The 72,089-nt window shown below is 31.4% G+C and overlaps 2 protein-coding genes across 2 annotated transcripts in view; both read left to right on the top strand.

Annotated features, from left to right (window-relative positions):
* The window catches only part of LOC130676388 (uncharacterized), a 24,273-nt gene extending 6,310 nt beyond the window's left edge, over positions 1-17,963 (top strand). The window contains exons 2-8 of the mRNA XM_057482540.1: positions 6,163-6,652; positions 6,713-7,117; positions 15,927-16,064; positions 16,757-16,791; positions 16,871-17,360; positions 17,421-17,827; positions 17,907-17,963. Of these exons, the coding sequence (XP_057338523.1) occupies positions 6,163-6,652; positions 6,713-7,117; positions 15,927-16,064; positions 16,757-16,791; positions 16,871-17,360; positions 17,421-17,827; positions 17,907-17,963 (2,022 nt within the window). The remainder of the gene's footprint in view (positions 1-6,162; positions 6,653-6,712; positions 7,118-15,926; positions 16,065-16,756; positions 16,792-16,870; positions 17,361-17,420; positions 17,828-17,906) is intronic.
* A 7,791-nt stretch (positions 17,964-25,754) lies between these two features.
* Positions 25,755-71,772, top strand: LOC130676038 (homeobox protein Nkx-2.4-like). The gene is made up of 4 exons (XM_057481999.1): positions 25,755-27,357; positions 30,500-30,795; positions 55,699-55,785; positions 69,700-71,772. Exons 1-4 carry the CDS (start codon positions 26,658-26,660, stop codon positions 70,036-70,038), a joined length of 1,422 nt encoding a protein of 473 aa, XP_057337982.1. The 5' UTR covers positions 25,755-26,657; the 3' UTR covers positions 70,039-71,772.
* Positions 71,773-72,089: the final 317 nt, after the last annotated feature.

Raw genomic sequence — 72,089 nt, 5'->3', positions numbered from 1 at the left:
AATAATCTTTATGTTTATTAGACTAAGAATAAATTGCTTACTACAATATAAATTATAGTTATGTTAACTTTAAACTGATAGTAATAAAAACTTTCCCTAAACTAGTTATGTTCATTATTGCTATCTTAGTATATGTAACTAAAAATATTAAGAACGACTATGTAGTCGTAGAGCACTTTACTGTGGCGTATTAGTTACTGAAACTGACTTCAATAGCTGAGTCGTCTGTGAACTACGATTCCTTAGTTCAGAAAACCGATTTTTTCTCTCAGTGTGATTTTCAAATTTTTATACTATTCAATTTTTTTCTTTTGATAAATTAATCTTTCTTTCACGATTTTAATACACGGCGTATTCTGGGCCCATAACCTGTTGGAAATTTAGGTATGGTAATCGTGAATGAAACAAATCAATTTATTAAACAAATGAATATTATATCTTTTATTAAAATACGCGCTCTAGGGTATGTCTTCACTCGAAAGAGATTTAGCTTAGACTAACTTATTCTTTTAATATTATTTAACACTGAGGTCCACCAACCTCTCCTCCTTTTGTATAACAAAGATCTCTAAGTTCAAAATATATATATATGAGTGCAAATGAAGAAAAACATATTGCCTTGCATTTACTTGGAATCTCTCGTCGACCCAAGTACCTAAGGTCATAAAATTTGATCCATGCTAGCTTTCCTTTCTTTAAGTAAACATATACACATTTTGAACTCAACTCAAATATATATACTACGACTTAAATGCGACACTGTTCGAAATATTATTTCGAACAGAATATTTAGTAAAAAGAAATAATTAAATAAAGTATATATAAGAATAAAGATTGATTTTTGTACAGAGAATCCAACAATAGGAATAGTTCCTATAATTATGGGAATGATACCCATAACACTATAGGAATGGTTCCTATAATTATAGGAATGGTTCCTATAATTTATAGGAATACTTTCTATAATATTATGGGAATCATTCCTATAATTTATGGGAATGGTTTCTATAATTTATAGGAACCATTCCCATAAATTATAGGAACCATTCCCATAATATTATGGGAATGGTTCCTATAATAGTATGGGAACTATTCCCATAATATTATGGGAATGATTCCCATAATGCAATTGGAATGGTTCGTATACCATTATGGGAATCATTCCCATAATATTATGGGAATAGTTCCCATACTATTATAGGAACCATTCCTATAATATTATGGGAATGGTTCCCATATTATCATGAAAAAATTAATTTGAAGAAGTGTGGTTAATCACTTATTCATTGAAAAAAAAAATCGTATTTGGCAAAAAAACATTAAAATTTTTAACAAGAATTTTTTGTCAGCACAAAACATTCAAGAAAATTTAAATTTTGGGAAATTTCTACACTATTGTGCAAAAAAAAATTTTATGATATTATAGGGATGGTTCCCATAACATTATGGGAATAGTTCCCATAATATTATAGGAATAGTTCCTATACCAATATGGGAACCATTCCCATAATAGTATGGGAATGGTTCCCATAATAGTATGGGAATGGTTCCCATAATATTATGGGAATGGTTCCCATAATGATATAGGAACCATTCCCATATCATTATGGGAACCATTCCCATAATGGTATGGGAACTATTCTCATACTATTATGGGGATGGTTCCCATAATATATGGGAACCATCCCTATAGTAGTATAGGTACTATTCCCATATCATTATGGGCACCATTCCCATAATGGTATGGGAACTATTCTCATACTATTATGGGGATGGTTCCCATAATATATGGGAACCATCCCTATAGTAGTATAGGTACTATTCCCATATCATTATGGGAACCATTCCCATAATGGTATGGGAACTATTCTCATACTATTATGGGGATGGTTCCCATAATATATGGGAACCATCCCTATAGTAGTATAGGTACTATTCCCATATCATTATGGGAACCATTCCCATAATGCATAGCAATACTTCCCATAATTTTCTTTCCGTGTAGTTACAGTTGGTAGGAAAGAGTGGGGCTAGTTGATGAATGCAGTCGATTTTAGAATTTAAAATTTTCAGTAACAAAAAATTTTTTTGTTTTCAAGTGTTTGTTTCGCTACACTGTTAAAAAAGTTGTTTGAATTTTCAAAACATTGTATATAACGCAATAAACACATACATTTGTGCTTGAAATTTCATTACTAATTTCATATAGAATTTAAAATACATGTTTTTGAATTTTCAAAGTAACACTTTGGATTTTCAAATACTTCTTTTTGAATTTTCAAATACTTTTTTTTTAATATTCAAATACTTTTTTTTGAATATTCAAATACTTTTTTTTTAATTTTCAAATACTTTTTTTTTAATTTTCAAATACTTTCTTTTTAATTTTTAAATGAATGTATTTGAAAATCTGAAGCGTTTATTTGAAAATTCAAAAGCGTGTATTTTAAATTCTATACGATCGTTACAATGAAATTTCAAACACAATTGTATGTGTTTATTGCGTTATATACAATGTTTTGAAAATTCAAACAATTATTTTAACACTGTATATCACATTTAATACTGTATCATTTTATCATTTATCATACTGTCAATGATGTTCAGTTCAGTCACAAGTTTTATTTACTTTATATTATTGAGGAAATAAAAACTTAACAATAATAAAGTTTGATGTACACCGCTCACATTACTCACATATATTATATAATTCACTACACAATCCTTGATTACTGAACGCGCAGCACGTCATGCGCAGAAATTTCATATACAAGCATTTGAATTTTCAAATAAGTATTATGAAATTTCAATTGGAATTATTAAAATTCAATGTCTTAGAATTTTCAATACTTGCTTTGAAAATTAAAAAAACAAGTATAAATTTTAAGTACGTATATTAAAATTCATATTTTTTATCTTAATTTTCAATACCAGCTTGATTATTAAATAACGTATATTAAATTTGAAGCTTTTTTTATTGAAAATACAATTCAAATATCTAGTTATGAAAATTTAATTCCTTTTGTATTGTAATTTTCAAATTATTTTTAACAGTGTAGAGAATTTGAAAAAGTTGACTGGAGTAAAATAAACCCGGTTTTAAGAAAATAAATCTGGAAAACCTTTGACTCTGCGGGCCAGTCCCGAGACTTTCTGTTTTCGAGCTCCTTGAGCTCCTTGAGCTCGAAAACTTTGTTGTGAGTACATTTTTGGGCTCTTCAAGCTTGAAAATACTCTTGGATGCTAATGGTTTCTTACGAGCTTTTCGAACTTAAACACATTATAGTACATTATGTCATGATTTATCCGGGGAAATGACATGAAATGTTATCGTTTTAACTCGTCGTTGTCAGTATCTTTTAAACTAATTGACGGATTTTGATGTTCAATGTAGCAATCGTTATTAGTGCAGTCGTTTTAAAGATATTCGCAAAAAACAGTTTTTCACCATTTCGTCTCCGACGATTTTTCTCGAAAGAAAAAGCCGATTGAGATGGTTGCGACTGCAATCGACGCGTCTTATCAAGTTCTAGAGCTGATTAGATTTTGGAATCGATCGTTGGAATCGTTTTCGAGAAATTTCAAAAAAACAAACAAAAAAAATTTTTTTTATTTCGTAATTTTCAATTATCTTCGAGTCTACTCGATCAAATGATCTGAAATAGGGGAGGGTGGGGCAGAGCGGCCCCCCTGAAATTTTGATCAAAAAAAAAAAATTTTTTTTTTTTCGACTAATTATTACTATAAACCCGATATGTTTACGCATTTTTACCCCTACGCATGACATTTGGGGCAAAATGGACAAGCCCAAAATTTTGAAAAAGTGATTTTTTCATATTTTTATCGTCAAATTAAAAAAAAATTATTTTTTCATATTTTTCGGCCGTTTCTCTATGTAAGAGGCAAATGTGGTCACTAAAAATTTATAAAAATTAATTTTTTTTTTTAGTCGATAAATTTTTGAAATAAAGTAAAACTATAGATTTGTTTTTGTTTTTTTTATTAAATAACAATTAGTAATTAAGGTAATCGAGAGTGAACGATTTATTACACCTTGAAAAATTTTTTTCGAGTAATATAAAACCAAAAATAGTTGTTAAGAGATTGAAATACATTCTTTATGATGAAAACAATTTAAAAAAAAAACGAAAAAAAAATTTTTTTATTGTTACATTCTGGGATATTACCCCAGAATAATTAAAAATATAAATAAATTTATATTAATAATTTAAATGTTCAGGTTTGACATCATTAGGGTATCTATCGACCCCAGGCGTGTCCGTCGTCGATTATAAGTGATTAAGAATTTTTCACTAAATATTTGATTAGGGTTACATAATAAATGGTACACCACATTTACTAAAATTAGGTATCTTTTAATTAATAAAATATTAGGTTGAGTCAGTCAGTCACCGGACCGAGGTCCGGTGACTTAGATGTTCGTCGGCTGACTGCCTGTTCTGTCTCCGCAGATCCAGTAAAGAAAATTATAAAATTATAAATTGTCCAACGTCGCATCTCAGGTTACCCTAGCGATCGTCGTCGAGGCCTGGGTCTCATGCCTCGTCATGAGTTTAGACTACGGGCCACGACGGTGTTCGCGGAAATCGCTTATCTACTGTAATTACTTTGATGAAGAATTTTTCTTCACCAAAGTTTTATTATATATTATCAAAAGAAATTTTAAAATTTTTATTTAAATATAATTAAAGCCAGAACGTAACATTATCATTTTTTGGAGGAGGGCCGCTCTGCCCCACAAAAAAAATTTTTTTTTTTTTCAGAATTTTGGCAAAATGTCCATAAATTTGTTCGAAATAGGACAAAAGTAAAGTGATCTTATCGTTGAAAGACACAAAAAGTAATAATTGGCTTGGGGGGGGGGGGCCGCTCTGCCCCACCCTCCCCTATATTAATCCATTTTTCGGTTGATTCTCCATAACTTCGGCAAATTTGGCCACTAAAAATATCTGAGAATAAAAATTTATTTTATTGATGAAATTTTTTAAATAATGCAAAATTATATAAAATCAAAAAATACGTTTTTTGGGTTAAAAATAATGACAATTAAGAAATATAGAAATATTTTTTTTCTATTAAATAACAATTAGTAGTTAAACTAATAGTGGGCGAACGATTTATTAAACCTTCAATATTTTTTTTGAGTAACATCAAACTAAAAATAGTTGTCGAGAGAAAGAAATACATTCTTAATGATGAAATCAATTGAAAAGAAAAAAATCATTTTTTGGAGGGAGGGGGGGGGACTCTCTGCCCCACTTCCCCTGTGGGAACAAGTCCCATCATTATGGTAACAGTTCCCATATTGCATGTAAAAGAATTATGATAATTATTACCATAATATTATGATAATCGTTCCCATTATACTATGGTAGTGGTTACCATATATTATGGTAATAGTTACCATATACATGATAACGGTTACCATAATATTATGGTTACAATTACTATAATATTTTAGTAATGACAACTACAATATATGGGTGCCGTTCCTATAATCGACATTTCAAAAAAACCGGTTACCATGCATTATGAGAACCATTTCTGTAATATACCGTAATTGTTACAATGAATTTCTCTCCTTGTAGGACCTCAAAACGTCGAGATCTGTTCAACACTCGGTTTTCGAAAATCAGACCGAAACCAATAACTTCCCTTTTTTTTATAAATTATCAATTTTCGCAGAAAGATAAAAAATTAATTCATTTAAATCAAAATCTAATAAAAATAGTAGAAATAATTGATCATTAAATAATTTTTTAAATATAGTAATTAATTATTTGCTATTGCATATAGTAAATTGATAAGGCATTTTTTAGAAAATTAATAGTGATTTTAATTGGCTAAAATAATAATTGAAATTTCGATCGTAAACTGAAAAACCAAAAATTTTATAAAATTTTAATAACATTTTAGAATATTTAAAACTTTCGAAAGCAAAAAAATTTTATGTAAGGCGATAATTGCTCATTTGGTACCTATACTAACAACCCTGAGAGCGCTTCCTTCAGTTAACATACAATTTCCATACTCCTATACCGTTAAATATCAAGCAAGCTCTCAGTAGCCTAATTATAGATTTACAAGTTAAGTGATCGATGACAAATAAGTCGCAAAGTTGATTATTGCATTTTTCAACAGAAACAACTACTGGAGCTGTGCTTTCCTGATAAATTGAACCCTGCGGTAATAACTGTTGACTTGATTGATATCATGTTCGAAATTTCAATAAACGAAGTGGTCAACGCGTCCATTGTAACAATCGATAATGATTTCAAGTCAACTATGATGAAATGGTACTATCCGAATCATCCCTCGTACATTGTATCAACAGAATCTGATAGACAACTTAAAGCTCTTCTTCACGAAATAAAGTCGACGATTATTTGGAGCGTCAAGTCATTGGTTTTCGTTGTTGGTGAAAACTGTCGAAAGGCAATGAAAGTACTGAGAATGGTGTGGGATATTGAAGCCCTTGAATCATTTTACATTTGTCGAGATCAAGTCAACAAAACTACGATGGTGTATACATTTAACCCCTACACTGATAGAGCGCCGAAACCGTGGACTAGAGTTAAGAAGAAAACGGGTGATAATCGATGGACATTGTATAGGCAGACATTTAAAAACGGTGAGTTTCTGCAATCGATTTACTATTATTTTGTTATTAAATGTTGAATTTTTCTTACAGATTCGGAATCGTGTCAAAGTTATCATTTTGACAAAACCCGAATTCTGGACGGTTATCCAGTAAAAGGTTATGCACGTGGTTCGGATATTTCATCAAATAAATTTACACCTGAAGGACTAAGTTCGCAAATCGGAAACCCATATTTCGTTTTTGAAAACATATTTTCAATGTTAAATGTCACACCGGTGATGAACTACCATTTATACAATCTAGTTTTTGATCTGTTACAACCTGACGATATTAAAAAAATATTAAATAATATTACTTACGATGTATGGATGGATTTAGAACCACTAGATCTACCTCATTACGAATATTTCGATATTATTCCGCTATACTCGGAAGAAGGCTTCACGATAGTAACAAACTCGCGTACTATTCCAATTCTTGACCAAATTGTTGACAGTATGTTCAGCTATCAAACTATGATAATGTCAATTATCATTCTAATTACTATTTTTATACTCATTTTAGTCAATAATAAGTTTAATTTTATCGAAACCTTATTCGACATCTTGTTGTTGGTATTGAATATGGGGATGAATACACCGATGAAACGTTTATTCATGCGTATTACTTTTTTATCCGCATCTTTATTTATGTTGATGTTTAATCCGGCATTAGAGGGTCAACTCATGGCGTTGCTGGCAAAACCGAGTTACCGAAGGGTTGAAAATTTAGATGACTTACATTCACATAAGTATAAAGTTTTCCTCGACAATAGAATCCGCGATTTTATAGCCGACACACAAATATGGTCAAGTGATTCTGATAAGGCATACTTGTATGAGGAATATATGTATAATTTTCCTTTATGCTACCATTGCATTACGAGAGAATATTCAGGTCAAATAACGAATTATCGAAATGGTACAGAGAATTTAAACTCACTTACGAAAGATTCTTCAGCTGCTTGTATATTTGCTTACAAGTTTCGCGACTTTGCGATAAACAACGATCTATACATATCAAAAGACTTATTATTTAAATCGTACAATGTGTTTATGAGTCGTAAACATTGGAGTTTGAAAAACAAAATCGATAAGGCAGCAATGAATCTTTTTGAAACCGGTCACATTGATTACGCCGAACGCTTTGAGCGTTATAGAGAAATAACTAGAAAAAAGAAATTAGCTGCTAGAATCGAATCATATAAAAGTGGATTCGATCAATTAGAGTTTGAAGATTTTTGGATAGTTTATCTTTTCGGTACATTGAGTTTAATGTGGACAATGACTGTTTTTATTTTCGAAATACTGTTCAAAAAAATGACGGAATTATCTGACAGACGTTTACAAAAATTAGAAATTAGACGAATTAAACTACGGCGAAAATTGTTATTGTACAATAAACAAACTGTTTTTGCTGAAACACGGGTTTAATTATTCGTATTGTTTTAATATTGCGTGACTTGTAAGACTATATTCATTTATTGATTTTACTCAATGTCATTTAAGTAATGAATGGATATTCAAAATACTTATTGAAGACGGGTTCTAAAGAACAAGGTTTCTCGCATAATTAAGTCAAAGTTTGGCGTTTTAATCTACTATTTTAAATTCAATTTAGATCAAAAATCATTGGAGAGATTCTCTAAGTGTCCGATGTGTAGAACATCCGATATTACCAAATTATAAACTGTAAATTGCTTTCCTACAAAATTATTTAATTTTTGATCATGAATTTGAACAAAAAATCATTAATTTTTTTATTTTATTACTTTATAACATTGAATATTCCATTTTCTGCCCTTGAACTGAGAAATTAAATATTGCGTGTTCTGTTGTTTGACTCATACATCCGCTGATTGATATTGTGTGTTGTTAAAATAATCGACTTTTTAATAAGGTATATGAAGTTCGAAACCACCCGTTAGCACAATATTGAAAAATTTTCATGTTTTTGATCGAATAAATTAGACATAATTTTTACGAACACTTTTCCTTGTCGTGTGATTTCGAGATTAACCATATAAATATGTTTAGTTTTATATATATATCAGAGTGGCTAAATAAAAATCTGGATACCAGTTGTCGCTGGGGGCCAGTCCTAAAACTTCCCGCTGTTTTGAACTCAAGAAACTTGAAAATTTCATTTTGAACAAATTTTTGAAATCTTTGAGCTCGATAATGCATTTAAATCTGATTTCTTTGTTATTAGCTTTTTAAGCTCAAGCAGGTTGCGTTTTATATTACAGTTTGAAAATTTAAGATTCGAAAATAATTAATGAACAAGCGTTTTTTTTTTAATTTTACTCATAATTATGTTTAATAAAGTCAATGTATTCAGACAATGATCAATGTACGCTATCAAAATAAGGGTTTGGAAGAGTTTTGACCTCCGATCAAATCGCAAATATGGAGAAAACTGTTTTCAACCATTTCGGCACTTTTTCCACTTTTACCCTTCAAAAAGCTTGAGTGTGGTAAAAAAAAAAAATGCATCATCACATTCGAGGTATGGTCTTCAATTTGAGAGATGTCTCTCGAGAACTTTCAAAATCTAAAAAAAATTTAAACAACCTAGTGTTTTATTTTCTAACACTCTTTATTTTGAAAAGCAAAAATTACCACATATAAAATAAGTTATTTTCTAACGATTTCACCACGATTTCTTTTTTGTTGCAAATTTCGTTCTCTACAAATTATTATCAGTTAAATTTTTTCAAATTCCGCATTGTTTTCTAGTTATTTTCATTTTAATTTCAAGCTCTTAAAAAAGTGGTTCTGATCGATTTCAAGAGCTCGACATTGAAATGAAAATAACTAAAAAACAATGCGGAATTTGAAAAAACTTTACTGTGTTATGTCAGATTGACATAATTTGAATGATTAAGTGGGTATTTGGTCCAAGCCGAAGCCTATCGACCGGGAACCCCAGAGATCTTTTATTAAGGAGAATAGGTTTATTTTTTTATTAATAAAACGATATTTGAATCTTAATTTTTTTACTATATTAACAATTCGATTACAAAAATGTTGAGGTTTAGAGATTATGCTTCTAATTACAATGTTGGAGTTACCTCCTGATTCAAATAAATTTCAATTATAATCCAAAGACAGGTGGCTAGTCAGCCGACTCTGATTTACAAGATTCAAAATTATATTTACTATTTTAATTTTTAATTACGTATGCTCGAATTTTAATTTTGTGATTCTGATATAACTAACTGAACATTTCAAACTTTCATATAATATTTTAATTTCAAACTACACGTGTTCGAATTTTCATTTTGTAATTCTGATATAATTAATTGAACATTTCAAACTTTCATTTAATATTTCAATTTTAAACTACACGTGTTCGAATTTTCATTTTGTAATTGTGATATAATTAATTGAACATTTTAAATTTTCATTTAATATTTCAATTTTAAACTACACGTGTTCGAATTTTTATTTTGTAAATCTGATATAATTAATTGAACATTTTAAATTTTCATTTAATATTTTAATTTTAAACTACACGTGTTAGAATTTTTATTTTGTAAATCTGATATAATTAATTGAACATTTTAAATTTTCATTTAATATTTCAATTTTAAACTACACGTGTTCGAATTTTTATTTTGTAAATCTGATATAATTAATTGAACATTTTAAATTTTCATTTAATATTTTAATTTTAAACTACACGTGTTAGAATTTTTATTTTGTAAATCTGATATAATTAATTGAACATTTTAAATTTTCATTTAATATTTCAATTTTAAACTACACGTGTTCGAATTTTTATTTTGTAAATCTGATATAATTAATTGAACATTTTAAATTTTCATTTAATATTTCAATTTTAAACTACACGTGTTCGAATTTTTATTTTGTAAATCTGATATAATTAATTGAACATTTTAAATTTTCATTTAATATTTCAATTTTAAACTACACGTGTTCGAATTTTTATTTTGTAAATCTGATATAATTAATTGAACATTTTAAATTTTCATTTAATATTTCAATTTTAAACTACACGTGTTCGAATTTTTATTTTGTAAATCTGATATAATTAATTGAACATTTTAAATTTTCATTTAATATTTTAATTTTAAACTACACGTGTTAGAATTTTTATTTTGTAAATCTGATATAATTAATTGAACATTTTAAACTTTCATTTAATATTTTAATTTTAACTACACGTGTTCGAATTTTTATTTTGTTATTCTGATATAATTAATTGAACATTTCAAACTTTCATTTAACATTTTAATTTTTAAATTGAACATTTTTGATTTATTTAATATTTTAATTGTACCTGTTTTCTCTGTGCGAATACATGATGTAGTACTTATACTCGTTTAACTATCTTTTTTCCTTTTCTTTTTCTTCATTGTTTTAAAAAAAACTTGTGCACACTCCGATGATTGCAGCCAGAAGAGAGAGAGTTTCCTCTTTTGTTTCTGTATCTGAGGCCCAAATTTTCTTATCGGCCCCTCCATATTTTTCATTTTCGTCGGCGCACGCATTATTCTCCCCACTAAGGTTTCCCTTAGCAGATACTTTGCTGTTCGCGTGGCTCATTGTATGTTAAAAAATTTTATGAATAAAAATAAATTATTTTGAAAATTATAAAAATCAATCGGACGTAACAACTGATAATAATTTGTAGAAAATAAAATTTGCAACAAAAAAGACTCTACAACATTTTGTAATAAGTATGATAGTTTCATCAGAAAAGTGAAAAGACCTCCAATTTTACTTCGAGCTTTAATAACTTTTGAACAGATGGATTTATCAAAAAATGATAGACGATCTTTTGTGTAGAGCGTTCAATTTCCTACAAAAATATGTATTAGCCTATTTGATCTATTGATTTGTTAACGAGGTTAAAAATACTCAAAGCTGAAAAAAAAAGTTTTCCCATGTTATTTAAATGGTAAATTGAATTTTTGAATGAGCTAGGTCTGTAATCGACATAGAATTTATGTTCTTGCGCGAAAATTTTTTTTTGTGTTGAACTATGGTTTTTCCCACATGCACTTGAAAAAAAAAAATCTGGCTCCGAAATGAAGCACCCTAATATATATATTAGGGTGGCGCAAAAAAACCGACTATTTTTTTTTTTTCCATCTCGCATGAAAATTTGTTGGTTTACGATGTTTTAAGAAGCCTCTCCACAAATCAGCTCAATAAAAAATTTTTAAGAGGTCGCTCACGAATTTTGAAAATATCAAAAATGATCGAAATTCGGATTTTTATTTAAAAAATTTTTTTTTTCTCGTGGCAGCAATAGTTTATACTTGTAAAATCATGACTATGCTGAAAATTTCAGCCCAAAATTTAAATATTTAAACGGCGCTCAAGAATTTCGAATATTAACTGATAATATGTAACTAATAGTTTGAATTAGTTTTTATAACTCAATTATTGTCATTCGACTTAAATATAACTTTTGCATAACCAAAAATATACAGGACAGTCTTAAACAATAAAATTTGGTAAGTTTTGAATAAGTGAAAAAACCTACAAATTGGATTAAAAAATAAAAAAGTACGTAAATAACTTATTATTTCTATTTCTCGGGTTATATTTTCATTCATTGTCATGCAAATTGATGGTGAAAAAATCGAGAAGCTTTATTATTAATATTTAAGGGTCGCTCAAAAACGTCCAAGAGACTGCGCTCGAAAACATTCAAAATTCTTGAGCGCCGTTTAAATATTTAAATTTTGGACTGAAATTTTCAGCATAGTCATGATTTTACAAATATAAACTATTGCTGCCACGAGAAAAAGAAAAATTTTAAAATAAAAATCCGAATTTCGATCATTTTTGATATTTTCAAAATTCGTGAGCGACCTCTTAAAAATTTTTTATCGAGCTGATTTGTGGAGAGGCTTCTTAAAACATCGTAAACCAACAAATTTTCATGCGAGATTGAAAAAAAAAAAATAGTCGGTTTTTTTGCGCCACCCTAATATATATATATATATATATATATATATATATATATATATATATATATATATATATATATATATATATATATATATATATATATATTAGGGTGATCCAAAAAATAACAAATTTTTTTTTTTTTCTTCCAAACAGGTTCAAAAGTTTCATTTAGATAAAAAAAGACGCCTGTGAAAATTAGAGCTCTTAATATTAATATTAAGAGGTTCCTCATCGCACTTTTCTATTTCCCATAAGAATAACATGGGAAAAATTTTTTTTACGTCTTCTGATTTTTATAAGTAGCTAACGATGCGTCATAGGAATAAATAGCAGGCATATTTTTGTAGGGAATTGAATGCTCTACAAAAAAAGATTCTTATCATTTTTTGAGGAATCTATTTGTTCCAAAGTTATTTGAGGTTGAAGTCGAATTCATATTAAATTTTGAGATTTTCTACTTTTCCGGCGAAACTATCAGACTTATTACAAAATGTCATAGGACCTTTTTTGTAGACAATTTTATTCCCTAAAAGTTATTTCTTATAAAGTTTTTTCGAATTCCGCATTGTTTTCTAGTTTTTTTTATTTTAATGTCATGCTCATAAAAAAATAGTCTTCTGATCGATTTTAAGAGCATGACATTAAAATAAAAAAAACTAGAAAACAATGCGGAATTCGAAAAAACTTTATAAGAAATAACTTTTAGGGAATAAAATTGTCTACAAAAAAGGTCCTATGACATTTTGTAATAAGTCTGATAGTTTCGCCGGAAAAGTAGAAAATCTCAAAATTTAATATGAATTCGACTTCAACCTCAAATAACTTTGGAACAAATAGATTCCTCAAAAAATGATAAGAATCTTTTTTTGTAGAGCATTCAATTCCCTACAAAAATATGCCTGCTATTTATTCCTATGACGCATCGTTAGCTACTTATAAAAATCAGAAGACGTAAAAAAAATTTTTCCCATGTTATTCTTATGGGAAATAGAAAAGTGCGATGAGGAACCTCTTAATATTAATATTAAGAGCTCTAATTTTCACAGGCGTCTTTTTTTATCTAAATGAAACTTTTGAACCTGTTTGGAAGAAAAAAAAAAAGTTTGTTATTTTTTGGATCACCCTAATATATATATTTATATGTATTAATTGTTTGAACAAATTTATCTATCTACAATTGATGAGCACATCACATAATCTATTTGAAAATTATATGTCTGTTGTTGAATTATGAAAATGTATAATATTTGATAATTGTTACTTAATAAATAAATAGAAAAAAAAAACGAAATCGCTATCAATTTTGTGGTCAGTAATTCTTTCAATTTATAGCAAATGAAATGTGTTTAGATTAATTAGTATTTCAAAATCCTTCAGGACCTGTAGGAATTCATGGTTATTTACTATTTTCCGTAAGTTATATAGAATGTCGCACAAATCTCGAATTTGTAACTTTTTGTGAACGTTTTTTGATTCTTATGGAGCTATTGGTTTCTAATGAGATCTTTTCCGGAACGAAGGTAAAATGTAGTAAAAATCCGGCTTGAGAAATATGTTGTTGCATTCAAAATCCAGTTTCACGAAAAATTAAAAGGTGAGTACTTACGCGGTGTAAGGGTATCAATCGACCCAAGGTGCACCCGTTGCTGAGCTCTCTTAAATTTTGAGGAATTTTGTAGAGTTTGAGGAGTAGAATAAATCATTCAAATTATAAGAAGATGAATATATTTTGAAAATTTAAAATTTGATTGAAGCCTGTTGATCTCCGGACATACGGCGGGGGCCTAACCCGACTAGAATTTTTCATAAGGACCTGAGGAAGTCCTTATCAGGTTAACCTTATTTCAAATAAGGTCCCGATCAGGGTATCCTGACGAGGATCCTGAAATGGATGTAACGCTTAAGACCCATGAGGTCCTTATCGGGATTGTCTTATCAGAACCTTACCAGGATATCCTCACCAAACCTTATCAAGATTACCTTATCAGTAATTATTTTTAAAAAAATACTAAATTGCAAAAAAAAATAAGAGAATTTTAATTCGATCGAGAATGTTATCTATTGTCATAAGAGCATTAATTAGACGGAGTAAACATATTTTTTATTGATGAAAAAATCCCGATGACTGCTGGGCTCGAATCTGCGTCCTTCCTATTCAAAGTCCTCGATGCTATCCACTGTGCTGACATAAACATGTGATTTTGAAAGTGTAAATATAATATTCATTATGATGTCAAAGAATAACTGATGAAGAAGTAAAAAATCTGTGCTGCAATGATTGAGGTGATTTTTATAGAATATTCTTTTGTACTTTGTTTAATTTTTAACCTGTAAATGGAATTTTTAAAGGAATGGGATAACTATTTTTGAATAAGGATATCCTGACGAGGTCCTGATCAGGAACTCGTCAGGTGGACCCGATGGCAAATAACTTTTTTTTAAAAAGGATATCCTGATAAGGTCCTGACAAGGAACTTGTCAGGTTTGCTCTAATAAGGCAAACCTTATATTATCCTGACAAGGTCCTTATGGTACTTCAGGCAAATCAGGAAGAAATTCTAGTCGGGAAGATGTTCATCGACTGACTAGCTGCTCTGGATTTTCATTCAGAGTACAATGAAATTCAAAAATTAAATATCGCAACATCGCATCACAGGTTACTCTGGCGAACAACATCGTGGCCTGAGTATCATGCATCGTCATGAGTTTTGTCTTCGAACCGCGATGAAATTCGTGGAATTTGGATAAAATTTTTCCAACGGAATGACTGAAGACTTAATTGTAATAATATAAAATCGACACGTCACAATGTTTAAAAAAAATTTTTTTTTTACTCAAAATTCACTCATATTTAAAGTCCTACATGAACTTTCTTTTTTTACTATCGTAAAAAAATGATAAATTTTTGTAATAACAAAAAAATTTGTAACCGGTATTTTAAAAGCCACAACAAATAATTACTCGCTTTAGTGGTGCCGTCATGCCCCAGTCTCTACATTTCTGTTAATCAATAGTTTGCTAATAAATGAAAGTGCTTTTCACCAGTAACAAGCAACTTTAAACGTTGCAAAAAAAATATACATCCATTCGAAAGAAAAATATGTAATGATTACTGGACTTGCGGTCCATATTTTTGAATTCGTAGCGCCCAGTTCTAGGCAAATATTTTTTTAAGACAATTTTTATGAGTAATGATGCTGGGAATAAATGAATCTTTAAGTTATTCATCTGTAAATCGAATACTATGTAATATAAATTTATTTGTTTTGCTATAATAAGTATATGAGTGTGATGCTAATACATTATACGTTTAATAGCATGCGTCATATACTTCTCGAGGACTCATTGGCGCGCACAAAAAATCGAAGAGATCCTCACGTATGGACACGTATCCTTAACAACTAATGAAGTAGATATTCCAGCGAATGATACTATTGAGTTGTCAGTTATGAGCAGTAAGTTGAAGTGGATGGACACGAATGCTATATGTACCTGAAGATCGGAACGTTTTTTGCGCAGCGACAATATTAACATTTGTGTAATCCGGCTGCTTAAGAAGTAGTTCCGGTTTGGGGTGGCCTAAAATTTTCGGCCGACATACCAGCATCTATATGCGAAATATCTCAGTAATCTAGTCATCAAGTAGAGTTTTTACATTCCAATTTTTTGTTTTTTTTTTTTTTTTGTTGACCAAAAAATGTTCCGATCTTCAGTTTCATGAATGCTATTTGCGCATTCACACAGAAGGAAAAGATTTCTTGGCGCGAAAAATTTTACTTGCCGTACAAAATTTTTTGCATTAAGAATGAAAACCGAAAATTTTCTTGGAGCGAAAAAAAATTTTATTGAGACAAGAGAAAATTTTTTGGGGTGAGATAAAATATAATGCTCCAAGAAAATTTTCGTTTTCATTTCAGAATGTAAATTTTCTCTTGCTCCAAAATATCTTTTTATTCTGTGCAACGATTTAATTTTTTCCGCGATTTACTTAAAATTAAAGCAATAAATTCATTCTAAGTTCAGATTATTTGAAAATTTTCGAACATCTCATAATTTAATAAATCCCATAAAATGTGGAATAAAATTGTTATTTTGTGTTTGTCTGTGAATTTCATTGTGTATAACAATATTGATAAAAGTGATGCAGCGCCAACTGATTTGGAAATTTTTCACAATGAAACGGTAATTCATATTTGATACGCATATATATATGCATAATTAATTTGTTTGAGTATATAATGATTGTCCAATTTTAAAACAGAAACAACTACTTGAGCTGTGCTTTTCTGATAAGTTAAACCCTGCGGTAATAACTGTTGACTTAATTGACATCATGTTCGAAATTTCAATAAACGAAGTGGTCAACGCGTCCATTGTAACAATCGATAATGATTTCGAGTCAACTGTGATGAAATGGTACTATCCAAATCATCCCTCGTACATTGTATCAGCAGAATCTGGTAGAAAACTAAAAGCTCTTCTTCACGAAATAAAGTCGTCGATTATTTGGAACGTCGAGTCATTGGTTTTCGTTGTTGGTAAAAACTGTGGAAAGGCAATGGAAGTACTGAGAATGGTGTGGGATATTGAAGCCCTTGGATCATTTTACATTTGTCGAGATCAAGTCAACAAAACTACGATGGTGTATACATTTAACCCCTACACTGATAGAGCGCCGGAACCGTGGACTAGAGTTAAGAAGAAAACGAGTGATAATCGATGGACATTGTATAGGCAGACATTTAAAAACGGTAGGGTTCTGCATTCAATTTATTATTATTTTGATGTTAAATGTTGAATTTTTCTTACAGATTCGGAATCATGTCAAAGTTATCATTTTGACAAAACTCGAATTCTGGACGGTTATCCAGTAAAAGGTCGTGCACGTCGTTCAGAAATTCCTTCTCTATATAGTATTTCATCAAACGAATTCACACCTGAAGCATTCAGATCGCAAGTCGGAAACCCATATTTCGTTTTTGACAACATATTTTCAATGTTAAATGTCACTCCGGTGATAAACTACAATTTCGTCAATAGATTGACACCAGATTCTGACAGAAGTAACAAATTATTTAATAATAATAATTTCGATTTATGGATAGATTTAAAACCACTCGATCTACTTTATTATGAATATCTCGATATTATTCCTCTATACTCGGAAGAAGGCTTCACGATAGCAACAAACTCGCGTACTATTCCAATTCTTGATCAAGTAGTTGACAATATGTTCAGCTATCAAACTATGATACTATCGATTATTATTCTAATTAGTATTTTTATACTTATTTTAGTCAATAATAAATTCAATTTTATCGAAACCTTATTCGATATCTTGTTATTGGTACTGAATATGGGGATGAGGACACCCATAGAACGTTTATTCGTGCGTATTACTTTTTTATCCGCATCTTTATTTATGTTGATGTTTAATCCGGCATTAGAGGGTCAACTCATGGCGTTGCTGGCAAAACCGAGTTACCGGAGGGTCGAAAATTTAGATGATTTACATTCACATAACTATAAAGTTTTCCTCGACAATAGCATCCGCGATTTTATAGCTGACACACAAATATGGTCAAGTGATCCTGATAAGAAATACTTGTATGAACAATATATGTATGACTTTAATAGATGCTACTTTGCCATTATTAGAGAATATTCAGATCCGAGAGATAATTGGGAACTTGGAATAAATTTAACATCTGTTACGAGAGATTCTTCAGCTGCTTGTATATTTGCTTACAAGTTTCGCGACTTTGCGATAAACAACGATCTGTACATATCGAAAGACTTATTATTCAAATCGTACAACGTGTTCATGAGTCGTAAACATTGGAGTTTGAAAAACAAAATCGATAAGGCAGCAATGAATCTTTTTGAAACCGGTCACATTGATTACGCCGAACGCTTTGAGCGTTATAGAGAAATAACTAGAAAAAAGAAATTAGCTGCTAGAATCGAATCATATAAAAGTGGATTCGATCAATTACAGTTTGAAGATTTTTGGATAGTTTATCTTTTCGGTACATTGAGTTTAATGTGGACAATGACTGTTTTTATTTTCGAAATACTGTTCAAAAAAATGACGGAATTATCTGACAGACGTTTACAAAAATTAGAAATTAGACGAATTAAACTACGGCGAAAATTGTTATTGTACAATAAACAAACTGTTTTTGCTGAAACACGGGTTTAATTATTTGTATTGTTTTAATATTGCGTGACTTGTAAGACTATATTCATTCATTGATTTTACTCAATGTCATTTAAGTGATTAACGGATATTCAAAATACTTATTGAAGACGGGTTCTAGAGAACAGGGTTTCTTGCATAATTGAGTCAAAGTTTGGCGTTTTAATCTACTATTTTAAATCCAATTTAGATCAAAAATCAGTGGAGAGATTCTCTAAGTGTCCGATGTGTAGAACATCCGATATTACCAAATTATATACTGTAAAAATTTTGATTTCTTACAAAATTATTTAATTTTTGATCATGAATTTGAGCAAAAAATCATTTAATTTTTTTATTGTATTACTTTATAACGTTGTATATTCCATTTTCTGCCCTTGAACTGAGAAATTAAATATTGCGTGTTCTGTTGTTTGACTCATACATCCGTTGATTGATATTGTGTGTTGTTAAAATGATCGATTTTTTAATAAGGTATATCAAATTCGAAAATTCTCAATCACCCGTTGGCACAAAATAAAAAAATTTTCATGTTTTTAATCGAATAAATTAGATACACTTTCAATGAATACTTTTCCTTGTCGTGTGATTTTGAGATTAACTTCGAGGAGCTCGAAAATGTATTTACAAAAATGTTTTCGAGGTTCTTGAGCTCGAAAACAGCGGAAAGTTTTTGGGCTGGCCCGCAGGGTCAACCGGTAGACCGATTTTTTATTTTGAAATGCAAAAATTACTACACGGAAAGAAAATTATGGCAGCGGTTCCCATAATTCTGTGAAATTTTTTCCTATACCATCATAGGAATTACGACCATAAATTATGGGAACGGTTCCTATAATTATAGGAATGTTTCCCATAATTATAGGAATAGTTCCTATAATTATAGGAATGGTTCCTATAATTTAAAGGAATACTTTCTATAATATTATAGGAACCATTCCCATAATATTATGGGAATGGTTCCTATAATAGTATGGGAACTATTCCCATAATATTATGGGAATGATTCCCATAATGCAATTGGAATGGTTCCTATACTATTATGGGAATCATTCCCATAATATTATGGGAATAGTTCCCATACTATTATAGGAACCATTCCCATAATATTATGGGAATGGTTCCCATATTATCATGAAAAAATTAATTTAAAGAAGTGTGGTAATCACTTCTACAATACACAGAAATATTATTAAACATAAAGACAAAAATTCAAACATTGAAAAAAAAAATCGTATTTGGCAAAAAAAAACATTAAAATTTTTAACAAGAATTTTTTGTCAGCACAAAACATTCAAGAAAATGCAAATTTTGGGAAATTTCTACACTATTGTGCAAAAAAAAAATTTTATGATCTTATAGGGATGGTTCCCATAACATTATGGGAATAGTTCCCATAATAATATAGGAATAGTTCCTATACCAATATAGGAACCATTCCCATAATAGTATAGGAATGATTCCCATACCATTATGGGAATGGTTCCCATAATGATATGGGAATGGTTTCCATAATATTATGGGAACCATTCCCATAATGGTATGGGAACCATTCCCATAATGGTATGGGAACTATTCTCATACTATTATGGGGATGGTTCCCATAATATATGGGAACCATTCCTATAGTAGTATAGGTACTATTCCCATACCATTATGGGAACCATTCCCATAATGCATAGGAAAACTTCCCATAATTTTCTTTCCGTGTACACAAAAAATAAGTTATTTTCTAACGATTTCACCTTAAAATAAGAAATTTATGAAGACGCGGCAAAATTTTGAAATTTTCAAAGCTTGAACCTGGAGAGAATTTCTTTTTCTCACCATCTACTCTAATAACTTTTTGAAGGGTGAAAGTAAAAAGTCAAACATCATTGTCAAGCATGACTTTTTTTTCGAGCTACCGTAATATATATATTAATTGTTTGAAGAAATTTATCTATCTACAATTGATGATCACATCACATAATCTAATTAAAAATGATATGTCTATTGTTGAATTATGAAAATGTATAATATTTAATAATTGTTACCGAATAAATAAATAAAAAAAAAAAAAACAAAATTGCTATCAATTTTGTGGTCAATAATTTGTTAAAAAAATTGTAACGAAAAAAATTTTTTTTGAGTGGTCTATTTTACCTTTCATATCATACATTGGCCTAAAATATGATAAAAACATTATAGAGGTCATAACTTGACGGAAAATAAAAAAAATTTTTTTTTTTTCTTATGTTTTGGGAAGGGGGCCTTTGTGCCCCAGAAAAAAAAAATTTTATTCGATTTTTTTTCAAAATTTCGACTGATTCTTCCGAAATAGACAGAAAATATACGAATTTGATGGTTAAAAGCCACAAAAAGAAAAAACCGGCTTAAGGGGGCCTTCGTGCCCCAGACTCCCCTACTACAATTTATAAGAAATGCTGTCAGAAAATTTAGAGTCATCAAAATTTTTCGGAAGTCGTTAAGAGCATATTGAAAGCAAATCGCGAAACCTAGACCGTTCAAGAGGAAAGAATTCATCGTAGGTCGGAGCAAAATAATGCTTTGGATCATACAGCAGCTGCAGGAGAGTTGTTTTATGGAGCTGTAATCGACGATTCCATGTAAGTTTAAAACAAATTAAAAAAAAAAAAAACTTTAATCACGTTTTTCTCAAAACTTTTTTTTCAAGTCGGTAGTCAAAATTTCTCGGAAACCATAGGACCGATTTCGCCTAAACTATGAACACTTTTTTTATAGTAAACACTAGGATCTGAACGAAGGATTTCTTTTTTTTTTTTTTTTTTCAATTACTACTTACTTTTTAATAAAGCAGGAGTAATTTTTGGTAGAAATGAGAGGTTTTTGATTGCACCTGTACCAAAAATTCAAAAATGGATATTTTGTTTATTCTTTCGTTCAAATCTAAGATAAAATTATGTGCACGGAAATAAAAATAGGTGCTGCAACAGGACGCAGTCCTGTGGGAGCAACAGGATAAAATCCTGTTGCAGGAATTTATTTCAACGTGTGAATTTCTAAAAATATAATAACCTTGACTTTTTAGATTCTTTCGCCCCTAAAACAAACTGTTCTTTATATTTTTCTAGCAAATTTAATCCTAAGTTTGTTTATCATTCATTTTTTGAATAAAATAAATCATCAGAATTGTATTTTATGTTTGCTTCGAGATTATTCTCTGAGTCGAAATCACTGTTTTCTGTATAGGGGAGACCGGGGCAAGACGGCCCACCTAAGCCGGTTATTATTATTTGTGGCTTTTAACCATCAAGTCGATTTACTCTTGTCCAACTTGAACTCAATTCACCAAAATTTTGGTGAAGCTCCTGAAAAAAATTTTTTTTTTTTTGGGGCAAGACGGCCCCCTCCGAAAAAAAATGAAAAAAAAAATTTTTTTTTTTAATTGTAAAAAAATTTCCCGCGTAATAAATGTTTATATTTTTCTCTTTAACAACTGTATGTACTTTAATATTACTCGAAATAACCTTTTTAACTTCCCGCTAAGAAAATTGTAAATTTTCAAAAATTCGGGAAGTTATTGGTTTCGGTCCGATTTACGAAAATCGAATTTCCATCAGATGTCGACGTTTCGAGGTCCTAGGAAGCTATCCTGACTAATTTCACGATGATGTCCGAGTGTATGTATGTGTGTACGTACGTACGTACGTACGTATGTATGTATGTAAATATTCATAACTCTTGAACGGATGAACCGATTTTGATCGTTGAGGTGTCATTCGACGCGGCTTGTTAATGTCTTGAGGCCGTAAAAATTTGAACTTAATCGGTAGGGTGCGTTCAGAGATATTTCAAAAATAAAATTTTTTCAAAAATGTTTTATTTGGATAACTTTTAATTTGCTCGATGGATTTATTCCAAAATCTAATCAGCTCTAAAACTCTATAAGCCGCGTCGAATGCCACCTCAACCATCAAAATCGGTTCATTCGTTCAAGAGAAACCGTTGACGAAAGAGTTCAAAAAAAAATTTTTTTTTGGTTTTTTCGAAAGTTCTCAAAAACGACTCGATAAATCGATTTCAAAATTTGATCAGCTTTAGAACTTGATAAAACACGTCGATTGCCGCCTCAACCATCAAAATCGGTTAATTCGTTCGCGAGATATCGTGGGAGAAAGAAATGCTAAAAAATGGTTTTTTACAAAACAATGGCATACAAAAGTATTTTCGAGCTCGAAGAGCTCGAAAATGTATTCACAATAATGTTTTCGAGCTCAACGAGCTTGAAAACAGCGGGAAGTTTTGGGGCTGGCCCACAGGGTCATCTGACAGACCGATTTTTTGATATAATACGAGTCATTTTTTCACTTCTGTAGAAAATTGATTTTTGGTTTTTTTAACTTTTTCAAATGCTCTATTTTAATCCAAATCCATATAATTAACCAAAAAATGATATTTCTATTAAATTAATCATGACTAGGTTATAATACTATGAAATACATTTTCTTTTAGAATTTTTGAGTGGTTCATTTTGCCCCAAGTTTCACGTATCGGGCTAAAAATGAGTAAATAATCTAAATTTGTGATAATCAAAAGAAAACAAGAAAAAAAAAATTTTGGTTAATTTTTGAGGTGGGCCTTCTTGCCCCAGGTGGGCCGTCTTGCCCCGGTCTCCCCTATACCCTGAAAGCCAAACTCTCTGATCAGAAAGTGGTGTACATTAGTTGCGACCAAATTGACGACAAGTTGTCAACAACTTTCAGCTTTTGCAACTGTTGGCTATAGGTTACCGCCAACCTTCTGAGAAAAGGCGCTAGCGAGCTGCTGTAAGCTGAAGGCAGGTTTCTGATAAAATTGAAGGCAACTTTCCGTCAACTAATGGAATGCCAACTTTTGCTATCAACACTCTCAGAAAATTGCCATCAACTTACAGAAACGCCAACTTTAGTAGCAGTAGATTGTCGCCAGTGTGCTGCCAACTTGGCTATTAGGGTAATTAATGCTGATGCTAAAGTGAAAATTGTAGTAAGTAAAGGGATCATAGAGTAATTGCTGGATAACCAGAGAGCCCGATGTTCTTTGACCTTACGTTGGTCACGTCTTTTTGACTTCATCCCCTGATAGCCACCCTAACCCTGATAGCCAAGTTGGAGAGAAACTGACGTGAAACTATACAGCCGCAACTGGACACCACGTTGCCCGCAAAAGTTGATACTTCCAAAGTTGATCGACACTTTCTGAGAAAATTGGTGGCAAAAGTTGGAAATTCAATAAGTTGACGGTAAGTTGCCTCCCATTTTCTCAAGAAACCTGCAGGTTTCCAGTTGCGGCTCCATATTGGCGTCAACTTTCTCAGAAAGTGGCGGTAACTTGTAGCCAAAAGTTGCAAATGCTAAAGTTGTCGACAGCTTGTCGTCAAGTTTGTCGCAAACTAATGAATACCAACTTTTGTACGAGAAACTATGGTTATCAGGGCATCACTCGCACTACATCCACTTAGGGGAGACCGGGTATGGTTGTTACAGCGGGCATAACAGATTACCGCTTTGACAACCATACCCAGTTTCCCCTGTCATAGGCTGATTAGGGTTGTATAAGGGAATCTGAAATCTCTTATAACGCGACCAATAGACAGTTAAAGATACAAAGCGATCTTTATTTTCCACCAGCCCATGAGCGCATACCAAGCAATTTATTACCTAATATATGTTAAAACACTCAAATTTTTGGCACCTACCCTGATAGCCAAGCTAACGACGAGCTATTGCTGCAACTTGTCCCCAAGCTGAACGCAAAAATTGGCATTTCCATAAGTTGACGACAACTAGACGTCAATTGCTGAACAATTAGCATTCCATTAGTTGATGAAAAGTTTACTTTAATTTTCTCAGAAAGTTGGCGACTGATTGTGGCAGTAGATCGTCGCTAAGTTTCCGGAAAATTTGGCAACAATTTGTAATCAACAGGTACAAAGACTGAAGTTGTCATCAACTTGATGGCAACTAATTGACACCAACTTTCTGACCAGAAAGTCTTGCTCTCAGGGTATCATCTTTTTGTATTGATGGTAAGTTTGCTTGCTATACGAATTTAAACGCTTTCAGTTACTGAATTTACAGCAGTAGATATTACAGTTCCACCACACCACAGAACGCCTATTTATCACCATGTAGTAACTAATATACTATCTGAAGCTTAAGATGAAATTTCAAATATAAATTTTGAAAAATTGAACATTGACTTATTTTGTTTATATTGATTATCAAAATTTTATTATGATTCTTATGTACTTGTGCCCCTCCACTATGACATGTCATAATAAAGGGTGCGCGCATTCAAGTTCTGCAACATGAAAATTAAAAATTTTTTATTTTATCATAATATAAGAATTATTTTCACAATAAATCAAACATTTTTTTTTTTATCATAGATGTTCGTTGTCTGAATAATTAAATTTATAAATGTAATGATAATAGTTGAAAGAATTATTAAATTATGAAATTACTGTTGGCTTAATTTCTCTAAAACCGCCAAATATGTGCCCACTAAAATGTTGCTTTTAAACGATAAATCTCGTCTACTAACGGTATATAGATATAGGATAGTTAAATCACACAGCGTGTGCCGTGGAATTTTTGTGGACGTAGAGTACAATTAGGGTATTTCCGAGTAGGCTGTACTATGTTGAGTCGCCATGGCTGAAGTCGCGATATCCCCCACTACGTATCAAACGAGTTGGATAGGTTGGTAGCAACCCTATGTGCAGATCAAAGCACCAACGAACTGATAGGGAATCCCACACGTTCTAAAAAGGTACTGCAGTGACTGTAGCCAATGGACAATGAGAATGAACGTGATTGGTCGAATCCAACCAATGGTGGGGTGTCTCGTGTGCTCTTGTTGAGTCCCTTCTCCCCAAGCAAAGTCCTCTCATACGCAAAAGGGGACATCTCATCACGACTCTTGGTACCAGGCACTTCTCCGTAGTGGGCACTCCACTCATCGTGTCGTCTACGGGTTCGTGAGGCTGTGAGCCGCCCGGGCGAACGAGCGAGCAAGCGAACGTCGGTCGAGTGGGTCTAAGCGGCCGTGAGGACCTCTCCAGGAACCCAACAGTCCTCTCCATTCATTCATCCATCCATCCAGCCAGCCATCCATCTATCCATAGAGCCGCTCCTCTCTCCGGAGAGAGAGTGTATCCTCGGCGAAGGTGGAGGCGAAGAGTAGAGTGGCACATCTACCATCGTCTATCGGCAGAGTCCAAGGACTTGAAGACCCTCTGGGTGATTTCAGTCGGCCGCCGGCCGGCTCTGCCGGCCACTCCTCATCCACGTGTTTTTATTTTATATTCCTTGGTCAATTTGTGCAACTAAACAGTGTTTAACGTGAGCCCAAGTGTTACTGTGAACTGGCTAAAATTGTGCGGACATGGGACACGTGCAACTTCTTACTCCAGGGACCAGGACGTCTGATGACAGCAAGCCGGTATTGGCTTTAGCTACTTAATATGTACATCTAGTGAGTTGTTTTTATTGTTATAATAGTAAATACTTTGGTGAAAACAGTGAAAATTACATTACAATGGTGCAAAGTGCATGGTGATTAACTCTAAGGATATCTTCATTTCGACTAAATACTACTATTGGTAATATAGTATAAGGCTACTGACTAAAAACAGTTTATTTTTTACAATACGGTATACCATTAAAGAGTGAATATTTTTTATCTTCTTTTTTTTGTTCGACTAAACTATAAATGATAAGTAAGTTTAAATAAGCAAGCATCTATAAAAGAGATGAGACTAGATCAGTTGGTAATTTAATAACCATACAGAACCTTAAAAATAAATACCCTGAAGTATTTGGACGGCGTTAAGTTCGCCGAGATGAGCGGCGGCAGTGGTGGAGGTGGAAATGCTGGCAATCAAGGTAGCAATAATGCTACAAGTTATCATCAACATCAGCAACAGCAAAGCCAATTGGAACAAACCGGCCTACTGCCGGACCTCAATGGGGTCGATTTGGCGATGAGTTTATCCCCAAAACAGCATACATCTCACGTACAAGGTGGCGCACATTCGACACCATTTAGTGTAACAGATATTTTGTCGCCAATTGAAGAATCTTATCGTAAATTAGAGCTTGCAGCAGCAGCAGCCGCCGTCGGGGTTGGAGTCGGTGTTGTATCACACCCTCAAGGCTCGCCTTATACAAACGCTTGTGGCGCTAGAGTTGGTGGTAATACAGGAAGTTCAAGCGCTAGTAGTGGAAGTCCACCGCTTCACGGTGGTTCAACACCAGGAGGTAGTACACCCGGACCTATTAGCGGTGCAAACGGTAGTGGTGGAGCCGGTACGGCTATTGGAAATGGTGGAATGAGTGCCATGGGTAATCCTTATGCTACAATGCAATTGACCTCACAGTATCAATATTGTGCGGCTGAGTTATCGCCTTATCATCATGCTGGACCAGGGGTTGGTGCTGGTGGTTCGGCTTCAGATCCAATGCGATCTCATGCTGTATCATCACATCATCATCCGTGGTATGCACCTGCACCACCCACCACTAACGATCCACGATTTGCCAGTGAGTATAGTTAAATCTTAAAGGGTTCCTTTTTTTCTTACCTATAAAGAATAAATCAATGCAGTCTATCTAGGAAGAACCAAATGTAAAATATCAACTCCGATTATAATAGGGTGTCACTTTTCTCATCATTAATGTTGTGGAATCGTGTTTCAAAGTAAACAAGTGTCTTTATTCAACGTATCAGTATTTGTAACAGTCCTTAGTCATATCTATGTCATGAATATTGTCATTCTGAAGCAGTTTAACACTCGAAGTAGTTTATTTTAGGATCCGGATCTGTTCCTAAATGATTGAGACGGAAGTTCATCCTTTAGAACTGGTTCTAGCAGAGTACTGCATATAAACTATGTAATAGCACTATACTAAGTGAAGTGCACGAGTCAATTTCAGCAATCAGATTCTTCTTTCCGTGTCCACATTGGAAAAGGGACATCCGTGATTTTGTTGTGTCAATACGCATATTTATTTTCGGACAATCTTCAGAAGCTTTCTTTGTAGCACGCACAGTTATATTCTTACTATATATGTATATAAATAAATATATACATATAGTAGTTTAAGTATTGTCATATTTCACCAACAGACCAGAATCAAATATCGATTTGCTGACGCGTGGCGAATAGATGGAACAAGAGATTTTAGTTAAACAAATATGCATGAAAGCTCTTATACTGCTTTCAATGTATACGGGGGATAGAATCCTAAGTCGCGGATTCCATGTTTCAAACACACATTCCATTTTTTTAGCCCACTCAAATAGTATATAAATCGTGTACAATAAATTTTGATCTTTCATTATTCAAATTATTTGTTTATGTTTAAGCTTTATAAATTTAAAAAAAAAATATACAGACATTTTGAAGGGGAGAGGAAAAACGGGGTTCGTGAGGAATTACTAATTTTTTGGGGACTTTAATACATTAATTTATTATTTTTCATGATCTTGGAAGTGAATAGAAAAATTTTCATTTTTCACGGGCAAAATGGGGTACCTCCTAAAAAAAGTACAAAAAAAAACAATTTTGAAAATTGAGTAAATTTGATTTAATTAAATTTTCTTATAAGTAATTTACATGAAGGAAAATTACATTTTACATAATTGGATGCAACGGAAAAAAATATTTAAATAGCTTTTATCATAAAACAAAAGTCATTAACATTTTTCGACTGAAACTTTCGATTTTTAAAAAAGTTTAACTAAAAAAATTCAAAATAATGCTCAGTTATATTTACAAAAGTGCTCTTTAAAAACGAATTAGTGAAAATCACGTGACCATCACTATTTGGCAGTGAATAGTCACTTATTGCTAGTGAAAAGTATACCACTGTTTGAATTAATGACATAATTTTCACTATTAAACAGTGAATAGTCACTATTTTCACTGTTTCAAATTTAAGAGAGTGATTTTCCGGGTCAAAAATAAAACTTGATTCAGACTCGCTTCACCTCATTTTCTTTTGAATATCGATTTGCCAACAATTTTCCGACAAGATCTCGACTTTTTCGACAAATTAAATTTTTATCAACTTTTAGAGCTTTTTTCATTTTAGTTTGAACTTCTTCGTCTTTACTTCAAGCATGACAGTCATTCATTTTACTTTTGACTTGCTCGGTCAAGTGAAAAGCAAGCAGTATATTTTAGTGTAAAATGTGTATTTCGTGTTTCGCCTGAATTTTAACTTTTTCGCCTAATAAATTTAAGTCAAATAAGTCCAAACCAAGTCAATTTCGACTTGATTTAAACTTTTTCGTCTTAAATTGTGACTAAGTAAGCCAACTAAGTCCAAACCAAGGTGAAAACTCAATGTACTGAAATGCTTCCTGTAACTTGTACTCTCTAAAAACGAATTAGTGAAAATCACTATTTGGCAGTGAATAGTCACTTATTGCTTGTGCAAAGTATACGACTATTTGAATTAGTGATATACTTTTTACTAGCAAATAGTGAATATTCACTATTTTTACTATTTCATATTTAAGAGAGTAAGACGACAAACTGATATGAAAATTGTGATACTCATTAATTTAAAGCTGTGAAAGAATTTGATGCGACATCACATATATAATTACTGCAAAATAAGTGAAAGTATTTGTCAGACGCTATAACCGATGCATTTTTCTATAAGTATACTACTATAAGCTGTGAATTCGGATGCTATAAACGATACGTCGCTATAAGAAATGTTGTAATAAGCGGTTTCCGACTTATGAATTTTATATGTAATGGAACCGGGACTAGAAAATTTCGTCGTTATAACCGGCTCGTCGCTTTAAGCGATGTCTTTATAAACGGTTTCCACTGTATTTCATATCTCCGTCAAAAAAGTCGGGTTTGTCTTGTAAAAAACGGCTCCAAATTTCGACTTGGTAACCAACGTCTAAATCAACTTTCATTTTCGACTCGGGTTTGGAATGTTTAAAAAACAAACTTTTTTTATATAATTTTGGGTGTACCCCATTTTGCCTCTCCGTCCCCTATACGTTACGATAATTTAGTCATATCACTTGATATTTATAGTATATATGTATTTATTCTTCAAACTATGTTAAAGTGTCATTTCAAATAATTTTGATGTCTTATTTTGAATGAAAGATGTTATCCCCTTTTCAAGTATTTTTTTTTCTTCATTCTTAACTATTTAAGGAGTCGTTGGTTGCAGTGATTATTATAATAATAATTCCGATTACCGTCGGACCTCCCGGGCGGGATGACCAAGCAATTCTTCAGCTCAAGTCGTTTCATTGTGAACATGTCTAACATATTTCCCGGCGATTGACGAGGGGTGTTGCTCATTCCTCAGCTCAGTAGCTTAAACTTATTCTTGTTACTTTTTTCAACGTCTCATTATATACATATTTTGTTTTCATCGTTTTCAATCACTTGAGAACGAGAGTGAGATTTTAAACTCATTGTTCTCATGATACACCATTGCATCATTTGCAAACTTTAACACAGTCATCCTAATACTTTTAAACTTCTCTTATAATAAATTTAGTTATATTTATATATAAATCAAAAAGTGTCTATACAAAAGTGTTCAAATTTGTTATGATTATTGGTTTATTTTAAAAAAATAGTATTATAATAATGATGTTAATTGACATAATAATTTGGTACCTGAAAAATATGTTTTGCAGTATCGCGGCTAATGGGGGCTGCGGGTGCCGGGACCAATATGGCAGGATGTTCTGTTGGCCAGTCAATGTCTGACGTTGGCAAGTCATCAGGAATGGGCGTAGGTGTTGGCGTTGGCGTCGGTGTTGGTATGGGTGTCGGTGCGATGCAATTTCCCCTGGCACAGCGACGCAAACGACGGGTTCTCTTCACTCAAGCACAAGTTTATGAATTGGAAAGGCGATTTAAACAGCAAAAGTACCTCAGTGCACCTGAACGTGAACATTTAGCTTCACTTATTCATCTGACACCGACACAGGTAAATTGTGTTTTATTTATTTTACATATTGAAATTTGTAAACTTTTTTCAAAAAGTTATTGTGCTAAAGGTGGTCATTCAGAGCCACCCATGTATACGCTATATATATTTACATATCACACAAAGTGATACAAAGACAATGAAAATTACAAATATAGAGAAATAGAACACCAAGTGGATGGATATATATATATATATTGTAAAATACAAAGGACGATAGTTAGTTACCTAAGGTAATTTGATACACGTTTGGGTACACACGTTCAGTCGAAGATCAATTACTCTACCAGCGGATTAATTACTGCAGGCACATAGAAAATATACCTGTGTGTACTTATATATATGTTACATACTCGGCTATAAATTTCGAGTAGTATATACGAGCTCTATCCAATAAATTCACCGTCGTCTGTTAAAAATGTTCAATTAAGTGCAATATTTTGTACGTTTAGATTTTAAATTCAAATTTATTCACATTTTATAATTGAATATCAGATTTAAATTTGAAATATTATTCAGATTTTTTGTTTCTTTGAATAGTGGTGATATAATTATTAATACAATTAAGGGAAAACAACTAATATATCGACGGGTAGTTTAAAATATTAATTGAAGTCAAAAATATAAAATTTATTTTAGAAACATGAACTTGGTCGGTAAATTGAATATTTTTTGTGTGATATAAATTTTTTCGTTTGAATTAAGAACTCCAAAATTTGAGATTTTAAGTTCATAGGATGTGTGGTCTATTGTGTAACAAGGGAAGAAACAAGATTTCAGGCAAGGGTTGACTGGCATCACACAAAGTCGGAAATCGTGTTTTATCCCATAGCACATACTATACTTTTCATAATTAGCTGCATTGAAACTGATAACTAAATGTCTAACCCGTCGAAATGAGTCAATTTCAAACCAATAGCTCCTGCAGATATTTGACTGTCAGCTTAGTTGGTTAGAATAGCCCATGATTATTTTGAGGTTTACGATAAACAAATGCGTGTTTACACTATTAGATAACCGGGTCAAATGATAATAACATTTATTTATAATAATATGATTTCAAATTTATGGTAAATATTTAGCGACATAATATTCGATACCGTAATACTAATTAAGAGTGTGCAAACCCGGGTCAAAAAAATAACTTGATTTTGACTTTTCTGACTTATTTGACTTGCTTTTGACTTAATTAACTTGATTTTGACTTCTAGAAATCGTTTGACTTGAATATGACTTTTTAAACTTAGAAATTTAAGTCAACTAAGTCAAATCCAAGACAACGAGTCTTTAATTTGACTTGGATGGCGTAAATGGGTACTAAGTAAGACAACTAAGTCAAAAGCAAGTCAAAACCAAATGTGTTTTCATATTTTAAGATACGAAAATTCATTCAGTTTTGACTTGTTCTTGACTGACTTGTCTTACTTAGTACCCATTTACGCCAACCAAGTCAACTTAAAGTCCCGTTGTCTTGGATTTGACTTAGTTGACTTAAATTTCTAAGTTAAAAAAGTCATATTCAAGTCAAACGAACTATAGCAGTCAAAATCAAGTTAATCGAGTCAAAAGCAAGTCAAATAAGTCAGAAAAGTCAAAATCAAGTTATTTTTTGACCCGGGAATAGTATGAACTTCTTATGAATTATTCATATCGAATCGAATCGAACTATTTGATTTGAATTTTTTTAATGATTTGAAAGCTTACAAATAATTCAAAAAGTTTCTGCTGAACGACTTAAAATTGCGATACGAGTCAATTACTTTTTCATGATACCAGAATCGAAACTCAAAGTTTCAGTGTCTGTACAGCCAGTCGAAAAAAGCTAATTTTAGTCCAAAGCCGCGAATGAATATTAGCAAATGCGTAAATTGTGAATATGCCATTAGTCAGCGGGCAGAAACAAACTTGTTTCGTCCCTTGGGAAGAAACAAATAACGTTTCTGCCCGCTGACTGAAGGCATATTCACAATTCAAATTCTGATACTTGCCATGTGTTTAATAGTAATTTTAGACCATTCATTTTCCCTATCCGAAAATTCTCATAGAATCCACTCAAATGCGACAAAAACCGCATAGAATCCTATAGACTGTATTAGTTTCTATGCGGTTCTTATCGCATTTGAGTGGATTCTATGAGAATTTTTGGATAGGGTTATTCACGCGAATGACAGTTCGGACTTTGTGATTAAGTTTTATAAAAATTAGTGTCAATAAATAGGATTTATAGCTTCTGCTCAATTATAAACTGCAAATGACAATTTATGCTTACGCTAATATTTTATCACACCATTGTTCTGAATTTAACTTGCTTCTGACTGGCTACTGACTCTCGAACTTTAAGTTCGAATGCAAGCAATCATTAAAAGTATAGTGTGTCACTCAGGTGTGTAAACACGGTTTCAGACTGCGGATGATGTCACCCAACTTCGTCTTGGTCTGAAATCGTTTTGCTTCATCCCTCGTTACACAGTATACTATTTCTTACTTTAATACCCGGGAAAAAAATTTAGATCAAATTAGATCTGATGTTTCAGATCTGAACAGATCTGCATTTTGGCCAGATCTGTTTAGATGAAATTAGATCTACTCTGATCAGAATAGATCTGCTTGGATCTAAACAGATCAAGGTAAATAAAAGAATTATTAGCTGAAGAAACAAACAAATGTATTCATTTTAATTACGATAGACTTTTTAGAATTATAAAAATTTAGGTGAATTTGTCGAAATTGAGCTAGTTAATCTTATAATTATAATATAATGTGAAGAAATATTTCTTTACAATCTGTACAGATCTAATCTGATCAGAGCAGATCTAAACTTTTTTTCCCGAGAAAAAGTTATATCAGCTCAGATCTGGTTTGATCCGTACAGATCCAATTAGATCTATTTATATTTACTTCATAAATTGATCGTTCAATCAATGTTGATCTATTTTGATCTGACTAGATCTAGATTGATCTAACTTGATCTAGACTGATCTGACTTAAATAGATTTGATCAGGGTAGATCTGGATTATTTTTCCCCAAAGAAAAATTTCATATCTGATCAGATCTAGTTTGATCTGAACAGATAAAATCAGATCTACTCTGATCTGGGTTCAGTATAAATTATGATCAAATTTGATCTGAGCTGATCTAATTTGATCAGAACGGATCTAAATTTTTTTTCCCGGGTAAACTATTAAGCTCACATTTAAATAAAGATCCAATATTTTAAAGATTTCCAGATTCGAAATAAAAATATCGAAAATTGATGAATAATTCGAATTTATCAATTGCAATCTAACTGATATTTATACAACGATCTATGTAATTTTTTTTAATCTTGCCATCAGGATTTATACTTTGACATTGATAATTTATTATATGATTTTCATATTCGTTTATATACAAAAAAAAAAAGTTAATCTTTGACTATTGACATTTTGAAGTACTCACGAATAATAGCATTACACATAAAATATTTCAGTGTATTGAAATATATTTTACTTTTATCAGAATATTTCTATCTATGGCTCCAATAAAAATTTCACTGAATAAAACACCATTTTTTTCTATAAATCAATACATTCGTTTTTCTCTTCTTATATTCCATCAAATATTATAGATTTCAAAATATTATTAATATTTGTATTTAAAAAAAAAAAAAAAAAACGTAAACTTTAATAACTTTTTAAAAAATCAATTATACATATGAAGGTATATAAATCAATTTAAATGAGATATTCAAAATAATTCTCCTGTAGAGTCTGACAAAAGTAAATAATTATTAGGAAGTTCATTGGTCGCATCCTGCATTCGTGACCCGACGGTCTCCCCTTCATTGTGTACGTCTATCGGACTGTCTACTTACTTATAGTCTGCACATCTCTTCGTCTGATGGTTAATCTCCATGACCTTGTAAAAACCTAATATTAAAATTCTTCGTTAAATTTCATAATATTTAACGTCTACAACCAGAAAATATTTTTTCCATACTATAAAAAATCGGGAGTGACTTCGGAGTGATTACGAATTTTTTAAAAATCCGAATTCACTCTGATTCGGAGTTTTGATATTAAAATAAACTCCCCTTCGGAGTGAATTTCACTCCAAGGGGATTAAATATATAAACGGTCATCCCCTCCGCATTTACTCCGGATTTAATTCGTATTCACTCCACAAATTTTTTACAGTGCGATAACTCAACATCAAATTAATGACAAAAATTTAAAAAATTTATAAATATATTTGTCAATAATAATATTAAAGGCACTAAAATTTTAAGTCGGGACTGATTTTTCACTTCACTTCTTCCGTTATTGGAAAAAAAAGCTGCTCTAAAACGAAAAAATCTATATTTTTTATACTAAAAGTACTTATCAATTTTCGAGGGTTTTTGAATAGAGGACTTGATTGTAATCGAAGATTATTATGGATGTATAGATAAAAGAACACTGATTAAACTATAAACATTGATGAGTTTCAAATTGACAATGATTCATGCACGTGAACAAAAGTAACATGATTTCATAACTTATATCGACACTCAGAGAATTTTGTGGTATTTTTTACATCAAAAATTTATAGAAAAATAACTATAGTTATAGTAGCATGAGGACAGTTTGGGATTATGGTGGAAATTATTGATAACAGAAATTTTTCAAATACATGGAACAGAATTTACAAAGTGCATTGTAATTTTGACAAAGCAACAATTGAATTTTATTTTAAAAATTTTTACAAAATAAAAATCGTTAAATCGTATAGTGAAATGTTTTACTCGATGTTCTAATAATTTATTATTCTCTTTATATGAATTGATATAGAGGAGGGAGGGGCAAAAGGGGGTGGGGTAGGCAAAACGGGCACCCCCAAAATTTCATAAAAAAAATTTTTTTTTTTTTCGTCTAATTACCATAAATCCGATGTATTTGCGCATTTTTAGCCCTACGCATGACACCTGGGGCAAAATGGACCAGCCGGAAATTCTGAAAAAATTATTCTTTCATATTTTTATCGTCAAATTAAAAAAAATTTAATATATTAATCCATTTTTCGGCTGATTTGTTATAGCTGGGGCAAATTTGGCCACTAAAAATATTCGAAAATAATATTTTATGTTTTAATTGACAGAATTTTTTAAATAATGCAAAATAATCTGTAATCTAAAAAATCAAAAAACACGTTTTTTGGGTTCACAATAATGATAAATAAAAAATATAGAATTGTTATTTTTAATAAATAACAATTAGTAATTAAGCTAATCGAGGGGAAACGATTCATTACACCTAAAAAATATTTTTTTGAGTAATATAAAACCAAAAATAGTTGTCAAGAGAAAGAAATACATTCTTAATGGTGAAAAAAATTAAAAAAAAAAAAAAAAAAATTATAATTTTTTGAAGGGGGGCCTCTCTGCTCCACAAGAAAATTTTTTTTTGCCTTCGTATCCACCAATGATGTGAAATGTAATTTTTCTTTATGTATATAACATATAAAAATTTAATTTAATGAAATTCAATCAACTTTCAGAAATTTTTTTTTTCAACTTTTTTTAAGGGTACCCTCTTTTGCACCCCCCCTCCCCTATTTTTGTTTTAATAAAGAATATCAATAAAATAGTAATAAAAGTAATAATACAGAAATTAATGAACAGTTTTGGTGGTCTATTTCAGCCTTCATTATATAAGAAATTTCGATAAGCTTATCTGTACTTATATTATATCTGTGCTTATATTATCTGTCCGAATTCATTGCCGTATAGAAAATTTTAAGGGGCCTACTTTGCCCACTTTGCCCCTCTTCCCCTAAAAGTAATCATATAGCAATTTTTCAGACAAACATATAATATTATTTACCATTTTGTGATTTTTACTATACATTTAGTTAGAAATAATAAAAATAATATATTTATGGATTCGAATTAGTATTTTTTACTAAAATATATTTATTATTATAGTGTTTTCGAGACTCATTTTCTTCGCGCGCGGCTTTTATTTCAATTCAAATTCACTCCGTCATTCGGAATTCGGAGTTTGAAAAAAAATCACTTAGCATACGGAGTCAATAAGAAGTTTTTTTTTAGCGGAGTGATTTCGGAGAGATGTGGATTTTATTTCAATTTGCATCTACTCCGATCCGGAGTTTTTATATTAAAATCATCCACTCCGCATTTACTCCAGATTTGATTCGTGTTCACTATGCAAGTTTTTTTTTGTAGAAAAAAAAAATTGAGATCAAAGTTTTAATGTTACCAGATTTTATCTATAATTATGTACATATAAATACTCAATGAATTAATAAGATCAGTTAGATGAACATTATATATAAATATAAGTGCATTTGAAAATATTGATTGGCGAGGACTCAACCATAATATGAGTATCCCACTAATGAACCTCTAAAAATTATTTAATACCGTAAAACTTAACGATTAAATTAGTAGTGATCTTTTTTTTAGTGTATATTGACAAAGTGTTTAAGTCGTAGATAGTAAATCGATTTTGCTGAAGAAGACTCAACGATGTAGTTTTGCATGGAATCGTTAAAATTGACAAGTGGACTCGAGCGCAAACGAGCGAGCAAGCGAAGTTGAGGATCGCGTTGGAATTAATGAGCCATCGATGTAACGGATCTCGTCGTTGAGAAGCTTCTGTGGGAAGAATCTTCACTCGATCATACTTCACGAGTACTCGTGCCCTCGATTTCGAAGTAAGTGAAGGATACTTAGTATCCACCTGAACGATAAAAAAGAACCTTACGTGTGTATTTAAAAACAAACAAACGCATCATCCATTAACTTTTACAAGAAATTAAAACTTCCTCTTTTCTCTCTACATATGTATACGATCTACATATATAGTTGTTTGAAGTGTTGACCTAAAAGCATTTTTAAAGTTTTTAATAATTATTTATTTTTTACAAGAAGAAAACGAGTCTTGAAAATATTTAATATATTTTAGTAAGAAATTCTAATGCAAATCAATGAGTGCATTACTTTTACTATTCATTACTAAATGTATAATAAAAATCACAAAACAGTAATTAATACTACACGTTTATCCGACAAATTGCTATATATTATTACTTTAATACTAATTTATTCGTATTTTTTATTAATCAGCAAGCAAATTTTATAACAAAAATATTAAAATATTACTAAATGTATAGTAATATATTTATTCATGGTACGATTTAACGATTTTTACTCTGTAAAAATATAAAAATGAACTAAAAATAAACATCAAATACTCTACAGTATACAAAAATTACGAAACAGTTTGTAATTTTTCCATAGCAGATCGATAAAATTAACAATTGGTAGAGATTGCGTGTACGAATATGTATTACAAGTTCACATCACTTCGTCTAAAGGTTACGTCGGACCGGCAGACCGAGGTCAGGATTCGCACGCGGGAGATCAGGGTTCGAATCTCGGTCAAAACAAGTAATTTTTTAAAAATAAAAATTCACATCAACATCAATACAGTTGACAGACAATAATAATAGTTATCGAAATAACAACAATAGTAATATAAAAAGCTAAAGAAACTAATAAAAATTTAAGTTTGTTCATTTCCATTCTAATATAGTAAAATTTACTAAATATATAGTTAAGTTTACTAACGCAGTTTATATTTGTTTCCATATTCAAAAAATAAAAATTCCCAAAATGGTAAAAATTATACGATTTCAATAGCGTTTTAAGTTTACAATATGATCACTGAAAAGAAATATGGTTATCGTAACCATCTGAAGTATTGCTAATGTTAGATAGTTGTCATAACAAAATTTATCGTTAAATTGGCAATATTAGATTGCTGCATTAACTATCTTCAATTTTAAATAAAAGTATTGTCTATTTAATCATATTCTTTGGTTATATTCCTCATACTTGATATCCCTGATTAAACAACTGAATTCGGCCGAATTAAAAATTTGTATTCTGTTATATTCTGTTCTGTCGAATTCTGCAAAACAGAATTCAACTGAATTGAAAATTTGAATTTGAATTAAACAGAATAAAACCGATTTAAAAATTTTAAATTCGTTTTAATTCAGTTTAATTCGGATTCAGAACCAGAAATTGAAGAATTTTTTTCGAATTAATCAGAATTAAACAGAATAGAATTATTTAAATTCGTTTTGATTCGGACGAATTCTGGTTTTCCTGCCGAATTAGACAGAATTCAGTTTTAAGTTAGGTACTGAATGAACAGAATTTATCTGAATTAAATAAAATTAAAAATTGAATTCTGTTTAATTCGATCGAATCCAGTTGTTTAATCAGGGATTGCTACTGTTTTAACGATTCCTACATGCTGAGAAAACAATGCTAACTATCGCCATCTTGTAATAGGGAATGATTACCACCTGTATGTGATAATAATTATCATGCTCTTATATTAACTATTCGTTTCTCGTATAATAATATTTACTATTGCTGATAGTAATAGTTACCATCTACACGGAAAGAAAATTATAGCAGCGGTTCCCATAATTTTGTGAAATTTTTTCCTATACCATCATAGGAATTACGACCATAAATTATGGGAATGTTTCCCATAATTATAGGAATAGTTCTAGAATTATTATGGGAATGATACCCATAACACTATAGGAATGATTCCTATAATTATAGGAATGGTTCCTATAATTTATAGGAATACTTTCTATAATATTATGGGAACCATTCCCATAATATTATGGGAATGGTTCCTATAATAGTATGGGAACTATTCCCATAATATTATGGGAATGATTCCCATAATGCAATTGAAATGGTTCCTATACCATTATGGGAATCATTCCCATAATATTATAGGAATAGTTCCCATACTATTATAGGAACCATTCCCATAATATTATGGGAATGGTTCCCATATTATCATGAAAAAATTATTTTAAAGAAGTGTGGTAATCACTTCTACAATACACAGAAATATTATTAAACATAAAAACAAAAATTCAAACATTGAAAAAAAAAAATCGTATTTGGCAAAAAAACATTAAAATTTTTAACAAGAATTTTTTGTCAGCACAAAACATTCAAGAAAATTCAAATTTTGGGAAATTTCTACACTATTGTGCAAAAAAAAAATTTTATGATATTATAGGGATGGTTCCCATAACATTATGGGAATAGTTCCCATAATATTATAGGAATAGTTCCTATACCAATATGGGAACCATTTCCATAATAGTATGGGAATGATTCCCATACCATTATGGGAACCATTTCCATAATGGTATGGGAACTATTCTCATACTATTATGGGAATGGTTCCCATAATATATGGGAACCATCCCTATAGTAGTATAGGTACTATTCCCATACCATTATGGGAACCATTTCCATAATGGTATGGGAACTATTCTCATACTATTATGGGAATGGTTCCCATAATATATGGGAACCATCCCTATAGTAGTATAGGTACTATTCCCATACCATTATGGGAACCATTCCCATATTGCATAGCAAAACTTCCCATAATTTTCTTTCCGTGTAGATAGTAATATTTCTCATATCTGAAAAATTTTTTTTAATTTGCCTTCGGAGATAGTAATGATTATCATCTCGGATAAGAATGCGTACCATCTCCGATAGGAAAAGCTAACATAAAAGAATGAGAATCATTAAGATATAACGATAGGAATAGTTATTTCGTTGATATGTGAAGTATTGCCACTATCTTTCGGCGTATATAGATTGCTATTACAGCAATCCGAATTGTTAATATAGCAATCCGAATTGTCAATATATCAATATGTATTGTTACTATAGCAAAACGTTTTGCCGTAGCAACCATCTATATAGATAGTTGATTTAACAAAACATTGTATGGGTGAAATAGCGATCTAACCTTTACACAAATAAAGTTTTGCTATATTAACAATCTACGATTTTCCAAACTTTAGATAGTTACTATAACCTAACGGTATTGCTATACTTGGCGCGAGACACTACCGTGTCTCCTAATTACAGCAATATTTTTTTTTCAGTGAATATTTTCAAGTAAAGTTTCCTATATTTTTTCTCCGTGTATCTTGGACGAAGTTTCGACCTCAAAACATTTTTAAAGTTTTCAATAATTATTTACTTTCTAGTTGAACTAAATATCGAGTTTATAAAACAATAACCTTAAGAAATTATTGAATATGTAACCAATGTAACATAAAGTATGCAAAATTATATATATATATATATATATATATATATATATGTATATATATATATATATATATATATATATATATATATATATATATATATATATGGGTCATTCCACCAAATAAAATTATTTTTACGGGGCGACCCTCGTCGATTTGGTTCAAACTTTGTAGAGTCGTTCTATATATTGAAAAAAAAATTCTCTGAAAATTTGAGCCTTTTATATGCAGCTGTTTCAAAGTTATGATTTTTTGAATCTTTTAAAAATTTATGTTTTCAACTTTTTCATTAATTTTTTTAAAGGAAAAAATTTTTTTTTAAAAATGAGCACATAACAGTTTTTCGTAGGAAAAATTCTCAGCTTTCCAATAAAAATATCTATTTTTCATTTTATGTTACAAAAGACCTTTTAAAATTCGATTAAAGACGAAAAAACGATTTTTATGACGGTGCGGCGCTTGATACATCTAATTTGATATTTTTTTCTGAAAGCTGAGACTTTTTCCCACAAAATATGTGATTTTCACGATGTGCATATTTTTTGTTTGAACCAAATCAATAATTATTTAAATACAAGTCATTGATTTTATAGTTTTAACAAACTGTAATAGTTCATTGTGTGGCAAGAGATGAAACAAAACGATGTCAGAAGAAAGTAAAGTAGGCTGCCCGAGCCGTAGGCAAAAGCTGACAATAACTACAATCTGAAGTCGTGTTTCATCTAGTGTTACACACTATTTTTTTCATGATTACCTGCATTGAAAATTATTATCAATGTCAGCAGCCAGTTAGAATCAAGTTATATTAAACCCAATGATGCGATCAACCATTAGTGTACGCCTAACTTATGCTTTGCAATTTATACTCTCTAAAACTAAATAAGTGAAAATTTCACTAATTGAAATAGTGATCTTAAAATTCACTACAAAATTAGTGATTTTGAATTAGATTCACTAATTCATTAGTGATTCTCCGGATTCTACAATGATTACTAGTGGCGCCTCGCTTAAGGACTTTTTATTCTATCGTTGAATTATCAAATTCAGGGCAAAATTAATTACGATAATTTTTAAATACAACTGAACAGTATTAATTAAAGTAAGTTAATTAAATAAAACCTAATTTAGTTGCTAAATAATACATCTTGTTATTTTTTAATAGCTTTATATTTTTACTCCAACTTTTTTTACCGAACCTGAATCAAAGCCATCATTGACAATAGATTCAGGTTATGAGTTATAATTATGATATAAATATTTACCGTATGAAAGTAATTTTAATTGTTAATTTAGTCGATCAAGTTGCTAAAAAAATTTTATAATCAATTACAAATAATAATCATAATAATAATAATATTTTGATACAATATTATTAGCAAGGATACAATATTTTTCCAAATAAATCCTCGTCAACAAGTGAATTAGTACATTTTTGACTAATTCAATCAGTGAAATTTTCACTAATTCTATATGTTGTTTTTTTTACTAATTCAAAAAGTGAATAGTCACTAATTCATAGTCGTATACTTTGGACAATTTAGATTAGTGAATATTCACAAGTAATTAGTGGTTTTTCACTAATTTAGTTTTAGAGAGTAGTTAAACAGAAACCATAAATACTATTTATTATGCACACAGATTTTTATAAAACTTGATTACAAAGTCAGAACTGTCATTAACGCAGATGACATCAATAGTCTGAAATCACTATTGAACAAAACACAAGAATCAAAGTTTAAATTACTAATTCCTAGACTTGAACCATTGAGGCTGGTATCATGAAAAATAGTTTTATAATTTTTGTTTTTAGAGCTTTACTGCAGATACATACCCGAAAACATATCCTCACACCGCAAGTTAATACATCCGGGCTATTCAAAATTTTACCAGCGCTGATTTCACTGTTATAACCATCCCTTATTAAAAGAAACGACTTAAAACGATTGGAAAAAAAATTTTAAATACTTTTTAAGGCTTTTGAATACTTTGAATACTTTTGAATCACCCTTTTTATGGGCATTTAACATTACAAACCGTTTCGAATCGTTTGGTTTAATCAGGGAATGATGACATTTTTTAGAAAATAAATGTTTTGGACGTACAATACTTTGAATCATAAACGGTGAAAGAAACACAAGCAGTGCACCTTATCTCACTTATTGTTGATAGCTTAGGATAAATATGTGGTAAAAATGTATCAACATCCTCAAAAAAAATAAGAATTAACGTTTTTCAATCATAGAGAGTTTATATTTTATTTAATTTTATTCAAACAAAAAATATGCACATCGCGAAAATCACATATTTTGTGGGAAAAAGTCTCAGCTTTCAGAAAAAAATATCAAATTAGATGTATCAAGCGCCGCACAATCATAAAAATCGTTTTTTCGTCTTTAATCGAATTTTAAAAGGTCTTTTGTAACATAAAATGGAAAATAGATATTTTTATTGGAAAGCTGAGAATTTTTCCTACGAAAAACTGTTATGTGCTCATTTTTAAAAAAAAATTTTTTCCTTTAAAAAAATTAATGAAAAAGTTGAAAACAAAAATTTTTAAAAAATTCAAAAAATCATAACTTTGAAACAGCTGCATATAAAAGGCTCAAATTTTCAGAGATTTTTTTTTTCAATATATAGAACGACTCTACAAAGTTTGAACCAAATCGACGAGGGTCGCCCCGTAAAAATAATTTTATTTGGTGGAATGACCCATATATATATATATATATGAATAAACGATGAAAGTTTTATAAAACTCTTTTTTCGTTTACGTAGCTTCGATATCGTGGGACACAGATGCAGCCCTCCATTTTGTCGTGGCATTGTTACTCTAAGTACAGTCTCCATTGTTACTGGGCAACCACTTTAGGCATTGTTAACGGTGTTGTTATTATTATCGCTACTGTTGCGCAGACGAGAGAGAACCAGAGGCGACATATATAAGAGACAAAAATTGCCATTCGACGGTGCATTATAAAATGTACAGACAGAAAAATAGTTACCCTGAAAATGTTGCCGTCTCTCTTATTGGTTGACAAACCAGCTGCTCTTCGAGTGGGGCATTACATCTAAATTATGTCGCAAAAATAATTTTTTATTCTATCTCCTTCTCTCTTCAAATCTATTATTTAACACCATTTTTTTTTCTTCATAATTTTAGCACGAATGCAATTATTAGTAAAGTTAATAGACTTAAATATTTCTGCTTCATTTTTTTCACATAAAGATTGACGTTGAAAATTTGTCAATATACATTTTAATATTTATTTGAAGAAATATGAGGATCAGAAATTCAGATGTGAAAGCAAAAATGCGCAAAGCAAAATAACGAGAAAAAAAAATAATAAAAAAAAAAAAGAATAAATGATAGGAAGAAAGAGAAATAAGCAAAGCAAGTATGGAGTGAACTGGCTTGAACGGGGGAGAGTAAGCTATGGCTGTGCATACAACATTATTTTTCTATGGGGTATGAGGAGGGTAAAATGTAAAGTTGAACAAGCTAGGTTTTTCGGACGCGGTGGAGTTGAGCTGCACACTGCTACGGTATATATGTGTGCCAATACAGATGAATCTCGCGATCGAGGCACGCGGATAATAATCATAGTAATGGGTTTGCCTACCACCGAGACCGGCGACCCTGATATACACCCCAGCTTTACCTTACGCCCCTCGATCTACCCGGCCAAAGTGTTCATACCGCGAACCTTAGTGCAGATTCACTCCCTTCACGCCATCAACCAGCATCAAATGTTTACATAGCTCCGTTCGCTCTTTATCAAATATATATACATACATATATTACTTATTAATTGGAAATTTTATTAATATTATTTTATATTCTTTAATAAAAAAAAATTAGATAATTTCTTTGTACAAACGGAGCCCAAGTTAAAGAACAAATTCCACACTGAAAAAAATAATCAGTAGCAGCTACCGATTGGCAATTGGTAGCCGCTACCGATTTTTCTTCGGTAGCTGCGACAAATTTAAATCGGACGACAGTCTTATCAGGACCACATTAGAATGCCTTATTAATTACAAAGTTATTAACCAATAGACTATTCTGATGATTTCCTTATCAAGATCACACCAGAATAGCATTCTTGCTTGCTTATCAGACTAAAAGTTATACCAACAGGAATTTTTCTTGATTCACCTCAAGTACCATGGGGTTATAATTCAACAACCCATTTGATCATAAACATTTTCAATTCCTTTTAACATTTTATTTACCGGCTTGAAATTAAACAAAGTACAGAACAATAATATATTTGTATAAAGAATGAGCGAATCTGGAATGAACGTGGGCTGGATGACTTTTTAATCCTTTCTTACTTATCAAAGTGAAATTCATTCCGAGGAGTTTTGGAAGATATTGATTATAAAAAAAAACTCCACAGAGTGAAATCGTAGTAGAATCTCGCGGATTAGATTACTAATACATAGTAAGGTTAGGTCTTCTATGTTTTGATACGTAAAGCCCTCCTAGAAAGTAAGTCACTGTCGGGAATTGTCGGCAATTTTCGGTTCGTAATGTTAATGTGTAAAAATCTGAAACTCTGGAGTAAAGAAATGAACTCGGATTGAAATAAAATCAAAATTCACTCCCGTTTTTTTAGTGTACGAATCAGTTCCTAGTATTTCATGGATTAAATTCTAATGCGTATGATTTTAGTTCTAAAAGAAGTAGATTTTTCATTTTATTTATTGAAAAACATGCAGAAGATGTAGACCGAATATTAAATACAAAACAAAAGTGCGCGTCAAAAATACATATTCGAGAATGAAGATGATATGATGTGCAAGCGTTCATTAAAAGCATGCAACCAAGTATATATAGGATCATAATAACCAAGGGGTGCATACATTGCAACCGCAAACACCAGGAATTTCCCTGAGGGCTTTCATAACGGTGTCTTTTGGTGACGTGCTGGCATTCCCAGTTGCGTTGAAAAAATTTAAAAATTCCGCTCAAACAGCCTTTGATTTACACCTGAGTCAAATTTGCACCTCTATCTACATAAATTATTCAATTTGATCATAAAAGATATGTGTCACGATATATTTATAAATTGAATTTTTAAAAGGTATCAAAAATAATAATGAATCAAAATCTAATGTAAAAATTTAATTTTTATTCAGGCTTGAAAATTTTTGTCTCTTAAAACTAAAATATGAATTTATGTAAAATATGGTTACTATATAGTATATTTCTTTAAACAAAAATTGACTATAATATGGAAGTCGACATGAAATAATTTAAAATACTTTAGTAATTTATGTAGTGTTAATAACTATATTTTAAATCACTAAACCCATTCTGATGTGCTATAATGATGTAATTCATACGTATATATATATATATTTTTAATTATGTATAATTAGCAACGGAAGTTTCGACTTATACTCTCAGAAAAATAGTCATGTGGAAGTTTTTACTAACTTGCATTGTTCATATTACATAAATAATGTTACGGTTAAAAAAGCCATTCTCACGAATAATTATATAAGTTTTCGAATATAAAACTCGCTAATTATAATAATATATACACAAGCTCGTATATTGTTGTCATCAAAATCTGTTGTGCAAAATATGTAAATATATAAAAACACCCCGGATCAAAAAAATAACTTGATTTTAACTTTTTTGGCTTAGTTGACTTGAGTTTGGATACACTTACTTTTCTTAACTTAAATATGACTTCTTTAACTTAAAAATTGAAGTCATTTAAATTTAAAGTCACGTTGAATTTTGGATTAGACTTAGAAATTTAAGTCAACTATAGGTCAAATCCAAGACAATGTGACTTAGTTGGCGTAAATCGGTACTAAGTAAGACAACTTAGTCAAAAATTAATCAAAACCGAATATGTTATCATGTCTTAAAATATGTTTTTTATTTATTAAAATAAGAACTTAAGCTTGACTTCCCGGGTCAAAAATAAAACTTGATTTAATCTTGGTAGTCTTAAATCGTTATTAAGTAAGTCAGTTAACTCGAAACCAAGCGGAATTTACGCAAATTCGCCTTAGCTTACTTTGTCACAATTTAAGACGAATAAGTCTAAATCAAGTTTTATTTTTGACCAGAGTTGATTTTGTCTTACTAATCTGCTTTATTTTAAATTTTTTAAATTTACGCCAAAATCCAGTTATTTTTTGGCCCCGGGATTGGAATGAATTAAACAATAAAAATAAATACTTTTTATCCACAACAGTTTCTTACAATACCACTAATATATATATTTGACATTTCATACATATAATTATACCAAAATGTATATTGTCATTTATTTAGCAATATAACATCAAACTAAACACTAATCTCAAAAATAAACCCTATCTATTTATTTAACTATTTTTCCTTTTACTTTTATCACTGTTCTTCAAGACCGTATATATACATATCCTATATATGTATATACAAAAGTATGTTTATATACTTATCTTACGAACACACTTCTATTAACTCAATAAATACAGAACGTTCAATATCAGTATATTATATATTGAGCCTAGTTCAAAAACATTGACATATTACATTCTTCAACTCTATTTCTTCACATGCCAAAATAATTCACGCTCCAAGTAACACTCCTCTCTTTCTCCATATATGTACTAATAGCACCCTTACATATATATGTATATGTATATCACAGAGTGAGTTAACTATCATAGTTAACAAGCATACCGGAATGACAAATATTTTTGCAGTAACGAGCTTGGTATTTTGAGTAAAGAAAAACAACAAGTTCGTCGTCATCAGAACAAACGATTATTGTTTCGGTAGGTGAACATGAACAACCAACCAACTAGCCCCTTTTTTATTCGAATTGTAGTACACAGAGCAGGCAAACTTGATGCCTGAGGCATCGGAATAAGAGTTAGGGTGTACATTTATATACATTTATATATCTATATATAGTGTTCTAACGATAGTAATGTGTCGCAAGTTGACGGTGGGTTCAATTGCCCGAAGAGACCGCGTCAAGTAACGACGAGGGTGTGCGATATAGATAAACCCCTGATGCTTATAATGTCAACCCCCTATCAACCAATGTAGCCACAGTATAACTACGTTAGACTAACTTGATCAATTGCATCCACTTGGTTGCCCACATACGTACATTACTATATACATTTTGTGTATATATATGCCAATACGTATATTGCTAATGCTATAACTTGAATTGACATTAGTATTGGCTGTTGAACATTTCCAACAGCTACTCATCTCTTCAATAACATTATTCGACCACCTGCGTTTTGATTAATGGTTCTATTGATTTATACATCAACTCATTTGCAATTATGGTTCTATTAATTTGCATTTATATAAGCTAAGCTAAGCTAAGCAATACACAATACTCTGGATGGATGTATATTTAGTGCTCTTACTGTAATATGGTGTTATGACATGTTGTAGCAATTAGGATTAGCTTTAATGACGACCACCAGACAATATGTTTTAAGAGCTTAAACGGTCTATTAGTGATCTGGACATCTGTATATATATAGTGGTGTGTTGAGTTTATTTTTAAAAGCAGCAGCGTCAGGTAAAGAAAAACCTAAAGTCTTATTTCTTGTAGGCGTTTCGTTTATCTATTTGTCTGAGTAGAATAAAGGCTATAGTCAGAAGTTAATCGAGGCTTTCAGTCGTGATTTTTAAGTAAACTCAATAGGCGGACGTCTCTCCTGCTGCGCAGAGTAAACATTGGCAGGTATATATCATCTTGCAGGCTCAAGCTTCAGTAGAAAGAGCTGGTGTCTTTAAGAGCAGTTTTATTATTTTCAAATAACTGGTCTTTTTTTTAATTTTATTATAAGATAGTAATTTTAATTGTGAAGAAAATGTTCGGATGGATACAATTGAAACATCTTGGGTAAAAAAAATATATATATAATTATATGAAATTCATATCTGATCATATAGGGGAAGGGGGGGGGCAAAACGGGGTAGGGTGGGCAAAACGGGGTAACCTCAAAATTTTATGAAAAAAAAAAATTTTTTTTTTTCGTCTAATTAGTATAAATCCGATATATTTGCGCACTTTTAGCCCTACGCATGACACCTGGGGCAAAATGGACCAGCCGAAAATCCTGAAAAAATGATTCTTTCAAATTTTTATCGTCAAATTAAATAAAATATAATACATTAATCCATTTTTCGGCTGATTTGTTATAGCTGGGGCAAATTTGGCCACTAAAAATATTCGAAAATAATATTTTATTGTTTTATTGATAAAATATTTTAAATAATGCAAAATAATCTGCAATCTAAAAAATCAAAAAACACGTTTTTTGGGTTCAAAATAATGACAAATAAGAAATACAGAATTGTTTTTTTTTATTAAATTGCAATTAGTAATTAAACTAATCGAGGGGAAACGATTTATTACACTGAAAAAAATTTTTCTTGAATATTAGAAAACCAAAAATAGTTGTCAAGAGAAAGAAATACATTCTTAATAATGAAAACAATTTAAAAAAAAAAAAAAAAAAAATATCATTTTTTGGAGGGAGGCCTCTCTGCCCCACAAAAATTTTTTTTTTTGCCTTCGTGTCCACCAATGATGTGAAATGTAATTTTTCCTTATGTATATTACATATAAAAGATTCAAGTAATAAAATTTGATCAATTTTCAGAAATTTTTTTTTTTCAACTTTTTTTAAGGGTACCCCGTTTTGCCCGCCAAAAATAAAAATTTTATTTTTTAACGGCAGCTAAAAATTTTATCTATTTACCTCGAATATCACCAAAAACAAAAAGATTTAGCGTATTTTAGTCCTCGAAAACTTAGTATTTCCTTAGGTACCCCCTTTTCCCCCCCCCCTCCCCTATATTAGACTGAGCCAAAAAATCGACGATTTTTTCTTTCGATATAGTGAAAATATTATTCCTGATGACCAAAAAAAGTTATTGTGCAAGTTTGAGCCCTTAACATTGATATTAAGAGGTTTATCGTTACGACTATTAGTTTTTTGACAGAAATTTCAATTTTTACCCAAAACTCGTAAGTCATCTATCTGAAAAATTTGAGCAATAATTATTTTTAAAGGAAATTGAATTCCCTACAAAAAATCTCTTTTAGTAAATTGACGTAAAACGAGCCGTTTCCTTGTAACCATGCCTTAAACATTGATTTGTTTTTGAAATTCTTTGTTTCTATTTTGGATTTTTGTAAATACTAGAACCCATGCAGGAGCCGCCAGAGTTGAACCACAGGGCCCTACTTGGCCCAGCACTGGGGAACCTAGCTTTGGCACATCTATATTGGCCCATGCTTGGCTCAAGATTGGGTACTCAGTCTTGGCCATTACAATGATTACCCGGGCTTGAGCCAAGACTGGGTAACCTAGCCTTGGCCGTTCAATGGCAACCCAGGCTTGGGCCAAGACTGGGTAATCTAGCCTTGGCCATCCAATGGGGAGCCAGACTTGGGCCAAGACTGGGTAACCTAGCCTTGGCCGTTCAATGGCAACCCAGGCTTGGGCCAAGACTGGGTAATCTAGGCTTGGCCGTTACAATGATTACCCAGACTTGGGCCAAGGCTGGGTTGCCCTGTCTTGGCCATTCAATGGCAAGCCAGGCTTGGGCCAAGAATAGGTAACCTAGCCTTGGCCATCCAATGGGGAGCCAGACGGGCCAAGACTGGGTAACCTAGTCTTGGCCATTCAATGACAACCCAGGCTTGGGCCAAGACTGGATGCCCTTGCCTTGGCCGTCCAATGGCAACCCAGACTTGGGCCAAGGTAGAATTACCCAAGTTTGGCTATACCTATGGTTTAATAAGTAGATCATATAAATGTATCAGTTCAACGTTAGTAGGTTCGTCCAGTAGCTATCGTTCGGACCCAGCAATCTGAAGGACGGCAGTTCACGCCTGGAGCCCAGCAGAATTTTCACCGAGTTTTTTTCACATCATTTACCTCCTTCAGATAGTTTAAACGTTAATGATCATAAAATCTACGATGTTAATAATAATAAAATTTTTTTTTTAATTAAATTTATTCGTTTCCTCGAGGCATGGGCAAGGTCTGGCGAAAAAGGCAGGGCCAGGACTGGCAACCAAGCATGGGCCAGGTCTAGCAACCAGGTCTGGCCCAATGTTATCATTCCAGAGTCCTACCAAGGCTGGCTTACAAGCTTGGGCCAAGGTTTTACATACTTGGGCCAAGCCTGCGCCAAGCCTGGGCCCGTCGTACTTTCCTCTCTGGGAAATATTGAAATTTTTTGAAGTCAAGATACATAATCTTGAAGAAAATTTAATGTTCTACAGAAAAGTTGTCTTAACATTTTTTGCTAAATTCACTCCTTCGAAAGTTATTCAAGGTTGAAGTTGAGTCAAAACGACTTCAATAACCTGAATAACTTTCGAAGGAGTGAATTTAGCAAAAAATGTTAAGAGACCTTTTTTGTAGAGCATTAAATTTCCTTCAAGATTATGTATCTTGACTTAAAAAAATTTTAATATTTCTAAGAGTTACAAAAATCCAAAAGAAACAAAGAATTTAAAAAACAAATCAATGTTCAAGGCACGGTTACAAGGAAACGGATCGTTTTACGTCAATTTACTAAGAGAGATTTTTTGTAGGGAATTCAATTTCCGTTCAGAATATATATTGCTCAAATTTTTCAGATAGATTATTTACGAGTTTTGGGTAGAAAATAAAATTTCTGTCAAAAAACTAATAGTCGTAACGATACACCTCTTAATATCAAAATTAAGAGCTCAAACTTGTACAATAATTTTTTTTGGTCATCAGGAATAACATTTTCACAGTATCGAAAAAAAAAAAAAAATCGTCGATTTTTTTGGCCCAGTCTATTATATATATAAAAAGATAAATAATGTATTTATACACCATATGTATCTTATGAAGAGAATTAATTTGATAAAAAACCAAATATGCTGGTTCGATAATATTCAAATGATTAAAAAGAACTTTTGATGCTTAACTCAGGGCCCATTTAACAGAACGCTTATGTCAGCTATGAGTGCTTTGGTTAAGTTTTCGAGGTGCATTTGAGAGACAATAGCATACACAACTACCATAAGTACTACAGAGAGCAGACCAAAAGCGAGTTACAACCACTCGACAAAACTTGCTAACATATGGGGGCCCTTAGGAACCTCTCATATTTTTCTTTCTTATTATTACAGAATACATTTTCTTTGTATTGATATATTTTCATTCATTTTTTATACTTTCACCAATATTTTGAAAACTGGGCCATACTGTTAAAAATTTTCCTATAAATTTAAAGAAAATAACTTGAAATTATTTAAAAGTTATAAATTTTTATCCTTTTTTTTTTACATTAATTTAAATTTCCAAGTCATGAATGTCATAAAAATTAAAATCACAATTTTATTTTATCCATTTCAATAATTGTTTTCTAATTATCCATAAGTTAATTGATTTTAAAAAATATCGATTTTAAAACAGATGATTATTTAAAAACCATGATTTTAATTAAAGTTCTCCTCTTTCATGTATAATTAATTTTTTAATACGAGAAATTTCAAAGCAAGACTTTAATAGACTCACAATTATCAAAAACTTATTAAGATTTTTAAAAAAATCGGATTCAATTTCCGGACTGGGCCACTATTTTTTTTCCTGAGTTCCATTCTATTATAACATCGAATTCACTCACACCAATTAGGAAATATATTATTGAATTGTCTTAAGCATATATGTACTATATATCATATTCGTAAAGGTCCTGGGGACTTCCAATGTAATAAAAAAAAACTCAAAAATTTTAATAATAGTAGGGCATATATGCTAAAAATATAATAGCAACATTGTGACCATGTGCAAAATGCAAAACATAATAAAAAATGTTAGTACTGTATTTTAAAAATTTTTTTCTCACCTCCGGGCGGAAAGCGTCAACTTTCGTCCCGCTGTGCAAAACGAAGTTGCCGCTTTCCGCCTCCGTCGAGGAGAAAAATAGTATACACTCCTCGGGAAGTAAATAAGAAAGCCTCAAATCACATGTTTGTTGACCTCGGCTTCGCCTCGGCCAACAATTACATGTGATCTGAGACATTTCTTACTTTACTTCCCTAGGTGTGTAATATACTATTTAATTAAAATCCAAATCAATACCTTGAATAATCGCAAAGAACATATATTTTTAAATAGACACATTCCCGACTAGAAATTTCAGTTCGTTTTTTATTAGCTCCGAATTAGGCATGCCGAATTCCGAGTTTGCGCCAAATGAGGCAACCGCATAAGGCTCGCATCACAAAAATAACGCACTTCCGAAACCCTGCATAATTAAGAAACCCGAATTCGGCGCAAATTCATAAACCGAAGTTGCCCCGAAAAACCGTAATTTATCTGTGAAAAATGATTATACATACCCAAAAAAAAAAATTCTCGACTGAAGGTAAATATTCTTGATTCAAGAAAATTTTTTTGGTGACCTAAATTTTCTCAGATAAAATAAAAATCTTCTCCGACCAAGACGAATTTTTTTTAACAAAGACAAATTCTCTTGGCTCAAGAAAATCTTGACTTGGTTCCCGAAAACGTTTGTCTTCAAAAATATTTTCTTGACTCAATATAACTTTTTTTTCTGTGTAGAAATTAGCAATATATGGTCACCCGAGTCGAAATTTAAGTCGTAGATTCAACGTTTTGAACGTTGAAATCGTAGATTCAACGTTTTGAACGTTCAAATCGTAAATTCAACGTATTGGACGTTGAAATCGTAATTTGAACGTATTGAACGTTGAAATCGTAGTTTGAACGTATTGAACGTTAAAAACGTTAGTTGAACGTATTCAACGTATTGTGAGCGTAAATCAAACCGATAAGGAGTGTAAATAAGTAATATCAAAACTATTCAGATAACCACATGCTTTCAAATGGAAGTACGATAAAAATTATTTTTATAATTCTGTTAGGAGAATTTCAGTTTTTTGGTTGAAATTCTACCATCTGTTCAATGAAAATACTTAGTCCGAATTTTTTATTTGTGGAATTTTCTGTTGGGATTTTCTATAAGTGATGGAAAAATAATTTATGAACGAATTTTGATATTCAAATTTTGATATTCAACTAGAAATTGTGCACCAAAAATGAAATTGCCAACTGAAAAAATCCATAAATGAGCTCCAAATCTTCAAAATATTTTTGAAATGCAAATGAAAATCAATCTGATAGTTTTCAAAGATCTTAAAATATCAAGATTGAATAAGAATTTGACTCTCAAAAATCAATCTCAATTTAATAACTTCCTTAATTGCAATCATCTGTGATTTTATTAGTTGATTGAATAAGCAAGTATCTAAAAATTAACTCAATCAAATCTTTAGGAAAAGCTTTTAGCTAAATTTAGCCCATAGGTTATTTTTTACGCATTGGTATATGTCATTTTTTCGTAACTTTTAATTTTTACTATGGATCATATATTTTTTTTAAACAGTTGAATCTATATTTTTTACGTTCAATACGTTCAAATTACGATTTCAACGTTCAATACGTTCAAATTACGATTTCAACGTCCAATACGTTCAAATTACGATTTCAACGTCCAATACGTTAAATTTACGATTTGAACGTTCAAAACGTTGAATCTACGATTTCAACGTTCAAAACGTTGAATCTACGACTTAAATTTCGACTCGGGCATGTATGACTATAATAATATAATTTTGTTTAACTAAATTGAAAAAAATTTTGTTAAATTTCCATAGCAATTGTTTTTGATGATCGAAAATCTTCAAATTTTTCCACTAAAAATACATCAGATTGAAAATTTTCAATATATTACAATTTTTTGTAAGAAGAAAGCACAGTATTTCCAAAAGTCATTTTTTGTCTCAGCACGCGATATCGCTGTGAATTTTTAATTATGCATAATAAGATAGAGGCTCCATTGGGGATATAGGATTTGTTTTTTGGGTCTGATACCTTAACGAAAAGCTAATGTGATAAACAATAAATGATTTTGTCTTGCCGACGGATAGGATGAACTTAAATCCTGTGGATTAATCATTGTGATGCTGAAGTAATGTGGGATTATAACACCGCCCTGTCATAAGCAGATGTTGATCCGATTCCCATGTCCACACGCTAGGCTTCCCTAATCGCGTTCAATTGCCGTAAAAGCGGTTTTAAGCAGAGAGCAACTATATATACATACATACATACATATATATGTATATATGAATCGCCGGAGTGCGATTCCGCACACGAATGATCGTTAAAACTTGTTGAATTTATGCTATTGATTCTTTTGGATACAAATATTATATTTTTTAATAATACCCCACTTATCGCGTTTTATTTTTTAGATAGTAAATGCTTTTGTCATATTTTATTTTATGGCTATTGAGATAAAATGCGTGAGAAATGAAGAAAAAAAAAAAAATCATAGTAATAATTTTGAATAAAGAACAAAATTATGCTTAATAGAAAATTTATACGTACGAATTTGAGAATTAAATAGAGTATAGAATCTAATCAGGAAAAAATAACAAGGTACCTATATACAGAGGAGCTAGAGAATTGAATTTGGATTATAGGCTTATGGTGTAAAAATGTCAGAAGTAAATAAACGGCTACGAATCATCTTGTCAGAAGTGTCAGTCCTAGAAAAATAACGTGAATTTTACCTGAGTACGGTTGCATCGTACGTTTGTTAAATATAATTTAGGATGTACAGCATCATCTGATGTTTTTTTAAGAATAAATTTATAATGGTTTAAAACTGTGTGTTTCAGGTTAAAATTTGGTTCCAGAATCATCGGTATAAATGCAAAAGACAAGCGAAAGAGAAGGCTATGGCTGAACAAAACGCACAGAATCAGGTAAATATTTTAATTTTATAAATTACGATGAAAAAAAGATTTACTTTGGCCAAAGATATCGTATATTTTGATATGGCCAAACAAATATTTAATTGTGTATCTCATATATTTTTATTACAAAATAAATACATCAATTTATATATGATGCAATCCCAGGGAGGAAAGTACGACGAGCCCAGGCTTGGCCCAAGTATGTAAAACCTTGGTCCAAGCTTGTAAGCCAGGCTTGATAGGACTCTGAAATGATAACATTGGGACAGACCTGGTTGCTAGACCTGGCCCTGACTTTTTTGCCAGACCTTGCCCATGCCTCGAGGAAACGAATAATTTTAATTAAAAAAAAATTTTATTATTATTAACCTCGTAGAATTTATGATCATTAACGTTTAAACTATCTAAGGGAGGTAAATGATGTGAAAAAAACTCGGTGAAAATTCTGCTGGGATCCGGGCGCGAACTGCCGTCCTTCTGATTGTTGGGTCCGAATGATAGCTACTGGACGAACCTACTAACGTTGAACTGATACATTTATATGATCTACTTATTAAACCATAGGTATAGCCAAACGGGTAATTCTACCTTGCCCCAAGTCTGGTTTGCCATTGGATGGCCAAGACTAGGTTACCCAGTCTTGGCCCAAGCCTGGGTAATCATTGTAACGGCCAGGGCTGAGTACCCAATCTTGAGCCAAGCATGGGCCAATATAGATGTGCCAAAGCTAGGTTCCCCAGTGCTGGGCCAAGTAGGGCCCTGTCGTTCAACTCTGACGGCTCCTGCATGGGATGTCCCCCTCACGATCTCCTCGCTTTGTTTCTCGAACACTAACAACATATCTTGTTCTGTCTTAAATAAGTAATATACAATATACAGATAATTTTATATCTCAGCAAGTAAAGAGTCAGTTATTGAAAAAAAGTAGGTGAGGCTATCCAAGTGACGCGGACTGCATGTTAATTTAATTTAACGGGAGTAATTAATTACAATAGCAATGAAAAGCAGCAATAAAATATATCAACTTTGCTAAATAAAAAAGAAACGTTGAATAATTGTTTTTTATTTACAAAAAAAAAAAAAAAAGACGAACAAACGATTAAAAAGAGTAACAATGTAAGAAAAAAATTGATCAATCATTGTGCCGTTATTCATAGTAACAAGTTTTATCGTGATTTCTATATATTCTACATCATAGACAAATATAAAACGAAATATAAATGAGAACAAATGTGGCTCCTATTGAATTCACTGGTGCCTGCAGAATCTCAAGAAGATCATACCGATAACGCAGATGTAGCCCAAGTGTATATGCAGAGGCACGCATCAACCCCGAGCATACATTATCAGATGATTTTTATCATAACAATAAAAAACGAATAAATATCACTTTATAAATATATATATTTGATTGAACCTGTATTGACGACATAAAAAATGACAATAACATTCTTTTATAGAGATATAGGTTTTGCTCGATTTATTAAATTGATAATAAAAAAAAAAAGATAAAGATCATTCTAGTATATATTTTGTCAACATGATTATTACGATAATCACCGTAGTGAAAGCATTTATTCTGAAGCATCATTTATTTACTATTATACAATATCCTATTTGAAGGAAAAGTGTCATGGTAAACGTTTTAGATTGATCAGTAACTAAAATTTAAAAACACAATAATACTGTACCAACCATATATATAGATATATTCATATATATTGAAGGTATAAAGTATCAGCGGGTCCGATCAACATATAGCCTTTCGCGCCCGACCGAACAGCCGCCCCATAATTTACTTGTTAGTATTCTTGGCGTGTGTGCGTTTTCCTGTCTATATATATATATATATATATATATTTATATATATAGCCTCCCACAACAGATTTCAATTCCGGGCCGTGGGCTTTGTTTACGCCGACTAGCTTTATCTTGATCAAGCTCAGCGATACGTGCAATTGCCGATCTCCGCCTTCGTATAACACGCTTGTGTTTTCAACTTCGTTACGACCCTCTTTGCCAGAGGCGTTCCGTTTACATGACTGCTAAACCTAGCCACTCTATTATACTACAATTTTAGTATTCACCTAATTACGATCACTTTAATTTATAATACAATCGTTTTGCACTGTAATAAATTTGTGGAGTGAACGTGAATTGAATCCAGAGTGGATGATTTTTTACTCATTTAATCCCTTCGGAGTGAAATTCCATTCCGAAGGGGAGGTTATTTTAACGCTAAAACTCCTTTCAATTTCTAATGTAACAGAATCCATATTCACTCCGAATTCGTTCCAGATTTTTTTACAACGTATATTAACATTAATTTCACACTCTTGTACAACCACTTTTGAATAGTAGGCAACTTAAGTTGATTTTTATTGTGCAAAATATTAAAAATTAAAATTTTGCCCACAAAATTTGCCCACAAAATTTGCAAAATGAGCTTTGAAAGCTCATGCTTTCAAACCGCAATTTCAATTGAATAAGTTAATAATCAGTTTTTTAATTCAGTTTTTTTGATAATAATTAAATTTACCAATTTTTTTTATAAATATAGGGGAAGGGGCAAAGCGAGGTACCGCCAAAATTGAAAAAAAAATTTTTTTTTCTTATCATGTTTTTTGAACATTACAAAATTACTTTTGTACATATTATTGAGCATTATATTGAATTTTTTTGGGAAATCTTTTTCAAAAATCCAGTCAGTCGAAAATGTTAGGGGAGAGGGGGATAGAGTGGGCCCCTTAAGGAAAATAATTATAATGTCATTCATTTTTTTTACGCGTTTACTTCTCTTTAGACTTAATACTTATTTTCACTTCATTATGCTGCGTCCATTAAAATTGAAAAATCGAAAATTAGGGGCAAAGTGGGCCCTCCAAAAAATTTCGGATTTGATATTTTTTATTCTTTACACGTGTGATACTTGCAAATACCTATAAAACAATTGTATTTCAATAATATAAAAGTCATTTTAATGTTGCTGCGATATAACTTTAAAACGTTATTTTATTATCTTTTACTTTCTTAATAAATTATATTTAATGAACAGTTTTGGTGGTCTATTTTAGCCCTCATTGTATAAGAAATTTCGATAAGCTTATCCGTCCAAATTTATCAGCGTATAGAAAATTTTGAGGGGCCCACTGTGCCCCCATATTTTTTGAAATTTTGAAAATTTTAAGGGGCCTACTTTGCCCCCTCCTCCCCTAATGACTTTTGGTTCACGATAAAAACTATTAAAACTTTTTTTTTCCACTTTTCTATCCAATAATTATGTAAAATTTTTTTTTTCTTTATGTAAATTCCTTACGAGTAAATGTCATTTAATCAAATTTATTTAGTATCCAGAAATTTTTTTTTTTCACCTTTTTTAAGGGGTACCCCATTTTGCCCGCAAATAGTGAAAATTTGCTCTACTGACTTTGAACATTATTAACAAAAAAAGATATAACATTTTTGAGTCCCCAAAAAATTAGTATTTTCTTTTACCCCTCTGCCCCCGCCCTTATTTACCAGAAAAAACTAAGAATTTAAAAAATAAATAAATTTTAATTATGCCTAAAATCAAATTTTTTTTATCACAACGCTGAATCATATTGATTTTAAAAATACATACTTATTTAGGCACTAAAGAGATGTAAAACTAGTGGAAAAAACACACTATCAGCAATTTTTACTTAGGGGACACTTCTCTCTTCCCCTATCCTTTGAGACATCGTGCAATAAAAAGTACATGTTTAAACTGAAGATGCCCTTAATAATCTATGAAAACGATTAAAATCCCTAAGCTGCTTCAAAAAGCCTATTTCCATCAGCAAAGGGGACACAGAAAGAGAGAGAGACAGTTGTCATACAGACGAAAAAACAACATCCGAGTTCTGATATTAAATAAACAACGTGATAATTTTTTAAATTAATATATGTTTTAAAATCACAGATAGCTTCTATATTTTAATTTACTTATATAAATTAACCCTCTATTGGTCATATGCTTCATGGTGGTTCCTTGCAAGACACGTATGTGCACTTAACTTAATATATATAAAGCAATATATATTGAGACAAATCGCTTTTCGTCTTCGCGATTTTTACCAGCAGCCACCAGAATTCGCGGGTTGAACCCTGGCTTAGGCTGGCCTCTAACAAATTTGATTTTACTTGGACAGAGCAGTGGGCTGAGGTTCTTGCAAAGCAAAGACCCGCACTTATTCAAACTCGGCAACGTATGAGAAAACTTATCAACTTACCTCACGGCTTATAAAATTATAGAATATTCTTATTGATGGTCAAATTACTATTTGTAACTTAATTAATATTTATTTTATCAGACTATTTAATAATCTTACCAGTAAAATAGGAAATAAGTAGGATGAACAGTGATAGATGGAATAAAAGGAATTAATCAGAATACTTTGCAAGTTTATTGCCAATTATAATAATCAAAATTACTTACAAGAAAATGCAAGCGCTGGATATAATGTAGACAGATTCGTGGCACAGTATAAATTTTATATCGCGAGTATATCGCCGGTAACGTACAGTAATATTTATTTGAACTAACTTTGTTTATAATAATCAGTAAACTTAGATAGTAAAGTATATCGCAAGAGAATTGCTAGTAATACAACTATAACGCAAGTTAATTTCCCGATTTACAAAGTAGTTATCCGTATGAACAAGGTCGCAAATAAATTGCTCGTATATGACAGTAAAACTAATTTATACGTCTTATCACTAATTGATCCAGGATCGAAGTGAAGTTCAATCACCGTAGGGTCTTAGGGCTGAATTTTTGGGCTCGCTCCCCACTTCCCCTCACGGTCATGCGTTGAGGTGATAACTAGTCATGTGACCATGGCACTATGACTAGCTTTAGGTGGTTTCAGACGGCAACGAGACGGGGAAAAATGGGAACCGCAAGGCTGAGGGAGAAGATGACAATTCACATTGTCTCAATATATAATTGAGAGAATGCCAAAGTGAGACCCTTGAAAAAATATACGAACCATCAACAAAAATTACAGCCATATTAAAATAAAAATCCATGTATTAAAAGAATTAACAAATACATGTATGTATTTTATTTACTGACTTTTGAGGATTATTTGAACTGTGAATTATTTTATCATCAAATTTTGATGAAAAAAAAAACATAAAATGAATTAATATACGATCAAAAAAAAAAAACTCGAATTTGTCAGCCTACCGGATATAGAACTCAAGACTTATAACTCAAAGGGCGTGAGTTCAATCCCATCTCAAGTCAGTGGTTTGCAAAAATAAATTCGGAATGTAAAAATATTCAGTAACTGCCCGGGTCCACTCTAAAACCAAGTGTGTAGTCGAAATTAATACACTTGCCGAATAACATTGAAACGCCATAAGCAATCTATATAGATTTTTAACACACCGTGAAACGTGTTTTAAGTGACTACAAAAAACTATAGTTTTGTTTACGGCCTTAAACATAGAACACACTTAATATGCGTTAAAATAATGCACTTGTAACACACTTTGTTTTAGAGTGTCACAATACCTAGCCTCAATCTAGCCTTATTGAACCCAAGTAAGCCTCAATCCAGCCTCACTGAGTAAAGAAAGCATTTTGAGCCTCAAATGATTCTCAAAGATCCTCAAAAAGCCTCGATGAACCTCAAATGAACCTACTACACGGAAAGAAAATTATAGCAGCGGTTCCCATAATTTTGTGAAATTTTTTCCTATACCAACATAGGAATTACGACCATAAATTATGGGAGCGGTTCCTATAATTATAGGAATGTTTCCCATAATTATAGGAATAGTTCCTATAATTATGGGAATGATACCCATAACACTATAGGAATGGTTCCTATAATTATAGGAATGGTTCCTATAATTTATAGGAATACTTTCTATAATATTATAGGAATCATTCCTATAATTTATGGGAATGATTCCTATAATTTATAGGAACTATTCCCATAAATTATAGGAACCATTCCCATAATATTATGGGAATGGTTCCTATAATAGTATGGGAACTATTCCCATAATATTATGGGAATGATTCCCATAATGCAATTGGAATGGTTCCCATACCATTATGGGAACGGTTCCCATAATATTATGGGAACCATTCCCATATCATTATGGGAACCATTCCTATAATATTATGGGAATGGTTCCCATATTATCATGAAAAAATTAATTTAAAGAAAAGTGTGGTAATCACTTCTACAATACACAGAAATATTATTAAACATAAAAACAAAAATTCAAACATTGAAAAAAAAATCGTATTTGGCAAAAAACATTAAAATTTTTAACAAGAATTTTTTGTCAGCACAAAACATTCAAGAAAATTCAAATTTTGGGAAATTTCTACACTATTGTGCAAAAAAAAAATTTAATGATATTATAGGGATGGTTCCCATAACATTATGGGAATAGTTCCCATAATATTATAGGAATAGTTCCTATACCAATATGGGGACCATTCCCATAATAGTATGGGAATGATTCCCATACCATTATGGGAATGGTTCCCATAATGATATGGGAATGGTCCCCATAATATTATGGGAATGGTTCCCATAATAGTATGGGAACCATTCCCATACTATTATGGGAACCATTCCCATAATGGTATGGGAATCATTTCCATACTATTATGGGAATGGTTCCCATAATATATGGGAACCATCCCTATAGTAGTATAGGTACTGTTCCCATACCATTATGGGAACCATTCCCATAATGCATAGGAAAACTTCCCATAATTTTCTTTCCGTGTACTCTACTATGTAATATAAATTCGATTAGTATTACTTGAGGCTCTTTGAGCATTATTTGAGGCTCATTGAGGCTTTTTGAACATCATTTGAGGCTCAAAATACTTTCTTTACTCAGTGAGGCTGGATTGAGGCTTACTTGGGTTCGATGAGGCTAGATATTGTGACCGACGAGTCAGACATGGTTTTTTTAATTTAAAAAAAAAAAAGTGCATTTTAATATGATAAAATGCCGCTAGCCTTGAATTCCATCGCTACAGAAAAACAAAATTCTCAAATATTCCTGATTCAATGAATTTTTTTTTGAAATCCTCAATTTTCTCGGATTATGTAGAGATCTCCTCTGACCGAGACAAATTTTCTCGGCTCAAAAAAATCTTGACGGTTTCCAAAAACGTTTGTCTTCAAAAATATTTCTTGACTCAATAGAACTTATTTTTCTGTGTAGTGTCTCAAACGAAGAGAGTGATATACTTGGGACAAAAATATCGCGCTGATCATTAAATAATAAAATAACTTCGTTCCAAAAATTATATTTTTTGATCAAAGAATAAATTTTCTTCAACTAAAATTAAAATACTTCAATAAAGAATTTTCTTGTTCTTGATGCAGTCTAACATATTCTCGAATTAAAAACACAGATTGACTTAACTTTAAAGCAAGAGTTCACTTGTGAAGAAAAAAAATCTTGTTTCAAGTGAAATTTTTTTTCCGTGTATATAAAAATTTATAAGTTTTCGAAAATTAACTTTTTGTCAAAGTACATTCACTTATTTTGATATGCTTATAAATTATAAATGCCAGGTATGCATCTCAAAGCTGCAAATAAGTTTGGTCAAGTGTCCTTATCGTATATCAAGTTTCCCTCTTTGATATCAGTTATATGTAAATGAAATTCAATTTAATTATGCATGAAGATAATTATGCTTATATAGGGGAAGGGGAGCAAAAGGGAGTAGGGTTTTGAGTTTTTCGAGGCTCTAATCCAGATTATGTTATTTCAGTTTAGTCCTCAAAGTGGTAAAATTTTAGGATAACTTTCTATACTGTTGTCAATCTTAAAATTCTAAATTGATCCTCGAAACCCTCATTGAGAATTTCGAGACTTAAATCCGAATTTGTTTTTTGACTCAAGAAAATCAAGTTATTTTTCTGACCCGGAAAATTTTTTATTTTCAGTAAAAAAAATTTTTTTATAATCGTGACCCATTTTACCTGCGAGTCAAAATAAATTAGATAATATACACTTGACAAAAAAATAATTTTTCTGAAAAATGTAAATTGGCCACGCCGTCAAAGCTGATCAATTTGATGCCATATCCTTTTTAAAAATTGTAACGGAGCATTATTAAACAAAGAATAATTTTTTTTTATTTCAATAATTGTGTATCATATTGCCCCGATCTCCCCAGTTTATATATGAGTTCAAATGTATAAGCTTTCAATATTATTTAACGTCAGAACTCAAAACAAAAATATCTTATTTGAACTTTTTTAAACCGCTACTAGATTTTGAAGTGAATGAATTAGAAAATATTATATGCCATTTTTTCTCGGATGTTTAAGGTAAAAAAATATATTAATGAGAAAATAGAAGCTTTATCGCCAGGTGCTGAACGTGACTGTACCTACGGCAAGATGGCGACTGAAGGCTCTCGACGGAGGCTGTTTCCTCACCCTCTTCATCCCCCTCGCAACAACTCGCAGTTCTTTCTCTCTTTCCCTCATCTCTGTACGTTAAGTTACGTTCGTTCGTTCACTCGCTTGCCTCTCGGTACTTGAGATTTTTTTACCTCCTGCAAGTACGTGAAGAGCAAGAGGGAGAGTTGGACGGAATAAAAAGGAAAAAAATAAAAATAAATAAAAGAACGGGAAAAAAATTGTAAATCTGAGCACAGCAAACTCGTATACGTCGTCATCGATCCCTGTTAGCACACGATCATACTACCTCGTGTAATTTTTCATTTTTATATTTTTTCTATTAATGAAAATTATAAACGTATGAAATTATGAACAATTTGCAATAAGAAAGAAATAATTTCAATTATCGAATGTTAGAAATTTTTGAGTTTTAATCACAAACTCTACGATCTCTACGATGAAAAGAATGGATAAAGGGAAAGGGATGAATACAAAATAATTGATCAAAACTATACTTCTTGATGTGTATTAAATCAGTATAGGGGAGGGAGAAGCAAAACGGGGTGCTTAGGGAAATACCAAGTTTTTGAGAACTTAAATACACTAAGTCCTTTTTTTTTAATGATATTCAAAATCAATAGAAAAAATGTTCAGTTACCGTTAAAAAAAAAATTAAAATCAATAAATCATTCGCATTTAGACCTCATAGTCCTCATTGAGGATTTTGATTACTTAGAGAGTTACTTTCTGGGCGGCAAAGGAATTGAGGCTTTTAAGGACTTAACTAGAATTTGTTTTTTGACTCGGGTTGATTTTATTGACTTATTGGGCTCGCTTTTGAATTAACTATAACTTGATCTTGACTGCTAAGTTTTTTTGGTTTGCATTTGACTTTGTTAACTTGATTTTGGCTACACTTACCTTTCTTAACTTCAATATGACTTTTGTCACTTAAAAATTTAAGTTAACTAAGTCAAGTTCAAGTCAAGCCTGACTTGGATTTGACTTAAAAATTTAAGTCATCGTGGCTTTAATTTGACTTAGTTGGCGTAAATCGATACTAAGTAAAACAACTTAGTTAAAAGCAACTCAAAACCAAATATTTTTTCAGACACAAAATATTTTTTCCATTTATTATAAAAAAATAACTTAAACTTTTGACTTAGTTTTGTCTTGCTAATTTGCTTTATTTTCAATTTTTTAAATTATACCAAAACCAACTTATTTTTTTGACTCAGGTTGCCATAACATTTCCCACTCTTTTTTACAAAATCATAAACTATTTATTTTGTTTTTGTTTCAAATATATATTGTAAAAAATTTTGGTGTAAAAATGGCCCCCGAGAATTTTACACGGCCGTGTAGTGTGAAATAACGGTGTAAAATATCTTCGGTGTTAATTATCCATCCGTGTAACATTTACACGGTGTAGTCTACTTTTTTTACACCATCCCGTGTTACTCTCCATAATTTTGATTAATGAGCGAGCAGCAAATGATTACTGAACATTTTTAACTAATTAATCCATAAGTATATTAATTTTATTTAGATATTAAGTAGATTTTGATAATTTTTATGGTTTTTTTTCTTAACGCAAAATTATCATACTACAAATTTACTCGCTTGACGGTGTAAAATTTTTTAACTCACACCGCGACACCGCCTAAATCTAACACGATATTTGGTGTAATTCTCACACCAAAACTTTCACACCGTCCAAAAATTTTTCACAGTGTAGTGTCTCATTCTGCCCCGGTCTCCTCTATACGATATTTTAACCTCGTACTTAATTAATAAATTTTCACGCAAGATAAGCCCTATACATATATATTGATACTTATCACTCAATCTATAAACCACGGTGATTTTCGCCGGATATCGTTTAACACGCGTTCAAGTGACTAAAGTGGCATGACGCGTGACGCGCGCGGACCGTCATGCATTTAACGCAATCATCAATCTGTCAACTTCAAGTACATTACTATGCTTATGCACTTATTTCTTCTCCTTTAAATCATGCATGCGACTACTCTCTTATTTCATCCATTTATATATCGACTGTTTAAGTGGCAGTCAAATCACTGAATTTCAACATAAACGCGTTTTTCATATTTTTTTTTTTTTTGTCTAATGCAAATAGAAATAAAATTTATTATATTTACTTAAAAATAAAATATTCAAATATTTTAAAAGATATTTAACGCTCGCGATTTCAAGTATACATATATAAGTAATATAAATATACGTAAAAAAAAAGTTTCACTTAAAATATATATGAGCTGTGATGAGAAGAATAAAAAATTAATAAATAATAATAAAAAAATGTCGAAATATATAATTGATGGATAATCAAATACACGATACGTGTATAAATAATGTGAGAATAAGCATAAAATGGACATCGTGGCATCGTCACATTCAGCTCACATCAGTAAACAGAGTTGTTATTAGAGCGCAGCGGGAGCGAAGAGATCGAAGAGGAATGTCATGTACTCGATGTTGATACAGCTGAGTGGTCCACCGGGTTCCACAGGTACAGACGCTGATGTTACCGTGCTTGGGCTTCTGTTTGGCATACCACTGGGTATGGGGCTAACGGACGTGCGGCAATCCTCTGGTTTATGCTGGGAGAAAAAATATTTAAAAAAAAAGAAAAAAAAGAGAAATGAGTAAGAAAATATAAGTATGATAGACAAAGACTGAGAAAAAGAAATTACAAGGTGGTCTTGTATGACGGTAGCCACCTGTATTTATTCTTAATGAGATGATTCGTCTCCTTGAATAAAAATTTCAGTGTCTCTTATATACATATATGTTGTATCGCTTCTCCTTTAGGTATAGATTTATGTACATGCGCGCCCACGTTTTGTTTGCTTGGCACACGAGAACGTTCTACTGTCAGCCAACCGTTTTATTTTTGCTTGACGTCACTCCCTGTTCTAAAGCCAACTTTTTGAAATAGTCTACTGATTTTTTTACGGCACTATACGTCCAATTCAATATTTTTATTCATATCTATTTCTTGTTCTAATTTATATTGCTGTCATCCTCGAAACCAATATCGGTCATTTTTTATTTTTATTTACAAGTTCAAATCAGTCAGAAATATAAAACATAAAAATGATTAGACAGAAAAAATGGATTTCTTGGTGCAAAAAATTTTTCTCGCCCCAAGAAAATCTTTCTTTGTCCCTGGAAATTTTTTGCATTATAGATTAAAAACGAAAATTTTCTTATAGCAAGAAAAAATTTCTTGCGCTAAGAAATTTTTTCTAGTTTTGAGAAAACTTTTGTTTTCATTTCATAATGAATAATTTTTCTTGCGGCAAAGAAATCTTTTTTTTTGTGTGTAAATTATAGTTTATTACACACCGAGGGTGAAAAGTAGAACATTACAGCTCTCGTGCGTAACTAACCACTTGAGCCGAAGAATTAAATTTCAGTGGCAATTTTTTTAAAATAAAAAAATAGTATCTTGTACATCGTGTGGAATCGGTATTATACTCGAGTGTTGCCAACACACGGGAGTATAATACTCGATCTCACTAGATGTATACAATAGTTTATGTAATGAATGCACGAAGAAAAATGGCTAAGTCAACTTCATGCAGTCATAGTTATGAAAATAATTTACTTTATTATTATTAAAAAAATATTTATACTTCATGAAATTGAATACTTTGTTTAGTACTATTCACTTGAAAAAAAATTAACTCAATGAAAAAAAGTCATCTTTGGTGTTATGTCGTATCAATTAATAGAGATATGTAAGGTTATAAACTCCAGCTGACGTTGCCTTGATCTACACATGCGTGTGCTAATTAATTAAATGCGCATGCGCAGCCTAGAAATTTTGATCATGTTAATAAGGCAGCGAAATTCAAAGGGACGTCATAAGAAAGAAAAGTGATAGATAAGTTATTGGCTTGAATTATCAAGTAGAGATATAGGGGAGACCGGGGCAAGACGGCCCACCTGGGGCAAGAAGGCCCACCTCAAAAATTAACCAAAAATTTTTTTTTCTTGTTTTCTTTTGATTATCACAAATTTAGATTATTTACTCATTTTTAGCCCGATACGTGAAACTTGGGGCAAAATGAACCACTCGAAAATTCTAAAAGAAAATGTATTTCATAGTATTATAACCTAGTCATGATTAATTTAATAGAAATATCATTTTTTGTTAATTATATGGATTTGGATTAAAATAGAGCATTTGAAAAAGTTAAAAAAACCAACACTCAATTTTTTTCTACAGAAGTGAAAAAATGACTCGTATTATATCAAAAAAGGTCATTTCGAGTAACATTAAAGTAAATACAGTTGTTAAAGAGAAAAATATAAACATTTGTTACGCGGGAAATTTTTTTACAATTAAAAAAAAACAAATTTTTTTTTTCATTTTTTTCGGAGGGGGCCGTCTTGCCCCGAAAAAAAAAAAATTTTTTTTCAGGAGCTTCACCAAAATTTTGGTGAATTGAGTTCAAGTTGGACAAGAGTAAATCGACTTGATGGTTAAAAGCCACAAATAATAATAACCGGCTTAGGTGGGCCGTCTTGCCCCGGTCTCCCCTACTTCGCCCATTTCACTCAAATTCAGTAGTTTAATGTAAAAATTAGTGTTTTAACAGTACATTGCAGAGCGAGTGGGTTAGGTGAGTCTTTAACCGGGAAGCACAATGTTTTTAACACCAGTCGTAGGTGCACACGCACGAGCGCCAGAGGGTGCTTAGTGTGCACCGGAGACGAGTGCTAAGAACGTTGTGTTTGACGGATAAAGACAACCCACGTGCTATGCACTATACTTTATTCAACAATTGTCTGAATTTTGCGAATTTTTATGTCAGCAAAGTAAACCCTAAATCAGGTGGGGATCTATATGATACTAGTTCTTGACTTCTCTCACCACTCATTTCTTATTTATTTTAGTTAATAAAAAATAACTAACGTATTCATACGTAAACACTGACATCAAAGTTGTTAGATTAATTGTACTACTCATTCTGAATATATTTAGTGTCGAGATTAGTTGCTTGAGTCATAATAGTAGAGTTTGTTTTTGAGAACGGTCGATAATGACTTTTGAGGAATGTGTTTATGGATTCAAATGCGGTTGTTTATGACCCCATAAACACACGCTGTTGAGGAACATGGGACGCCATTTGCTTTTTGACGAATTATTAACCACCATTTTAAACGGTAAACGGTCATTTAGAGTTTGCTTTGCAGATATGATAAGTCGCGATAATCAGGCATGCGTTGAATAAAATATATTGAACCACTCTTTCGACCAATCAGAATGGATTGTAGTTTAATATAAAATTTGATGAAGCTGTCTTTAGCCAGTTAGCGGCGTATTCTTCGACATGAGTTACATAAAATATAACACTGATATTTTTATAGATATTTTAACTCTTAATATAAAATTAACTTTACATGAATAATATTGTCAATATGTAAAATATAATATACTAAAAAAAATATATCATTATTATGATTTCAGAGTGCGAGTTCGCCCCGTCGGGTAGCAGTCCCAGTCCTGGTAAAAGATGGAAAACCATGTGGTAGTGGAGGTGGGGGTGGAAATGAAGGCAGTCGAGGTGGACCCAGTGCTGCGTTGGCAAGTCCGGCTCCACATATGACCGCAGCTTCAAGTCCCCATGGAACTCACCATGGCGCAAGTGTATCCCATCATTCAGTAGTTGGTGTTAGTCATGTAATGTCTTCTAGCCAAAGTCTTCAGCATTGTTCTTACACAAGAGCTGGTGCCCAGCAAGGCATGCAACAGCAACAACAAGCCCAATGTGGGGCTTATTTACCATTACAGGGTAGAGCCTGGTAGTGCGCGCCATCCGCGGCGGGGGCCGCGGCCTACGCCAATCCCTCCGTCGCAGGCCCCTGGGCCCTCGCCGCGGATCCGGCTGCCTGGTATGCTATTCCTGATGACAGCCCGTGAATATAATTCACCAATTGCCAATTTTATACTAATTAAAATTGTGTATTTTCAATATCTTTCAATATATATATAATATATTATTGTATATTAGAATGGAAATGAAAAATTCAAAACATTTGTAAAAAAAAATTAAAAACCAGTGAAAGTTTTATAATTTTTACTATTAAAATTTGAAAGTATCAGACTTTGTAAAATGATTAATCATTAATCAATTGCGGTGATATAATAGGTTTTATCAGTGATTTAAAAAATTAAAAAATAAAGACAAATTGGGTTGCGATTGGACAAATTTTTTAAAAAATATATATATATCAAAAATAAACATTTATAGCATCAGTGAAGACTTTTATCAATGAGTGACATATATTAGATGAAAAAGTGTTTTCTTATAGAGAAAAAAAATGATTTAGAATGATGTTAATATAATTGACGTCATTAAAAATGTCCATAATACTTTTTATTTAAATTGTGTACTTCAATTGGTGATTATACGATTGTGTATATAAGTAAAATTAGCTTGTAAAAGAAAAGTGTCATATAGAGTTAAAGTATTGATGGGGTTCAAAAATAATGAATAAATGAAACGAAACGACTGCACACATGAGGTACGAAGGGATTCGAATCTACATTTATGTGCATTCGGAATAGAAAAAATATTTTTATTTTTATTTTAAAAATGTTTTTTCTTAGGACCTCATTTGTGCAGCAAAAAGTACCGGGCGCATGGAAATTTTTATTATTATTATTATTAATATTATAATTATTATTATTTTTTTTAAATATAGTGATGAATAAAAATAAGACATGTAAATATATAAAACCCTCGTCCCACTCGAGAATATAGTGGCTGGGGACTGTTCTCGACGTACCAACGAATTTTTAAGATTTGATGATATGACGCGGTGTTATACAAGTAATGTTAGAAAAATATATATTAATATAACAATTAAAACAAAGAAGAGAGTTAATAAAATAATTAAAAAAAAAATTAATAATTAAAAATAGTGGGTAGAGAATGAGGGTGAAAATGAAACTAGTAGAAATTATTATTAATATTATTATTATAAAGTTTTGTAAATAATTTAAAAAAAGAGATATTAATAAAAATAATACTAATACGGATAAAAAATATTGTGGTATAAAGTTAGTAATTTTATTTTTTTAATTTACAGTTTATTATTATACTTTAATTATTTTGAGGATTACAATGAAATATATATTTGAATCCTGCGTATTATTGATTGTACCGACTCGCACAATGCCAATAAAACTAAGAATGTTTCATTACATTTTGCGCGTTTTTATATACATATATATTGACGATTGTGAGCAGCACAAAAAGCCTTCTCTTGGTTACTTTGATAGTACCATGGAAACCCCTGGCAAATATTATCAACTCCCCTGTTAAAGTACGATTGCGATTATACCAAAAGGTAAGCCGATCTTCTGAATTCAACAGCATATATATATAGATATATATCAAACTTCAAAAACATGCCATCTATCAATTACCTAAATTTTTTTATTTTATTTAATATATAAGTTTAATCTGTTCATTATTATTTGATTGTTTATCACTTATTTGTATTGAAAAATAAAATAATTTCTTTTATATAATTTTATACATATATATTTTTTTGTATTTTTTATTTACCATTGAAATGTATCTTTTACACTGTAACAAATCGGGAGTGAATTCGTAGTAATTACGGATTTTATTTAAATCCGAACTCACTCAAAGTTCTGGAGTTAAAAAAATCACTCTGCATACGGAGTTTGTTTTTGCACAGAGTGATCTGGATGTTATTTCAGTTCGCATTTACTCCGATTCAGAGTTTTAATTTTATAATAAACTCCCTTTCGAAGTGAATTTTACTCTGAACCGAAATCTCAATATTTAAATCAAACTTTCCATCGGAGTGAACTTCATTCCGTGG

This window comes from Microplitis mediator, chromosome 10, assembly GCF_029852145.1.
Source record: "Microplitis mediator isolate UGA2020A chromosome 10, iyMicMedi2.1, whole genome shotgun sequence".
In the NCBI taxonomy this organism is placed as follows: Eukaryota; Metazoa; Arthropoda; class Insecta; order Hymenoptera; family Braconidae; genus Microplitis; species Microplitis mediator.
This window is presented reverse-complemented; position numbering and strand designations above follow the sequence as displayed.

Excerpts from the sequence above, each read along its gene's own strand:
- LOC130676038 (XM_057481999.1), top strand. The coding sequence starts at position 26,658 with ATGAGCGGCGGCAGTGGTGGAGGTGGAAATGCTGGCAATCAAGGTAGC. Across the intron at positions 27,358-30,499 it reads TAACGATCCACGATTTGCCA|TATCGCGGCTAATGGGGGCT; the intron begins GTGAGTATAGTT and ends TATGTTTTGCAG. Across the intron at positions 30,796-55,698 it reads TTCATCTGACACCGACACAG|GTTAAAATTTGGTTCCAGAA; the intron begins GTAAATTGTGTT and ends TGTGTGTTTCAG.